Source organism: Hakea prostrata, chromosome 1 (genome assembly GCF_041222555.1).
Source record: "Hakea prostrata isolate BN-2017 chromosome 1, UWA_Hpros_2, whole genome shotgun sequence".
Classification (NCBI taxonomy): domain Eukaryota; kingdom Viridiplantae; phylum Streptophyta; class Magnoliopsida; order Proteales; family Proteaceae; genus Hakea; species Hakea prostrata.
Window position 1 is genome coordinate 67,492,235 of NC_142600.1, and position 72,089 is coordinate 67,564,323.

General features: G+C 38.0%; 4 protein-coding genes across 5 annotated transcripts; 1 reads left to right on the plus strand and 3 right to left on the minus strand.

Annotated features, from left to right (window-relative positions):
- Positions 1 to 3,324: 3,324 nt before the first annotated feature.
- EYE (conserved oligomeric Golgi complex component-related / COG complex component-like protein) lies at positions 3,325 to 24,236 on the minus strand. Its single transcript, XM_089141923.1, has 10 exons — positions 23,792 to 24,236; positions 21,098 to 21,187; positions 20,885 to 21,004; positions 20,699 to 20,800; positions 20,275 to 20,555; positions 18,141 to 18,286; positions 15,679 to 15,877; positions 4,880 to 5,558; positions 4,159 to 4,491; positions 3,325 to 4,072 (listed from the first exon to the last, which is right to left on the minus strand). The coding sequence occupies exons 1-10, from the start codon at positions 24,074 to 24,076 to the stop codon at positions 3,791 to 3,793; spliced, it is 2,517 nt and encodes an 838-aa protein (XP_088998049.1). The 5' UTR covers positions 24,077 to 24,236; the 3' UTR covers positions 3,325 to 3,790.
- Positions 24,237 to 41,273: 17,037 nt separating this feature from the next.
- LOC149029518 (vesicle-associated protein 1-2-like) lies at positions 41,274 to 52,527 on the plus strand. Its single transcript, XM_089141925.1, has 8 exons — positions 41,274 to 41,712; positions 41,867 to 41,937; positions 42,119 to 42,200; positions 42,286 to 42,401; positions 42,512 to 42,670; positions 42,828 to 42,899; positions 50,886 to 50,963; positions 51,890 to 52,527. The coding sequence occupies exons 1-8, from the start codon at positions 41,661 to 41,663 to the stop codon at positions 51,995 to 51,997; spliced, it is 738 nt and encodes a 245-aa protein (XP_088998051.1). The 5' UTR covers positions 41,274 to 41,660; the 3' UTR covers positions 51,998 to 52,527.
- Positions 52,528 to 52,613: 86 nt separating this feature from the next.
- On the minus strand, positions 52,614 to 54,501 carry LOC149029519 (trihelix transcription factor ENAP2-like). Its single transcript, XM_089141924.1, has one exon. The coding sequence runs from the start codon at positions 54,115 to 54,117 to the stop codon at positions 53,131 to 53,133; it is 987 nt and encodes a 328-aa protein (XP_088998050.1). The 5' UTR covers positions 54,118 to 54,501; the 3' UTR covers positions 52,614 to 53,130.
- Positions 54,502 to 56,235: 1,734 nt separating this feature from the next.
- On the minus strand, positions 56,236 to 63,829 carry LOC149029520 (putative glycerol-3-phosphate transporter 1). Of its 2 annotated transcripts, XM_089141926.1 has the most exons (5): positions 63,543 to 63,829; positions 60,277 to 60,621; positions 59,742 to 59,841; positions 58,619 to 59,627; positions 56,236 to 58,304 (listed from the first exon to the last, which is right to left on the minus strand). In XM_089141926.1, exons 4-5 carry the CDS (start codon positions 59,586 to 59,588, stop codon positions 57,739 to 57,741), a joined length of 1,536 nt encoding a protein of 511 aa, XP_088998052.1. In that variant the 5' UTR covers positions 59,589 to 59,627; positions 59,742 to 59,841; positions 60,277 to 60,621; positions 63,543 to 63,829; the 3' UTR covers positions 56,236 to 57,738. The 2 variants fall into 2 exon arrangements, with proteins under 2 accessions (XP_088998052.1, XP_088998053.1); XM_089141927.1 differs by lacking the exons at positions 60,277 to 60,621; positions 63,543 to 63,829 and having other exon boundaries at positions 59,742 to 60,270.
- Between the last annotated feature and the right edge of the window lie 8,260 nt (positions 63,830 to 72,089).

Here is a 72,089-nt window from a genome sequence, read left to right on the forward strand (position 1 = left end):
AACAGCAATGGGTATACAAGTTGTCACACATATTCAGGATGACAACATTACTCTCGTAGTAATATATTTCTAAACTCATAATAATATCTATCAGAAAAAGCTATAAAGCACTGGAAAATATTTGGTCATGTTTAGATTTTTCTACCCAAAAATTTATACTACAAATTAACTAAAGACTACTTTCAATGGGAAATATTGGTCGGGACTGTGGAAGCTTAAAATCCTTCAACGAGTTCGAACTTGCATTTTGCTGGGAAGCAGAGAAAAACTTCTCACTACTGGGTAAACTCCACTTAATAAATCACATAGCTTGTCAATTTGAGTCCGGATCATCTCTCCGTCAGGAGAGCACTTTGAGCTCCTCAACGGCTTTACAACCACACACTATGGTGGGGCCTAGTCCAACATAGTTATATGGAAACGAAATCTTCGTTTGTCTTCCTATTGAACAATTCTACTTGATTATAAAAGTGTTTGTCTAGATCATTAGCTATAAGTTTCGCCCTTGAGGGTGAACTGGTCATATTATTTGAATTTTCTTCAATTTTCGATTATTTTTCTAATGGTTTCCATTAACCTATCTAGTACATCTCCTCACAAAATTGGGCATGCTTATATGAACACATCTTTATCCTCTAAAACATTGCCCAATGACTCATTTAGGAGGACTTTGTTTCAGTCCTATGCATTAAATGCGCAGATCGTCAAGTGTTGTAAATATGTTTAAAACTTAATTAATATTATTTTATATTTTTATATAAATATATGTTTTAATCGTGTCTTTTATCCTATGGTTTTTATTTAGTCCCACATCGGGTTGAGAAGAGCTGATTTTATCGTTTATATATAGTAAGAGCCTATGTAATATTAATTTGGGGTTAAGGATTGAATCATGTGCGACGCGAACTAAGCCTAGACCCTATTGTGACTCTGCCATGGTTATATAGATATATATTAAAAAATTATTAATTCTATATGACTTGGGACTTGGATCATAGGCCTTGATCCGGAAGGCCCATTTTGTCATGGGCCCTATTCTGAAAAGCCCACTTCTGGATGAAAACATGAAGATGCCATTAGAGAGGCACTTTCCTTTAGGGAGGTCAGCTGGATAGGTACCTTCCTGAGGGGAGTTGAGTCCAATAAGTACCCTCTCTTTAGCTGAATAAGTGCCCTCACAAAGAGAGCTGATCTTATCCTTTCACCCACAACCTTTGGGGCTCTATATAAACCTATTTTCGAGTTCATTCTAAACATTGAATTTCCTCCTCTTTCTTTTTCTCTCTCCCTATTGTTATTCTGTTAAACAATAAACATAACCTCATTACACTTTAAGTAACCTTTTTGGGGTGCAACCTTAAAAGTTTGAGCTGACTGATCTTGGAGTGAAGATACAATTAGAACCCGTATTGCACAATTTGGGGTGTCTAATACCTTAAAGAAAGTACCTCTAGTACGTTTCAGCTCTGAAGAAGTATTGTGATTACAACAATTGTTTAAGTGTTTGTGCAGATTTCTCAACAAGTTTCAACATCAAACAAGTCATTTTTGTCCGTTAGGATAGAAATCGATCTCGATGACTAAATTGAAGAAAAATGGTAAAAGAGACTATGGAAAGAGAGAATAATGGTGGAAATCTTTCTTCATGGCATTGATAAAAGAGGAGAAAACATAGGAGAGAAATTGTACGAGAAGATCAATGTTTTCCTAATATTGAGTTCTGATTATGATCACTTTAGGAGAAGGGGGAAGAGAGAGAGAGACAAAGAGAAGGATTTTTGTCTGCTCCTATGCTCAAGTTCTAATGCATTGTCAAATGATAAACATATGTCATATTCTAATCATAGGGTTAGCAATTTTTACCCTTAACTAAAGTTCTCTCTAGTCTATTCTCTCTCCTCTCTCCTCTCTCGTCGTCTCAATCGCTTTCTTCTTTTCCGACACCAATACCACTGGAGAAAGACAAGGAGACACAGGAAGACATGAGAGATAATAGTTAAATGGATAAAACTGGTTAAAGGTTAGAAAAATGCTAACCATATGATTAGAATATGATACATGTTGATCATGGTGCAATGGGAGGACCTCGGAGCCGAGAGGGGAGGCAGAGAGAGAAAGAGAACATCAACAGCATAACGGTCAATTCTCCTCCATCGATCCTTGTAAAAGGTCTGTCACTGCATGTAGTATTGATCATCTTCATTTCTGGCATTCTTTGAAAAAAATGAAGAGAGAAAGAACATGATCAGCAGTGCTGATCCTGACAGGGAAGTTCCATTCATCCAACAAGGCAGTCTGAGAGCCTGCCAGAACAATTGTCCAAGATAGAGAAAGTAACGGGCAGTGGCCAGATAGAAAGATACAGAGTCAGTGCAGGGCTACTTGCCAGCTTTGAAAGCCTCTCACACTTCAATCATCATATATGTCACATCCTCTTTGTGCCTTTTGTGCTCTCTATATGTCACACATCCTCTGTCTTTTCTACTCTCTAAAATTCCGCACAGACACAGCAACATCACCAATCACGGAACCACCACTTCGGCATTCGCAATCAGCAATTGTGAAGGACCGACGACCGAAGGACCCAGAAAAGCTGTTCTTTCTGTCCTTAAAAAGAAAAAGAGACAACAAGCTCTTTGGATGGATCATGGATGACAAAAAGATTGGAGATGCGCGAGATGCGCGGTATCGTCCCCGAACCTCTCACATGCTAAGCGAGCGCTCTACCATCTACCATCTGAGCTACATCCCCAGTGCAATGGTGGTGAAGATCTCTATATTAAAAACCTATCTAGCCGTTTCATCTTCCTATACCAATCAGGTTTCAATGCTTATTTGTAACCAGCGAAAAGATTCTTTCACATACAAATATGTATGTCGGAAAACATGGAGATCCACCCCTCATACTTAGCCACACCCAATATCTTGAAGGATATGGTATTTTTTCCTTTTGGTAATCGGATATGGTATGTTAAGAAGTATGGTATAAATATACTCAATTTAGCTGAAATGCTAAAAATAGACACATGACAAAATTAGAAAGGATAATCTAACAAACAATCATATTAGAATTAAACTTGGAGTACCTCTGATAAATGATAAACTAGTAAAAAATCGACTGAAGTAGCAGAATCACATTCAATGGAAGCCTTTAAATGCCCTTCATTGTAGTTAACATGATCTCTAATGATACTAATTGAAAGAAAATGATCCATGTAACTGACTCTATTAGTTGAAAAAATACATTTTGTTTGTTATATTTAACAATATATTAAGAACAAGGAAAAATAAATTTGAAAAAAAAGGGGGGGGGGGGGGAAGGAAGACAGAAAAACCCCAAGCAATGTGTGTTGGAACTCAGTCAGGGTCAATAATTGAAGAAGTCACCACCAAATAAAAAGGTTGCACCAAGGCTTCAAACATTGGATTTCAATCGGTCGAATCAAACTGATTCTGAGCCACTGACTACGACCAATTTGAAGTGGAACCGGCATTTGACGTAGTTAAGAATCAACAGAAATCGAAGGTTTTCAATGGAGGACTCTGGAATTGTTTCTCAGAATCTGTTCAATTGACAATCCTCGTTATAGTCATTAGGCTATTCATCAAGGGCACATGATTAGCAGTGAAGCACCATTTCAGCCACAAGGTATGGGTATTTGCTCACACACGCATGTATAAAATATAAAAGATGTTGCAGCTCGACAGTGGAAATTTAGTATCCAAAAAAAGGAAAGGAGTAGAAAAAGAAAATTTTTCCATGACTGCATGTCAAGACAATACTAATGCATCACTGATCCAAAGTTACACGCCGAATCTTGCACACGAGCTGTGCAGTTGGAATATCAAGCTGATTTGCTGCATCTGATCTCAAGAGATCCCGGAGCTGCTCTCTTGGGGTTGAGAGGCAGATTTGATAAGAAGACAGGAATTGAGGAATTGGCATTGATAGAGCTGACAGAACATTACTCAGATACTCAATATCCGCCGATAGCTGTTGGGCTCCACGATCAGTTATGTATTGAATTCCTCGTAACTGCTCCGTGTAAAGTGCTACGGCACCTTCGGCAACCTTTAAACAATATCCGTATACTCTTAGAATTACTATCAGATTGTCTACACAAGATTTAAGAGTGAAAATGGGGGAGCTGGTCTCACCTTGAACATCCATTCAGTTGCAAAGAACTGAGCTTCATCAGTATTGGCATCACTGCTAGAGATGCCTTCGGCAAGTGGCTCCAATTGTTGGGGTAGAGTAAGAAGGTATTCTCCAACACCAGTCACATATGACTGAGGGTAGACACTGAAGCTTGGGAGTGGAAAAGCACTAGGCTCCTCTACGGAAGACCATACAGGCAACCTGGCCACATCACTCAAGCGTTGCCTTACTTTAGATATGAGGACATCATAGACAAGTTCATTAACAGTATCTGCAAAAGCTGCTACTCTCTGAGATGCAACAGGAAGTGCATGAAACCGAGGATCTTTTGACTGCAGACAGAATAAAATGATGTCAACTTATAAAATGAAGAACACTGATGCATTGGGTATTCCACAAGACAGTTTCAAAGGCCAAACTGAAACTAACACAGGCAAATATGAGTAGAATATAAGTAAGATTTACAAATCTTCAGATTTTGTCTAATCAGCCAACACCTGGTGGCATGTTAAGAAGCAGCTTTTACCAAGCATTAAGTATATACAGTATGTCTCAACATTGAAGAAAACATTTACAAATGTACACATGGGACTGCTAATTACACATCTTACGATCAACAAATGGACACGAAAGCTAAATTGAGTGAGAAAAATCAAAGAACATAAAAATTTACCAAGGTAGCATAAATTACAATCTCATGATATAAGGAAAAATATATACCTGATCTAATAAGTTGAAGAGTCTCCTAGATTTTTCAGGAACATTAATAAGCCGCAAAGCTGCCACATCCAAAGATGCCCTTCCTGCCATAGACAGTTCCCCATCTCCACCATCACTAGCCACATGTGATTGGTTCTGATCTGCATTTGAACCAAATACAGAGAGGGACAAACTTGTGCTTAGCCGGGCAAGAGTAGCTCTTAGGGAAGCTTCAAAGACAGAGGATCTGCTGGTTAGACAGTCTGCAACAGTAAGAATCTGTAAAGCTCCTTGAACAATTGACCACTCCTCCTCATCTGAGACTGCATCAACTTTACGGGAGTGGTGAATTCCTTCTTTTCTTTCAGATTCCTTCTTTGATCCAACACCATCAATGGTACTATCTACTCCACAGACAGCTCGCAATGACTTCAATGTTTCTTGCAACACAGAAATATACTGCAACATGATATCATCAAGTGCAAGAATAAGCTCATCTGCCTCAGACCCTCCCGTAAAGCTGATGCATCTCTCTATGGCTGCTTCAAGAAGCACAATGACTTGTGGAATGGATTCTTCCATTCTTCGCACTGTTTCACTGAGTTCAACTCCTTGGTGGCCCACACCACGAGTAACAGCCCCTCTAAGATCTATTTCTGCAATTTCACCTGAAAGGATTGCACGCTCCATTTGCCCATACCTGGAAAAAATTATATACCATCATTATTTAATTATAGAAAAACAGCATGATCTGTAGACATTTTTTTTGGGTTATAGATTTGCTGCCACTGTAGCCGGCCAACATGATGAAATGAAGCAGGAGGGGGGATTGGTAAGGAAGTAGTGGAAAAGAAGAGGTGTAAGGCTGACAAAGTTCTCTCAAAAATAGAAAGTACTAACAGCATAACCCCTTTATCTAAAACCCTCAAAGTTTTAAAAACCAGAATCTGGACATGGGATCAGCACCCATTGGATTGGTAAGGGGGCGTTTGGTTTCGTGTTTCCCTGGAATCTAATTCCAGGGAATCATGAAATTAGAAAAAAAAATCGTGTTTGGTTCAAAGTTGAGTCGGAATCTAGGTTCAGCTGGAATCCACGTTTTACACTAAAAATTGGAATCACTTGGAAACCACCTCAAGAGGTGGTTTCCAAATAGACTCGCCCTTGGGAACCCACATATAAATACGGGTGTTGAATCATATTTTATCGTGAAATCCAGAAAAGGTTCTCGTTCTCGCGAAGTCTCTTCCGTCGCCCAGCTGCTAGGGTTCTCTTGAGTCTCTTCCGTCGCTGAGCTCCATTGTTGGGCTTCTTGAGCTCCAATGCAAGTTTAGTTAAAGGATGCCTCTTCTTGAGCTCCATCGCATACGTTGATCTATGATTTGGCTTCCATTCTTCACTGATCTTCTTCCGTCAGGTTAGTGAAATCTTTTGGTTTTTTCTTCTATTCAGAGTATTCTTATTATGTTTTCATGGTAGATAACGACTCCTTGTCTTCTCGAACTCTGTTTCGCTCTCCTTTCCCCCTCTTCTTCTCTGCTTCCTTTTCTTCTCCACTATTTTGTTCCTTTTTTGAATCGATTGTAATTAACTGCTAATAGTAATTGTTAGATTCTCGGGGAAATGAAGTCCCACGGTTCAGAAGTTATCAACAACTTGCAATATTTTTGTGTTTCATGTTTTCTGGTTTTTATCAGGAATAGATAGTTGATTACGTTATCTTCATTTTTTTTATATTTTTTTTTGTCCATATTTAGTAGAAGGTTTTATTTCTAGTTCACCTTTTTAGTGGGTGTGGTGGATTTCTCCCTAAATTCATAGGTATCTCAATAGTGGAATCAATGGATGGGTGGGCTGCCGGTGATGTTTTCCAACTTAGGTTAGGTTCATATGGGTCGTTTAGGAGACACGAGTTCTCCAATTAGGGTATTGAGATTCTCAAATTTCAAGAACCTGCTGGTTTTTAGACAAGGCCGAAGAAGCTAGATTTGGGGGGATTTTGAAATTCTTTTCTGTCTTTGTTCCTCTACTTCATTTCAATGTGATGTTAAGTTTCAATTTCTGTTTTTCACCAAGAATTTCATGGTACATGCCGGTTGAATTTATCCCTGTCAGACGTTATTTATTGAGGATAGGAATTGTGGAAACTGAAACATCCTTAGAATTCAGATAATTACTCCATTACCTTTTTACGATTTAAAGCTGCTTTTTTTTTTTAAATCTTTGGTACTTCTCACAATTATGTCTTTCCTAATTTTTCAAGTGTTCTTCACCAGAAACAGAGGTATGGTGTTGTTTGCGGGTCTAATTATTCAACTGTACTTTCTTCTTATCAGGTTTGGTCTTTGGTCAGGAGATTCGATCAACCGCAGAAGTATAAACCATTTATCAGCAGGTGCGTTGCGCAGGGAAACTTTACAAACATGATTTATATTCTTTTACCTGTGTAGGCCATTTCTCTATGAAGTTGCTTGATATTTGTTGGATGGAAAGGATAATTGGGTGTGGTTATGTGGCTTTCTGTTTCAAGTTATTCTGAGTGGACAGATCTAGTGTGAGATAAAACTAGGTCCTATTATAATAGGTATGTGCTTGAATTACTGTCACATTTTAGTTTTGAATGAAGTTAATGAATTGATGTATATCCATGCTATTAAGTATCCAGATTTGACAATTGATTCAGTTTTTCTGTTGGATTCTAATTCAAACAGTGACACAAGTCCCAATTAGAATTAGATTTTGCAGGGGAGGTTTGAATACTGTGATCTTATATATTTAGTGGAGGAAACGATGGGAACATAAGCTCCATTGTGAAAAGCTGAAACCAAAGTGTTGTTTTGACATTATAGTTATCATCTTGTTTTCCCTTTGACTAGCCATGGTTCATTATTGAAGTTGAGAATTTTGGGGTGTCTTTTTCCATTTTAACTAAGACTGGCTTAATGACTAGGGAGCTGATGAAATAATCCATGATTTGACCCTTTTGTTTGCCATCCTACAATCTACACTAGTTAACTTGCACTTATTCAGCAGTTGCAGGTTTATCAAAGAGGGTTGCTATTGAGAAGGCAGTTGCAGAGAAGGCAGCTGCAGAGAAGGCGGCAGCTGACAAGGCTGAAGGCAACATCGGGGATCTTCTATGTGATGCCATTAATGCAGTCACGGAGATTGACATAGGGACTCGGATGCGTGCAAAAGACTTCTTTTTAAGTCACATCCACCTTGCGGTGCACTAATTTCGGAGAAAAAGGAGGATAGGGCAACCGTCATCAGGTTCTTCTTAGAAAAATATGGCTGATTACCTAGGGCCGTTGAATGATCACAATATTTTGGGGTACAGTCATGTATTTGCAGTTATGTTGATACACTCATGTATTTGGAGGGGTTCTGTTAGGTACCTGAATGAGGTTACTTAACAAGGTGGAATAACTCAAGAAGAAAAACGAGACTTTGAATAAAAGTTGAATAAGAAACAATATAATCTACCAGCAGTAGGTGATTCCTACGGCTACCCAAGAGCAATGGCTCTCACATAAACTTCTCTCTATATCCTTTCTACTCATCCTCCCCCCTATTTATAGCAATTACATTCCTATCGAATTAATTAACAAAATCAGCCTACTTCGAGTAGGACTCTTCAAAAGAAACCTAACTGTAATGTAACTCTAACCTAGATGTATTATGACTCTTGACTCTCTAAATCTAATTCTAATAACCTTAACGCGAGGACTCTTCATGCTTCAAATTTGCCACCGCTCAATGCACTAGGACTCGCTGAAACGACGACTCTCTTCACTCTTCAAACTCGCAATCGTTTCCTTGGGAGTGCTTTCCTTGTCGAATATAGACTCTTGATATCGTGGGCTTATCAATACTCCCTCCAAAGTTTCACCTTGTCCTCAAGGTGAAAATCTGGAAAGTGGGACCGTATTTCAGCATAAGATTCCCAGTATTTTCACAAGGCGGCAATCCTTTCCATTGAATCAAAACCTCCAGCAACCCTGAGTAGAGACGAATGTTGAGCAGGCTTCGGGTGTGAGCTGCAACTCGCCATTTCCCGCAAACAAGTTGGGCGGCTGCGGCTTAATGTGCTGCCCTGCTCGCTTAACCGTGAAACGTGAACACCGGGTGGATCCGTGAATCATCGTAAACGAGACGATAGGCGACGGTCCCACCGGCTCAATGATCTGGTACGGCCCATAGTAGCGATGGCTGAGTTTCTCATTGGGCCGTTTGGCGAGTTTCTGAAGCGATAAGGTTGTAGCTTAAGAAAACTTCATCCCCCACTTGATAATGCACTTCCCTACGCTTTGAATCCGCGGAATTGCACATCCTATCTTGGGCCACCCGCAGATTTGTTTTGAGATCCTCCAACACCCGATTGCGCTTTCGGAGGAACACATCAACCTCATCCACTTTAGATCGACCATCCTCCCAACACGGAGAGGGGGTCTCGTCCATACACAACCCGAAAGGGAGTCATTTTTGTGGCTGAATGAAACGTCGTATTGAACCAATATTCGGCCCACGGTAACCAATTAATCCAGTCCTTCGGTTGGCGAGCGCAAAACATCGTAGGTAATTTCAAGGCTGCGATTTACCACCTCTCGTTTGACCATCCGTTTGAGGATGGTAGGCACCGCTGAACTTGAGGTTGGTACCCGCTAATTTAAAAGCTCCATCCAAAAATTACTAAGGAAGACACGATCTCGATCGGAGACGATGGTTCGAGGAACCCATGCAGCGGATAACCTCCTTGCTGAACGAGATAGCCACATCCTTGGCGGAATAAGGGTGTGAAAGAGCGATGAAATGCGCGTACTTGGATAGCCGGTCAACTACAACAAGCACGGTATCTCCACTCTTAGTCCTGGGTAACCCACCAATAAAATCCATGCTAATGTCTTCCCAAATGCGATCTGGAATTGGTAGTGGTTGAAGGAGTCCAGTGGGTTTCATGGCTTGATATTTACTCCGCCGACAAGCATCACAACTAGCCACAAATTCGAGGACAGCAGCCTTCATTCCTACCCGATACCACATGCTAATCGCCCGTAAGTCCTCAAAACCCCGAATGCCCACCGAATGGGGTAGAATGATACTCAAGTAATTTGGGAATTAATGGTGACCCATCGGGGATGACTAACCGATTCTTATAGAGTAAGGTGCCCTTTTGAGCCGGTAGTCGGGTAGTCCTGGGATCCCTTCAGAAGGCTTGAACGATCTTCCGGTAACGGTCCGAGGCGTGTACCGCTGTATCTAGTCCCTCACTTTCCCGCCAAGTTGCCGTTGTCATCGAATAAAGTCGCTTATCATCCCGCGACCTTCGGAGAGAGCATCGGCGGCTTTGTTTTGCTACCCGGACGATACAATATCTCAAAATCAAATCCCAAAAGTTTCAAGACCCACTTTTGTTGATCAGAGCCACAATGCGTTGTTCCGAAATATTTCAGACTTTTCTGATCCGTTCGTACTTTGAAATGTCTCCCCATCAAGTAATGACGCCATTTTTGAATGGCAAGTACTATTGCCATTAGTTCTTTCTCATGTATGACTTGGTTTGTGCGCGAGGGACAACACTTGGCTCCGGAGGGCAATGGGATGGCCCTCTTGCATCAAAACCGCACCCAGCCCAAAACCAAGCATCGCCTCTACCAAAAACTCTTTCGTGAAATCGCGTCACCAATACCGGCGGCGGTTGTCATGGCTGTCTTGAGGGCATTAAACGCCGCCGTTGCCTCGTTACCCCACCGAAATGCATCTTTCTTCAATAAGTTTGTGAGTGGAGCGGCAATTTTACCATAATTTCGGACGAATCTGCGGTAATACCCGGTTAATCCTAAAACCCTCGCAAGGCTTTAAGATTGGCAGGTTGGGGCCACTCCACCATGCACTTAATCTTCCGTGGGTCCGCCGTGACTCCGCTTTAGATATGATATGTCCTAAATACTCCAGCAGCAACCCCAAACATGCATTTTTTCGGTTGACTACAAGGTGGTGTCAGAGAAGTATAAAGGTGGTTCGCAAATGGGCCACATGTTCCTCCATGGTCTTGCTATACACCAAAATATCGTCAAAGAACACCAAAATAAATTTTCGCAAGTGTTCTCGAAATACCTCATGCATTAGTGATTGAAATGTGGCGGAGCATTCGAGAGCCCAAACGGCATCACCGGGAACTCGTAATGCCCATTATGTGTACGAAAAGCCGTCTTTTCTTCATCACCTTCCGTCATGTCTAATTTGGTGGTATCCTCGCTTTCAAATCAGCTTGGTAAACACCGTGGCTCCGCCTAGCTCATCCAACAGTTCACCAATTGCGGGAATGGGAAACTTGTCGGAACTCGTGAGTTTATTCAGTGGCACGATAGTCCACGCAGAAACGCCATCCGCCATCCTTCTTTCGAACCAACAAGATCGGATCGGAGTAAGGACTCACACTAGGTCGTACCAATCCCGCTCGTTAACATTTCCTCGTACCAATCTTTCGACCTCGTTCTTTTGAGAATGTGGGTAACGATAGGGTCGAATATTAGGTGGGTTACTCCTCTCGCTAACCGTATCCGGTGGTCTTGCTTCCTTCTTGGCGGCGCTCAGCTTGGTTCAGCAAATAATCGAGCAAAGTCGCTTAATAAATGTGACACCGTCGTACTCTCTTGTACTCTCATATCATCTCCGACGGGATGCCGAGGTTGTAGCCAGATCCATCACCACCGCTTGAACCGACCGTAGCACACTCTTCAATGTTGTTTCTAATCGCAGCAAGGTTGGATCCCCATTTAGTTTCACGGGTCGTCCCCGCCACTCAAAGCTCATGGTTCTCAGCGCCACCATCGCGCACTTCCCCTAGTGTCCCAGCCATTCTACGCCCAAGATTATATCAATGCTACCCAAATTGAAAGGGTAAAAATTTTGCACAAAGACCTCGCCGCCTAGCTGAATCGGAATCGTCGACAAATCCCCGTACCTTTGCTAATCGTCCCATCGCCCAAAGCAACCTGAAATTTTGTTTTCGGATTTCCAATCCCAACGGCTCCACCAACTCTCGAGCGACGAAATTGTGCGTTGCTCCACAATCGATCGTAATGATGACTTCATAGCCATTTATTTGTCCCGTTAGTTTCGGTGTGTGGTGAATCGATCCCCACCAAAGAGGTATGCGAGAGTTCCGTCTCAAGCACCGGCTCCATATCGTCATCATTGATCACTCCTTCCGCCGCAACTTCGGACTATCATCGTCGTGGAGTACAGACCTTAGTTGCTTCGAGGGCATCGATGGCCTTTGGAGTATGGGCCGCACACCGAAACATACCCCTTTGTCCATTTTATCTTTGATTTCTTCCCGGGATAACCAACGTGAGCGTCCCGAGCTCCCCGTCGCAGCCGTAGTTGCGTCGAGATTGTGAAGAGGAAGACGCGGGTTCACTTATTTGGTTTGGCCGAACCGAACCGTTAAGCTTTGGTTCATTCCGGTTCCCCGAACCGTATTGGTTCCTTTAATATTGGTGTTGGGTGGGCTGGAGTTAATAACACGTGAGGTTAGATTTTGGGCTGATTGAGTGGGTCAGCCAAAAGAGGTTTCTTATTTTTCCCCACTCCATTTTTGTCCTCCACGGCTTGGGCTGGTCCATTATTTGGCCCAAATTGGTGAGCCCAAATAATCGAACTTCAGCCCTTACTTCTTCATTTAAACCAGCGAAAAACACCCCCTTCAACCATTCTCCATCTACCGCCTCCGCTGCTGCGCTAATTTCTCAAACCCTTCTCTATATGCGCAAACGTTCCACTTTGCTTGTGATTAATCAATGCTTCTTGGGGAGTCTTCAGTGTGCTGAGTTAAATCGATAGATCATTGATTCTTTCAAGTTTCTCCATGATGACAATGGCTGCTGCGCTTCTCGGAAGCGTATCCATCCTAGTGCGCACCTTCAAAACAAAGGGTTGCGCTCGGTTTCTCTTCATCGCCGAGTTTGTCGATCAGTACCTTTCAGCTCGTGCGATCCATCCCATCGGATCTTCCCCGTGAAAATTGGCATCTCAAGATGTCTAGGAAGGAAGTCTCTGGTTTCTCCGGTTCGTGTCGCTTGCTGTAACTGAACTCCATCGGTTCTAGTCACCTCCGGCATTAAGGTATGCATCTCTCGCTGATTTTCCTTGCGATAACTGAACCTTAATTCATCTCTAAATTCGCATTGGCCTTTTCTCCTTTCTCATGTTTTGTGCTAGGAGTCCCACTTGACCTTGAATCTCTTTCACGATACTTTCCAATTCCTCTACCCTCTCGCTCCATTCGACTCTTGACCATTCCCCTAGAATCGTGGCTCGTGCCATTTGTTAGGTACCGAATGAGGTTACTAACAGGTGGAATAACTCAAGAAGAAAACGAGACTTTGAATAAAAGTTGAATAAGAAACAATATAATCTCCGCGGGTGATTCCCGGCTACCCAAGAGCAATGGCTCTCACATAAACTTCTCTCATATCCTTTCTACTCATCCTCCCCCTATTTATAGCAATTACATTCCTATCGAATTAATTAACAAAATCAGCCTACTTGTGGACTCTTCAAAAGAAACCTACCGTAATGTACTCAACCTAGATGTTTTGCTCTGCTCTCAAATCTAATTCTAATAACCTTACGCGAGGACTCTTCTGCTTCAAATTTGCCCCCCATGCCTGGCTCGCTGCGCAGGACTCCCCCCTCCCCCCGCCCCCCTGGCTCCTTGGGGGGGGTGTCTTTGGTGGTTTTGGGGCTTTTTTTTGAGGGGGTTTTCGGGGTCTTTTGTCTAATTTTATTGAGATGTTTAAAATGAGTTATGTTAACTGGTATATGGCACAATCCTTTTTTAATTGTGTCATTCATTAATGATAAGCTCTTATCTTCCCTTCATGGTGTGAAGAAATCTTTTGTGCTTGATTAAGAAAACCCTTGTGTTACCAGGTAGATTTGTTGTTGATCCATTCGAAACCATTACAGGTTGTTTGTGCTTTTATTCTTGTATTGGTTCTGTTGAATATATCTTCTAAATTTTGCCATTAACAAGTAAGTTCAGACCTTGAGTTTTTTATACAAGTTCCTACTCTGCCTACACTTCACATGTTACATGCTTTATAGTTAGATGCCTCATTCAAACGAAATCTGAAAAGTAGGAAATGTGGATGTGCTTTCTTAATTGCAGCTACTGTTCATATTTCATATTTTCTGTGTTTTTGTTTCAAGATGATGCACTTAAACATGATATGCTCTCATATAGTGGTGAAAGGAAATATTGAGAAAATATCTAGTCTTATGTTGCAGTCTGGGCAATCCAAGCCAAACCTAGGGAAAACACTTTACTGTTAACGCCAGCTAGATCTTGGTTGAAGGAAGAACCTAAACACAAATTGGGTTCAACTCCAACACAAGTCAGTTGATTTTGCTGAAGTTAATGTATGTATAAAGGGAAGAATTGGATTACCAACGTAATTGTTTTCTAATCCTGGTTGGTTCTATTTGTTTGCCATTTGTATCCAATTAGAGCTAGCCACTTAAGTTTAATAAGTTAATGTTTTTTTCTTGAATAAACTGAATGTGGAAACTGAATCCCATGCAAGTGAACTTAAGCCTAATTTTCAGATATAGGTGGGTAAATATTGGTTTAGTGTATTAATATGTTCTTGTTGGTGGGTCATCGTTAACAACTGTACTGAGTTGGAAGTTGGAACATATAACTGGGTGAAAATAGAATTAATGTTTAATTGCTGATATTTAATCTTGACCAAAAATGTGTCTCAATAATTTCATGGCTGATGTATTGAATTTTGTAAATTATTGTTATGCTCTTTGGTTAATCAAATAAAATAACAAAACAGATTCACTTTCAGAATCAGGGTAACCAAATGCTAATTCTGACAGATTCACTTTCAGAATCAGGGTAACCAAATGCTGATTCTGACAAGTGATGTCAGAATCAGGGTAACCAAACACGATTGTTTTTCGAAATATGACTCTACAGAATCTAATTCCACAGACTCATGATTCTCTAGAAACATGATTCTGAACCTGATTCAACAGAATTGTGGAACCAAACGCCCCCTAAGATTATCTGCAGTGCTAGAAATTGGAATCAGTAGATGCAAAAAATTTCAAAAATCTGTGGCTCTTTTTATTCAAAAGAATTTGCCACAAGAGATATGTTTGCCACAAGAGATATGTTTCATTGAATCTTTCGCTATGTACCTACTTAAAAAAGGGGATCCGCCACAAATGTAGATATTCATGGCTGATTCACTAACAGGTTGCATAAACTAGCATTAACTGGAAACAGAGTCAGATATTCCGATTTGAATCAGCCAATTTTGATGATTCAGACCCAATTTCTGAAACCATGGTCCCTATGCACATCAAGCAGCTAAAGATGATAAGGACATCATCACCTTTTAAAGAAGTGAAATTTGAGCACATACATTTATCAAAATGTAATTAGTGATGCTAACACAATCAGGTAAACATGGTCTCAGCACTCTTCAATCTAATCCAGTTATTCCCAAATTCCCATTGCCCGATATGGTAAGATCATTATTAGACATCATCATAGAGAACAGAAGCATTCATTAGACTTGTCAATCTCAAGAAGTGTGCCAAGCTGAGAATTGCATGTTGAGAAAAAAAAATAACAGTGCAACTGTGCAACAATGCAACTGTTTTAACTCAACTTCCGTAGACACAAGGGATTTACAGGTCATTCATCTGACAAATTTCTGAAGTGTTCATAACAACCTGAAAGTCATTTTGTAACTAAACCAACAAGATAGATGACACTGCTTGATTTATGTGTTTACCTCTGTTTATATGATTCATAAGGTGAATAGACAGCCTTCAGTGTGTCCAATAAAATCTGAAGATTAGATTCCGAAAACAAGTGTTGAATATTCCTTGCAAAAGCACCAGTCATGTTGTGCAGCTCGATGAGTGCCTCAAGGTGCTTAGTCTGAATCTTAGTACCCTTTGGCATATCCCCAGGCAAGATATCCAGTATACCTGGAAAGCAAAAACATAAAGACAATATTCAGTTTATAAGACGAGAACTCATATTTATAATTCACTACTAGATCATTACCAAACAAAAAATGGCAAAATCCTAGGTGGGAGGAACAAAGAACAAACAAGATTCCTATAATCAGAAATACAAGCAACGCAAGCAAGTTTTAATCATGAATCCATCTTAAGTACATAGCATTAAACATAGAAAAGGTCACTGAATCGACATGCGAAAATGAACCATTGAAACAAAGTGCAGGAAACAAAGTCTGCAAATATACCTTGATTGAGTATAGGGTTGTGGTACCCTATACAGAGATGTTTAAGAATTTGTTCTTTTTCTGTTCTTTCAGGCTTTAGTTCTTCCCAGTCCACCCATTAAATAACATGTATCTAGTTAGAGAACTATATGCATAGCATTTTTACATCTAAACAACAGCTAATTGTCATATTAGTCAGATTGGTCAACCAGTTTCAATTCCAGAACATATCAAGCAGCTTCACCAAGAGGTCCATGGTCATGCATTGCCATGGATTTTTACTTTTAATTTTTTCCCAGAATAAATGATGAGGGAACTCATTTCAATTCAAAGAATGAAGACTCAATCACTGCATCACCAAAACATATATAGATCCCAAAGGGCCCTTTAAGGATTCAGAGTTCAACGTTCAACTTATAGCACAAGGTTTCTTTAAGCTCATCTTGTTCGGAACCTACCATTTGTCTAAACCATAGAAAAAAATTCGAGGGAAACTCAAGTTTCAACCAGGTGAAAATGGGAAACCTAGGTGGGAAACTGAGAAATTTCGAAGAAACTTAGGATTTTCTTGTGCAAGTTTCAACAGGTTTTATGGAGTATTTTAGGGTGGGACTCTGCATTTAAACTAATTAGAGTATAAAGAACACATTAGTTGTTGCTAAAAAAATCAATGTAGATATGTCATTTAATGTACATAACATCAGTGTAGAGTTGTCCAAGAAGTACATTATAAACTTAACTACTTAAGTACATAACATTCAATATATAATTTCTAACTTCAAAACATCAAATACAAAGTAACTGACAATAAAAGGAAAGTACAACTCAGTGCCAAGAGGAGTGCCTCGGTGGATCCATCCTGTGAGCTGAGTATTACTATGCCAATAACATCCTCTCCTCCAACTAACGAACATATAGACATCCCATTACATTTTATGCCTATGGTGGTCAAGGTAATCGATAACTATAACTTTATAAGTCTGGTCATCAACATGCCTAAGATAACTAGTCAGAGGGAATACGCAATTTGAATAAGGAAGTCCTGATGTAGGGGGCATTTGTCGTGGTATTTGGGGAAACATGAAAGAAACAAAAAAAATTGAAAATTTGGGAAAGCTACAACACTTGCAATAAAGTCTCAGGTTTCCATGAAATTTCCCAAGTTTACACAAAATTTCCCATGTTTCCACGAAATTTCCCATGTTTTCCACAAGATTTGGGAATTTTTTTTTTCTCATGAACCAGCTGGTCCAGCCGTTGACCAAGTTTGGGAATTTCAACAAGTCTCAAGTTTCCATGAATTTCCCGTTTCACAAAATTTCCCAGTTTCCACGAAATTTCCCAAATTTCAACAATTTCGATTGAAACTTGGGATTTTTTTGGGTCCCCTAATTTTTCGTTTTGAGGTTCCCAAAATGGGAAATTTCAGTCAAAATTTCGCAAGTTTCGACCGAATTTTGTTCTATGGTCTAAACCATGTGTATACTAATAGCCTCTTTTACAGATGGATGTCACGGAATTCAAGGTTAGGAAATAAACTAATAAACAGAATTTCGAATCATCAACATCTTGGCAACACTGATAGTTTGATACTATAAGGCTTGATACTATTATGGCCACATTATATTTGTCAATTCAGAAGCTTTGAATAGCTTCAGTATCTCCAAAAAGGGAAAAAAACATGCTGGTCTAGAATTTCCTGCGTTACACTATCTTCTTGAGAGTTGAAACATCAAACTATACAAGAAGATGCTATTCCTTGAAGTTACCTTGGCAAAAGAAACTGTGTTTGGGATTGTCCAGTGTCCCACAATATGTCCCACAATAGATAATTTAAGCTCCTTAATGATAAGGGGGTTTGCAGAAACCTTTATAGTAAAAAATAATACAATTGAAGATACATCACATATGAGTATATGACATGTTCTATCGTATTCATCACATCATGCCAGAACAAAGTTTGACATCAAAAGAAACACTCCAAAATATGTCTAAGATCCAACCTTTAGCCAATGCTTTTGTCTCAGGAACAACTTCTCCAGTTGCAAGGTTAATGCGAGAAACAAAGCTTGCACCCAAAGTCGTCATTGCCTCAATCAGAAGCTTTGGGACAAGTTCTCCATAATCATCAGGAAATGCAGTCATACACCTGTGTACCAAGGTACCAAGCTAAACGCTTAGGTTCCATAATCAATTAGTAAATCTTTTACCACCTCCAATGCATGGCAATTGCAGTTTGACAACAATACTAATAAGCCAAAAAAAAAAAAAGAATATGTAAACTGACCTCAACTAGAACATTAATATAGGAGATGAGTAAAATCTTATTGAAGATGCACATGAAAAAAGGACATGATTCATGAGCAATAATGAATGAATATGAATTGTAAGCATCACATAGTTAAAGCTTTAGCTATCAACTCTATTCAAAGCCATCGTTATCGTCAACCCTAATCCATGCTCTTTTTCCTCACCCACTTGCTCTTCTAGCATCTCCCATACGAATACCATCAATTCTGCTTTTGATCACATTTAGAGCTCTCTGCTGCATATTTCCATGCCATCTCAGACAATTTTCTCTCAACTTATCATGTACCAGAGCTTCTAACCCTTCCCAGAATGCAGGAGCCGAGTGCAGTGAGTACATCCCTTTCATTTTTCAGATCATGCAACAGAGCTACTCTAAATTTACCTCTCATTTCTTCATTATTTATTCTAGCTTTTTAAGTTCTATCACTCATCTATTTAAAGATCTTTATCTTAGCTAAAGTAGTCCTGTTTACATATTGTTTCATTACTGTCCAACATTTAACTCATTCATAATTGCTGGTGTATTTTACTCGTGCCATTTCCTTTTGATTTGGTTCAATTATAAATAAAGTTGATCCAAAGGATGATGTTTCCAAAGAATTAAGATAGGGTGGCTGAAGTGGAGAGGTGCATCCAGAGTCTTATGTGATTGACGTATTGCTTTAAAGCTCAAATGAAAATTATATAGGACCATCGTATGATCAGTGTGTGGTGCAGAGTGTTGGGCTATTAAGAAGCATCAAATAGATAAGGTCAATGTAGCAAAGATGAGGATGCTAGCAAAGATGAGGATGCTAAGATGGATAAGTGGCAAAACTAGGAAGGATAAGATGAAGAATGATCATACTAGAGCTAGTCCGGGAGTAGCTCCGATTAGTGATAAGCTACGAGAAAGTCATTTGAGGTGGCATGGAGACGTTCAATAAAGGTCTGTAAATGCCCCTTTACAAAGAAGTGATTTAATCTAGATTGAAAGAATTAGAAGAGCCAAGGGCAAACCTAAGATAGCCTTTAGAAAAGTGGTGAGGAAGGATTTGCATAGCTTAGGCCTTGTATCATTGTATCTAGTATGGCCTCAAACAAAGCCGATTGGAAAGCAAGAATCCATGTAGCCAACCCCATTTTGTTGGGACAGGGCTTCTTGTTGTTGTATTTCCTTTTGATTTCTACTAAAATGCACAAACACTCCAAAACCACCTCTCCAGTACATGAACCTAATTCTATGTGCAACATCATCCTTTCTTTTTCTATTCTTCCTCCCCTCCCCCCCCCCAACCCCCCCCCCCCCAAAAAAAAAAAACCTGCTCTTTCTTTTTGTAATTGAACCTCCTGATAACATGTATTGCCCAAAAACCTCTAACAAGCACAAGCATCTCAATTTCATCCTAATTAGTGCATCGCAATTTCATCACAGCTTTAGTAGCAGATCTGAAGTCTGAATATCCAAAGTATCAGTTGGCAACCACTACATAAAAGATATTGTATGGGAAACAATGCTTTGTAGCCCAACACTAACACTAAAAAATGAGTACTGAAAATACAACACCAGAAATAAAAGACCTTTTCTTCTTTCTAATGCGTATACAGAAAATCATGTGCCATTCCTCATTTTTCCCAAAAAAAGAAAAGAAAATCAGATTTATTGACTGGAATGAAAATCATTTTCCCGTAATATGTTTTGAGATATTAAGACTGACATTGTAAACTCAAAATATTTATGAAAGAGAACACCATGCAAAGAAGCAGCCAACCTCATCAGATTTTAAATTCCTAACTACAATAAAAAATGAAAACTGAAAAGACAGAACTGACAAGGATAAAACATACCACTTCCATTCTTGTTCAAGGTAGAGTAATACTTCATCATAGAAACTCGGCAACCAACTGGAAAAAGAAAGAGGGGACAGCCTTGATGATGAGTCCTGAATACTAGGTAGTCTTTCACTATCATGCTTTTCGCTTGCAAGCTTATTAGATCGCTGCCTGGAGTCAAAATCTTCCCAGAGTTGTTTTATTGGCTTTAAGTGAACTTTAGTATAATGCAGTTCTAAAGACTTGAACCTTCCAATACGAATTAGGATTTTCCGTAAATTTTGGACAGCATCAACCTGTGAAATAGCAATTGTAGGAGAACATCAAAACTTAGGCATAGACGCCAACCAAATTTGGAGTTAAAAATGGATACGTGTAAAAGGTCAAAAGCAAGTAGAACAATACCACACTCCAAAAACAAAAAAAAGTAGCACAATACCTTGCGATTGGATAAAGCATCATAAAGACGAGGCTGGACCATTCCTTCTAGCCTATCCTCCAAGACTTCAAGCTGCTTTCTAACATTAGCAAACTCAGCAACCTGAAGGTACAATTCTACATTAGTTTTACTTAAGAAGCCTGAAGAATACAAAATAAATTACATAAATGAGGACTAATACATCACCTCACCAACAGCAGATAAGCAGTGTCTCATATTAGCCAAAGTTTCAGCAGCACGAGGAAGATCACCACTCGCAAACACATCTTCCACACTAGCACTTAACTGAGTTAATCCAGCAGCATCCTGTTCTTATAATAAAGTAGCGTTAAAAAAAATATAAAATTCCATCCGTTGAATTATTAAAGTGTCTGGAATCAGTTCCAAAACCATTACTACCTGCAATGTCTCATATGCAGCTTCCATCCTCTGCTTGACTGTATCAACTTTTGCAAGGGCAGCTATAGATTCAGCTGAGGAGCCCTCTGCCTGTAGTTGAAAGAAGCACACACAAACAGAGGAAAAATATGTACTGTTATTTTCATTCTTTTACCATCAAGAGTAGATATCAATAATGAACAAGCCAAGAACCAACAATCTAACTTGAGAAAAATGAAACATCATTTAATCAGTGTTCCCCAGCAACTAAAACTTTATTAGGGACAGCATAGCATAAATAAATATCACCCTGTCAGAGAATGACGCAACGTACAAATGCGAAAAATACACAAATGAAATAACGAGGGAGGCAATTCCTGTACACAGTAGATTGGTTATGTTATATCTAAGAAACAATTTTCCATCCGAACAATTGCATTGCTCCAGTTATTCCATACAAAGTCTGCCCCAAAACTTGTTGGGTAACAAAACTAACTTGACATGGTGGACCTTTCAGTGATAAGAATGGACCGATATATCACCGACACTCCTTTCCTTTATAAAATAAAAAGAATATTATGAAAAGAGATACAAAAAAAGAAATAAATAAAAGAAACACTGACCAGTTTCAACAACATTTCTTATTTTTATAGAATTCTAATGCAGACAGAGATCCTAGACTCACCAGCTCTACCAAATCATATCCGAGACGCAACAGAAAAACATTTACTGCAATTTATGCTTAAACTATCTGATGTGAACCAGACCAAGGGCCTAGGGTTGCAGCTGAGTACCCTACGGCCCTGAAGGAAAAATGCATTGGGAGCGTTTTGGTAATTCAGACTGCACTAAACAACTCCAGTTAGGGTTAATTGGATTCAGCATGTTAGTAGGAGTCCAGTTCTATTCTTGTTTTGGTATTTGATTTAGTTTTGTTTAAGTTATGAAAGAGTCATAGCTTAGTTAGGAGTCCCACTTGGAGAAGGATTGCTCTAGTCATAGTCCAAATTCTACCAGTAGAGTAGTCCTACTCTAGATATGCAATTTGAATCACCCTAGATTGAGATAAGTGAGAGTCCTCAGTAGGATGGGAGTCATGAGTAAAATAGAAGTCCTAGTTTATTTTGTTTTCCAATTTGATTCATAGTAAGAAACCTTCAATGCAAGCCTATAAAAAATAACCCCACTCTTGTACACAACACAAGTTTTGATCATTGAATAAACATTGCTTGTAGGAGAACCGATTGGAGTCGTGGGCTTCCAAGGAGAAAGCCTTCGGCTACTTAGTGTTTTCTGATTTTGCTGCACTTCCTCAACCTCTCGCTTCTATTACAAGTAAAATTCCCACCCCTACCCCTACCCCCTACTCTGCTCCCCATCAAGGCCCTCTTCCTCCCCCATCCCTAGCCTACGGGACACTCTTCTCCCCACCCCTAACCCTAATCTCTTCATTCCCCATCGCATCTTCCCCCTCCCCCACCTTTTCTTTTCTTGCATCAACCCCATTGCTTTTTCTTAACTTCAAAACTCTAGATCCCTTTTCCCCTACCCAAATCCCACTCCCTTTAGGATTCACCATCCCCTTCCCTACCCTAAACTTCAACCCCACCCTAGCCGTAATCACCCCACCCCAAAACCCTAATTTCTGAAATTCTCCTTCCCCAAAGCCCTAGATCCTGCATCTCCCAAGTCCCAATTCCTTCCACCAAATCCCCTAAACGTTTAGGATCCTCTTCCCTCCCTTCCCCACGCACTAAATCCCACTTGGGAACCCTAACTAACCCTAGAAACCCAAATTTTCCCAACCCTAGATTGGAGTTTCAATTTGAATTTCAAATTACAGCCAGGTTAAGATTTGAAATTTAAAAAACCTAAGGCTTCTAACCCTAGTCAAACCCTGAATTTCCATTCTTAAAAGCCTAAGACACCCTAACAGACCCTGATCCCACAACCACAGGTTTGAGGAACACTAAATTTTACTGCTGAATTCACTTTATCAATCCTTTAACTGGCCCTCAATTTGGGGGTTACATCACCATTATTGTCCAAGAATACTGGTCACTTGAGTTAAAACTCCAACAAATGTTACAGGACATCACAATGAACGGAGCAAACAAAATCAAAACCTAGTATTGCTTCAAAATCCAAAAAAACTAGTATTGCTATACCATGGTTTTAATAATTTAGAATACCAGATGGAATTTAATTGTTTGATATCCTTGCCATTCGGTACTTCAGATCTTACAAGTTATCTTAAAACATTATTTCAGTGTCCTCAACCATTGTCAATTACACACTTGTCATCCTCAATTTACTAATATGCTATATAGACTGAATTATTAATTGCCATCTTCCAAGCCTCGTCACTGCATTATGGATTCAGATCTCCAGTCTACCAAAAAAAAAGAACTCAGATCTATAGAAGGATCTCCATATAATTTGTCACACGCATCAGAAGTAACAGTTGTATTCAATTCCAGAGTGCAGATATATTAAATTTTATTTGGTTATTCGTAGATTTGGATTATAAAAATCCATTAACCAAAAAATGCTTAGGCATCAAGAAGTTCCGTTCCCGAAGTTTTCCAGCATTTTAAGTAAGTTCTCAACCCCTAAGGATCTAGTTTTCCCCAGTCAAAGCGATAACCAGCAAAAACTCAGGAACATCCAAGAACGAAAGAAGAAAAAAAAAGTGTAACAGATGGTTGTGGAGACCTTTTTGAGCTTGAGAAGAATGCCAGAGACTGAATTGCGGAGAGAAATGGCGTCATCACGGAGGCGAATGACATCCCGTCCAGCACGGGGAACTCGAAGAAGAGCGGCGCCGCTCTGTTCTTCTAGAGACACAGCGATCTCTTCGGACATCATCTGCAACTTCATCTCAAGATCCGCTAAGTGCTTCTCCACTGGATCTTGAGGGTGCCTGGTTTGGCTTGCTGCATTAATCCATTTCTTCGCATCGAATTTCTCCTCAGAGAACGCTCCCAGATCGATCATCATCTTTTCAGCTCCCTTGAATTGCACTCACAAACTCACGACTTCAATTCGCCATGACAAACAATGGAGTTACCTGGTACCTGCAATTGCCCAAGGATCCAACTCAACGTCATTAGCCTTCAGCAGAGGAACTTGAGACCATTGTAGTCTTACGGACTGGATTATGGATAATATCCAAACCCGGTGCCGTTTGTAACTATCCAAACGGACCAATATGTGGGGAAATTTTTTCTAGTCCATTTTGTTTTTTTTTTTTTTGGTAAAACATTTTGTGAGAAATTGACCATCCATCTCTTTGTACATGTATGACATGTATTTTAATATCACATAATATCACATGAAATGGTTGAAATACTTTTAGGGCCTATTTGGTTACATGAATCCAGAGATTTGGTATAAATCTCTGGATTTATGAATGTGAGATTTATACCTGTTTGGTTATAAAAATCTCTAGATTCATGAAATCTAAAGATTCATCTTTTTACACTAAAAACGTGAATTTATAGATTTATGAATATGGGGTGAAATCCAAAGATTTCATCTTATACTATAATAACGTTAAATATTTGCGCATTTACGAAAATTACAGGTGAATCCAAAGATTTCATTCCACATATTCAATTAACCAAACAGTTAATTTTATAAATTATGACTCCAAAAATGTGAAATCTATAGACTTGAAATCTCTAGATATTTGAAATCTTTAGACTTATAAAACCAAACAGGCCCTTATATAATATGACTTGTAAATAGACCTCAACCTTTTGATATAATGTTGAGACACATGTCACATATCTACAAGAAAATGGATGGTCCATTTATAATGGTCCCTAAACAGTGTCACGCTTAAAGCTCGAGCGGAGTCCCAACTCCCAACTCAAGTCGCAAGTCGCAACCATCAAATGAGGAGTTGGGATCTTCTATCATCTATTGGGGGTAGAGGATTGTACTCTCTCATATCTTTTTAATGCACGTTCAAAGAGGGGGCCTACCTCTATATATTAATATAGTGGACCATAGGTACTCAGAGGTGGATCCTCCCACCTAAACATGCAGTGAAGTGTGAGGGAGGAGCAGCTTGGGTAGTGCTCTATTGTCCATAATATGAGAGACCAATAGGTGTGAGTACTATTTTGCCGAGAATGATCCCTGTGACAGAGGAGCTTCAACTTGATATAAATTTCCTTTTTGTTGCTCTCCAATTCTTTGTTTGAGAGGGGACGCTAGGGAGAAGGTTTCTTTGCTTATGTATTTCTTTCTTCTATAATATAATATGAAGAAAATCCGGACTCTCAAATGAGAATTTAGTGAATTGGTTACATTTTTTTTTAGCAAATATGATAGGTATATGAGCAAATTGTATTGGCACTCCAAAATGGAGGCCTTAAAGTACTGACACTCACTTTATATTTAAAAGCATAAAGACCCTAAAATTAGATTTTTATTGGATATATTTGTCAAATTTATTACTGAAAATAGTTTAATCAGCTTATTTTCAAAAATAAGCTCATAACGGATTTTACAAGTTGGTTTGGGTTCAGGCTAGTTTCGGGACAAACGGTTCGGGCTAGCGGGCCACACACAAGCTGGCCCGGCCCAGCCCGAACCATTGCGGGCTGAAATTGTTCAGCCCAAACACAGCCCATTAAGCTTCGATTCGGGCCGGTCTGGGCTATAACGGGCTGGTTCAGTCCGGTTTTAACGGTTCGGATTAGGTTTTGACACCCTTAGATATATTTGTCAAATTTATTACTGAAAATAGTTTAATCAACTTATTTTCAAAAATATCCCAATAATAAACTGTGTCTGAAAATTTTCAATGAAAAATTAAACAAATATATTCAATGAAAATTCAATTTTGGAGTCTCTGTGTTTTTTAAACATCAAGTGGGGTGTCAGTGCTTTAAGGCCTCCATTTTAGAGTACCAGTGTAATTTGCTCTAAATATATTAGACGCCCCAAACGGGGGGTTCCACAGAAGTCTGTGACATAAAGGGTGGTGGAGACCACCAAACACAATTCAAACCAACCTTTCTAACTTACTAAACCAAATAATCAGCTTGGGAGTTACCAGACCTCATTACATCTTTCCAGATTCCCTCGCAAACCCAATCAAGGGATTGAACACGCCCATTAAGGGCAGAAATAGCCACTTGGCTGTCCGAGTAGATAATCAAATGAGAGATGTTTAAAGATAAAGCTACTAATAAAGAGTGATGAATTGCCTCAAATACTAAAGCTAAAGCAGAAAAACCAAAAGAAGCCACAGATTTCGCCATCACGAAGCCTCCGCCCAGATCCCAAGCTATACAAGCACGTCCACCTCGCTTAGAAGATGCATCTGACGACCCGTCACAAAAAAAATCTATGGCACAGGTCCACAGATATAGGAGCTGGACATTAATTTGGTCTATCCTGTGGTGAAGCAACCTGCAAAACATCAAGAATAAGATTAAGCTCATTTAATGTCTTTTCAAGCCGAATCATAGAGGAACTCAAAGATGGTGTAACCCCTGAAAAATAAAGCTGTTTGGATCATTCCAAATTATCCAAATAACTGAATAAAAGCACCTCACATAAAGTGAAACCAACCAAGTTGGTTGGAAATACCAAATCTGGCATTTATAAGATTTATCCAAACTTTAAGAGTTTCTCCTCAGAACTCTTCACTATCAGTTCTTAACACAGAAGCCTTCCAACATGCTGAAGCTCTCAGCATGAGAGCAATGAAATAATAAATGAGGTAAATATTCCACATGAGACAAACACATAAAGAGTAGAGGTGTGAATGAGCTATTCTTAGCAAAAAGATTCTTATTATGAGGTACTGCACCATGAGCCACTGTCCAGGCAAAATTTTTAATCTTTGGAAGGGTATTAATTCTCCATAAGTCATTCTAAAGGATGGTTCACATTGTCTTGAAGTTTTAAGTACCCTGCCAAGAAGAAGATAATTGAACTTTTCCATTTTTTGAAAACTTCCAAATCCAATCGTCTTTTGTCAACAAAGACAATATTGGAATGGGTGACAAAAGCCGACTGGAATGGTCATTATAGCCGTCCTCTAATGAGCAGGAAAGGCCTCTCAATATGTTAATATTCCATGTTTTGGTAGGCCAATACATTAAGTCATAAACCAGTTGAGGGGCAATTGGATTATTTAAATGCAATTGAGGTGGAAGTCCAGGAATCCAAGGATTGGTATAAATATGAGAATCCATACGGTTTGCCCTCCCACTTATGTAATCCCAACTTCAGTACCTCCTAACCAGCTAAAATGCTTCTCCCCACCAGGGATCCCTAGGTTGTATAGCAAATAAAAAATAAGTGTGGAAAATACTTTGCTTTCATAGTACGAGCTCAGAGAGAATCTGTGAAATCCCCCATATTTTTAACCATTTAGGACTAGAAACTCGGGATTCAAGCCGGCGACAATTGTGAGCTATTCAAGTCGAGCCCGAAGGTTTAGATATGGACCCAATGTTAGTGGATGACCTTAGTGATGACTCGACATCTCTCCTAGAGTGTAAAAGGAGAGAGAAGGCCAATCACGATGGGATTAAAAGGCAATTTTGGCACGTCCAGAAACGGATGATGGAGAATCCAAATGACAAGATAAATATACCCAAACGTAGATATTTGAGAGAGCTTTCATTCAAGCCAAGAATCACCAAAATCAAACCTTGATTTAGGGGTCAACCAAGGGCCGTTCGATCGGACCAATTGACCAGTCTGGGTCAATTGCCCACCCCCAATTTTGGGGCAATTTCGGGAATTTGAATTTAAAACCCTATTTTAAGCCTTTACACGCATTTTCTAATGCTAAAGTGGGGCTGAAGCTTGGAGAGGAGGAGAAACCAAGGAGAATCTCAGATTCCATCCACATGAAGACGCGTCGAGACTTAGATCATCGTGGAATCGTTGAGAAATGTGAGTGTTCTTCAACCTCTTTTTTCTAAACCTAGAATAAGGGGGTTTTCTTCATTATGAATAATAGATTTCAGTAGTTGGGGTATAATGAATGCATTGAATGCTTGCAATTAGTTCTATTCATGTTTCCCTTAGTTTGGAAGTTGTTCGTGTGATTCGTTGTGTACGATTTCACATTTTGCCTCTCAGAGATACCCGCGAGAGCAAAATTTGGGGTTTTTCTATTTAGACTAAATTGAGAAAATTTGATGACACTTTAAGACCCTATTATTATTAATTAGAAGTCCCCCAAAGTCTCATTTCGATTCTATTTCGAATTGGAGGTGAAATAAGGATTTTTATCGAAACTGGATTGAGAATGGCGGGTTTGAAGCCATTCGACAGATTGTGTCTGAGAAGTGTAATGTTGGGCTTCTTTTGAACCCCCATTTAATTCCCAATAAATGCTTATTATTTCTTTTATGTGATTAGGGCTATTTTGAGTATAATCACCGACTCTTGAGTATGAAATCTGGGACTTTGGAGAACAAAACCCAAATTGAAAGGTGAGGAATAAACTAATCATGTATTGCATGTTAGTATTGTTATTTCAAATTCATTAATGATATCTTGCTTTATTTCGATAACTATTATTATACAATTATGTGTGACTTTGCGAGAACGAAAGGTAAGGATATGTGAATGATTCTTTTTCTTTCTTTTAGAATCTTATTGATGATATGAGAATGAATGGGGTTGGCTTGATACTTGTTCCTCTTATTTCTATTTATCAACTAGGGTTGTGGGTTCGCCCATTACCCTAGTGACCTTATGTAAATGCATCTAAACCTAGGTACAGGAATGCTAGGTGTCTAGAAGTGTTGGGCTAGACAACCCTATGAGTGCTAATACCCTTCCCGTAGGGGTATTGAAGCCTGTTAACCCGTGATAGCAGTGGATGGGTCCAAAGATATCAAGCAGGTTCACTTTCAACATAGAATGGTAGGGTTGCATATAATAAATAAGGGTTCCTGAGCGCTCAAGACCGGTAACCAACCTGTGAGAGGACATAGAGAGCATCATGTGCATTATATGTGGATGACCATTGAGTTAAAAAATGGAATCCAACAGATGCCTCCCGTTAAGGTACCATTCATAAGTGGGAAGGTTATCGAAACCAAAAGGGCACTAGGCATGAGGTGAGCTAGATATTTGGACCATATGTAGTACGAGACTATATGACCTTGCATTGGGCTTAGAGTTATCCTTAACAAGTGCCGAATCTCATGCCAAACGGTGATGTGAGAGAGTGTTGACTTATACCCCAACCATGGCTTGACATGACTTTACCCAATGACAGCGAAGAACCCAATAGATGTCTCTTATTGAGGAAGAGTGACTGAGACCGCCCAAAGGAGATTGGTGTTTAACTTAATGTGTGTCTACCATGGAGACTTCATGATAGAGTTAGTTGCATAACATCATAATCATGCATTTATTATATTAATGTCATTACTTACATTATCACCTTATGATTATGATGTGGAAATTATGATCGAATGCATGACATGAATGTTTAGTTGACCTCACTGAGTTCTCTGGAACTCATTTCTTTATATGTGTATGTCCTTTAGATTTTTCTACAGATTATGAGAACTCCTTTCAAATGGAGTATCCGTTGCTGGGAGACTATTTAGAGGGAGTGACGGGAGAAGAAGTGAAAGCGCATGAAGCTTCGTGCTCGTGCCTGGACTGCTTCTATAGAGCTAGCTTCTAGTAGAGACCTCATCATACTTAGGGACTCTCTTGTGTCATTTGTGGCATTATTTTATATTTACACGTTGATATCTTTTGAAAGAAGCAAGGGTATCTTCTATCAGGATATTTAAACTTTTCCGCTACAAACAACTATTCCTTTCTTTCAAACTCTGATGTTTACTTTATTTGATCTTAGACATGGATGATTGAAAACTCAATATTTCAGATTTCATGATTTGATATCTAAACTTGATTTACTCCTGTCCTTTGATTGTGTTATATCATATGTTATATAGAATTGTCAATGAACCTTGGTCCCGTAGTGTATCACCCCACGGGTACTCGGGTATGACCGGATTCGGCTAGGTAGGGTGTGACAAAATGAGGTTATATAAGAAGCCTTTAGCTCTAATGGGCAAGCAAAGCCTTGTTAAAAATGTGTAAATACACAAGGTATCCCATTTAAGCCAATTGATTTCGATATTCCCACTATTCTTCCACCAAAATTATCTAATCTGCCTAGTTAGTTTCCCAATCATCTCTTTTGGTAACAAAAATGTTGAAATATCATAGGTGGGGAGGGTAGTGGCTACTACTTTTATGAGAATTTCTTTACTAGCAAGGGAGAGGAGTTTTCCCTCCATCCTGACAAGTTTTTGTCAAGTTTCTCATAAATGTAAGAGAACATTTGAGTGTGTAATCTCTAGAGGAGATCCAAGACACGTTGGACAATCCAAACACCGCGAAGAATCAAGTTCAACTATAAATACCCCCCACTTACTACGTAATCTGATAATGTGCATTAACTCTCCTTGTGCTTATTGTTTACTTTAATATATAAGCTTAAGTCCCCGACCTTTGGGTAGTGTTCATCCTAAATCTAACTTGAACTTTAGGGGTAGTTGACCAACCCTCGAGTCGGCTCACACTCATCTTTTTCTTTGTGAACAAGTTCTAAAACCAACCAATGGGATAGACCACGGTTCACTAGGTCCAACAGGAGTTGTCCTTATGAATTTAAGTCTCTCTTTGGCATGATTTTCATTTTTATTTTTACCTACTTATTAAAAAAAGTACAAAAAAATCATGTTTGGCCAAAATACGAAAAACGCTTGTAACCAATTAGTAAATAGATTTTTTTGATTAAAAATACGTTTGGCATATATTTCTTTATAATGATTTTTTCATAAGTTTTAGAACCTTATATAAAAGTCAGGTTTATGATTCCTAAACATATGCAAAACCCATACATGACAAACACATCTCTGTTTTCTACCGAAAAAGTCAAATACGTCTCCCTGATCTCATAGCTAATGAATTGAAGTTCAAAGTTCTATGCATCAAAACATGAAATTGTTAAAGAAGAATAAAAAATAAAAATAAAAAAATTGTAAGAAAAACAGAGAAATCAACAATTAGAATGAAAAATATGTAAAAAAAAAAACACAAAGAATGGTAAGACTGACTTTATATTAAAGAAAGTCATAAGTACCCACCAATTCATTGACCTCTAACACTCATCAAAATTTCAAGGTTAATTCAAAATCGATTCAATCATTCAACCCAAACCTTTTCCAGCAAGTTCTAAAGTCGAAAAATTGATTGAAGTGATCAAAAGTGAAAGTAACCGCCCCAATGCAAGACCCAATAGAATCTTCTTTGTAAAAAACTTATTGAAATTATCACTCTCTCTTTCTCTCAAATACTATAGAAAAACCACCATTAATACAGTCGATTGAGATAAAGAGAGCAAGTGACCGTGGCAAAGGCGGCTATCCTTTCATTTTCCTGAAATGGAAGATACCCCAGATTGCAGACAACATTCTTTCAAACGATCTGGAACTCTCTGCTGACACGGACACAGATGCCACAACCCTACGCGAATGGCGTTGCCTTGACTCTGCCAACCCCTAGAAAATTTGACGCAGCAAGAAAACCACCGGGGTGGTAGTTGATCACAAAGGTGCAACGGTGCTATATATTCCGTCTCTCATAGTTGCTTCTTTATAGATAGATAGCCCATTTATTTGAGTGACACATACCCGGTGCTGGAAGGTCGGAAAGAGAAGTGTTATAAGCTTTGAATGGAAGCCTTGGTAAACGGCGGCAGTAACTCTAACTGTCCTAAGGTAGCGAAATTCCTTGTCGCATAAGTAGCAACCTGCACGAATGGTGTAACGACTGCCCCGCTGTCTCCGACATGGACCCGGTGAAATTGAATTCTCCATGAAGATGTGGAGTACCAATGGCTAGGCGGTAAGACCCCGTGCACCTGTCAGAGCCATGTCTAGGAGGAGAAAACAACTGTCAGGGTTGCATTGAGAAATAAAGAAAGAAACAATGAGGGTTTTATAAAAAAAAATGCAAATCACCATTTTAACCTCACTTATAACCATTAGAGTCACATGTTTTTTAAGAACCACCGCAAAAAAAAATGAAAGTTATTTTTGTAGAAAAATCAAAACAAGTTGAAATCTATTTTTAACTTTTGATTTTTCTTCAACCCTTTTAAATATACCAACTAGACCCTATCAATTAGGCAGAAATTTTCCGGCCCAAATCCAAGGGTGGTCTGGGTATTTGTTGCATTTGTGATGTCGATGTGGCTTACCTGCTTAAGCTCATCTGGAAGATTTATTGCAAGCATGATTCCATTTGGGTCAATTGGGTCTATTCTTACCTCTTTAAATGTAACTCGATTTAGACTGCCCCCACCCCCTCCAACACTTCTTGGGTTTGAAGGAAGATTCTCCTCTTGCGGCCTATCGCCCTTTCTGCCATTTCCAACCACATCTCCACTGGCTCCTCCATCTCCTTTTGGCATAACCCATGGCATCCAATGGGCATTATCGTCACCCTTGTAGGTCCCCGTTTGGTGTATGAGTCCCTTTTTCCCAAGTCTACCCCCCTCTCCACCTTCATTTTTATGGCTCTTGGTGTCCCCCTCCTCACCCCTGTCTTACACAAGCTTGGTCCTCCCTTCCTCTTCTCAAGGATGTCCCCCCAAGACTTCACCATTTGGCTCCCCTCATCTTCCAAGACCTTCACAATTTCCTCCGCTTGGATCCTTTCTCGCTCCCACTCCCTCGGTCCCTTGGGCCTCCTGATCTGGTTTAAATGGCACATTCCCTATCACTCCCTTACTCTTTGGAGAGCCCTAAATCTTGGTCTCTCTACCCAAAGTTTCCTCATTAGCTGCCATATCCCAACTAGCCCTAACTGCATACTTTGTTGGAATGGTTTAGAAGACATTAACCATCTCTTTTTCACTTGCCCCTTTTCTAGTTCCCTTTGGGAGAAAGCCCTTACCTCCATTTGACCCTATTTGCGTCACTCTCATGGGATTGCTCGAGATTGGTCTTGGATATTATGGTGCTTACTAAGGCTCTTCAATTTGTGATCGGGTTGGCAAGCTAGTTTTTGTGCCACCATCCACCACCTTTGGTGGGAGTGTAACCTTAGGAGATGGACTCCCAAATCTCGCTCTTTGGATATGATTTGGAAAGTCATCCACTTTGACGTTTCCTGTAGGCTCTTGTCCTTCCCCCAACCCCTTGTTGTAGATACCCCAAGGAATTGGATCATTGTTACCTGGGGTCTTAACTCTGTCTTCCGATCTCCCTCTTGATGGTCGGCCCCTTTGTACATTCCCTTTCTTTGTTTTACTATATTTCATTATTCACCCAAAAAAAAAAAAACTTTTTGAATAGAAATACACTATACAAATCCTATCAATGTGACAATTTCTATTTATTTAGGGGAAAATTAAAAAAAATGATATTCATTCCAAAGATTGCCTAAGAAAGACAATGGTGATTGAAGTTGTGTCAAAACTATTTTCTTTTTTACACAGACAAATGAAAGACAGGTCTTTATAAATAAAAATATGAGAATCAAGATTATGACCTTTTGGAAGTCCACAATCTAATTCTTATTAACACAACGTGAAATGTTGAATAACTCAACCTAATAAATAAGATCATCTAACTGAGATTATTCTTCACAACAAATAACAACTAAGAGTCAAAGAATTAAGTTACCAAAAAAGAAAGGGTTAAGAATACTTGTTTTTAAAATATGGTCCATACGAAAAAAAAAAAAAAAAAAAAAAAAAAAAAAAGGAAGATGATGGAGCTTGATTGTACTAAGCACCAAGTTGTAGGAGAGCTATAAGGACATCTTTTTCTTCCCAACGAATGGACAAGAGTGCCATGTAACATATTTTGGGGACCATTTATGTAATAACCCCGATATTCTTAACATGAAACCTAAATTGCAGGTTTGAGTACTTGAAGCTCTAGTCGGAAGAAGCTATGAGCCATCCGAATTAAAGCCCATGTTTTGGCCCCAGAGCACATGGATCTAGATGGTGTTCATGAATCACGCCTTATTGGAAATCAAAAGAAGATCTAGTAAAAACTTGGACGGTTTGGGCATATGGACATCTGGTATGAGAAAGGTTGAGTTGGAAGATGTCCACAAGTTAGATAAGAGCCTTCCATATGTTGGTTAAGGTTGTAACCGAGCTAGGGATCAAGTGGAAATGCAAAACTCCCAAGTACTGAAAAGTAATAGGGGCGGTTGCTTAAGGTGGTCGGTTGGCCATTGGCGGTTGATTGGAAAATTTTGGTAGAAAAACCTTGTTTTGCCCTCAACACCCTATTTGAAGCCTTCCACGACCTAATTTTGTATTATTTTATTCTTGAAGGTTGTTGTGGACTGAGAAGAGTTAGAGAACACGTGGTTGGTGGAAGAGAGCCTATTTTTGCAAAGAATCTTTCGAGTTTTCTTTGACTTTCAAATCCTAAGTGAAGGTAAGTTTAATCACTCTCTTAATCTATTAGATTTTGTCCTATCAGAGAGTAGTTATTTTTATTCTATTTTTGTGGTGGAGGTTTGGATTAATATATTTCTTCCCTATCCATGATCTTGATTAGATCATGCCAAAAGGAATGGATTTTTATATTCGATTTAGTGGCAGGTCTTATCGAAGAAGATGATGTAGATCTAGATCCTTCTTTCTGTGATATGTACTTTGAGTGACTTCTTTAGTGTTCTAAGGACATGGTTTAAACTTGGATTAATCCAAATACAGATCGAGGATGGGTGATCCAAGTCTAAATTTTGGACTTAGAATTTTGCTCGAGACTTAGACGGTCACTTAGAGCAACTGGCTTAAGCAACCGACTTAACCAATTGGCTGGGTTCCAGAGGCTATTTTGGAGTTGTCTTTGCTCAGTTTAAATCTCAGACTCTAATGTAACTTCATGATCATAATCTAGGGGTTTTTTGGGATCTGCTAGAGTAATTGTTTGTGGGACTTAGCACATTTTTTCTTGCTTTTTTGCTAAGTCATGTAAGGACACAATTGCATTTGTAACTAAATTGATTAATGTAATGTTTCAATAATTATTTTAAGCATGTTAGTGACTTTATAACTTGCTGTAATTGTTGTCATGTTTGTTTACTCATTAATTATGATTTGTGAACAATATGTATTGTATTTTATTTCTTTTATGGAATGTTGTTGTTTGGTGTGACTATGAATTGGGAATAGCTGGCTTGGTACTTCTAGCTTGGGATATCAGGGGTTGTGGTATGAGACACTGTCCTCTGATGCCCCCAACACTTTCATGGTTGTTCTACTTCATGACTAGGATGTCTAGATGCATGGCTAGGTTATCCATACATGCTACTACCCTTTCGACAAGGGTGTTGAAGCCAATTGACTCGCGATAGTAGTGACGTGGTCCTGTGGGCATCCAACAGAGGTAACTAGTCTGTGAGAAGACACAGTGGCCCACTGTTTATCATACAAATGGTATGGTACATATTAAGGTTGGGCTCAAGGGCGTCCAAAAGACGACTTGGGTGTCGTGAGGAGACATGAGAGGCATCCGCCCCAACAATATGTGGATGACCATAGGGTTAAGGAATGTGACCTAAAAGAGGTAACTAATTTTTTAGGATTCACATTCCTAGGTGGAGAAGGATACTTGACCAAAATGATACTAGGCATGAAGAGAGGTATTTGGAACACATGTAGTTACCATATGACTTTGCATTAAGATAGAATCTCTGACATGAACTAGTACTCAAACCAATGGTTGTGGTGAAAGAGTGTAGACCTGTACCCCAGCCATGGTTGATGATGAGGACCATATCCCTTACCTAGGATCCCAATAAAGGTAGCCAGTTTGTGAGGGATTAGAGTTATGAGACCTACCTAGAGGAAGGCTGGTGTTTCTCTTAAAGTATGTTTGCTTACACAAAAACTCACATAGTTAGACTTTTAGATGCATTCATAACATAGCATTCCCCCATTCATCTCTTTATTTACTATGTGATAGTGGTATATGTATGAAATTGTTGCCTTATGGAGTTCATTAGAACTCGTCCTAGTGGATTTTCTTTGTCATCTTTAGATACCCTCACAAAAACAGGGGAAATTTCCTATGCATGGAAGAACACCCCTGAAGAGATATTGGAGATGCCGGTAAGACTTAGTTATGTTGAACACGAAGCTTCTTGCAGGTGCATGGAGTGCTCTTATAGCATTCATTGATGGGAAAAAGAGCTTTAGTTGTTCACTGCATAGATAAGGGGATGAAAGAGGGTCTTATTACTTCTTTCACAAAGAGACTTGAAGTAAAATACCCCAAATTGTTGAGAGATAATAGCAAAGCATAATGAAACATATTTGTTATTTTTGTTTCCGCTGATACTTTCCCATTTGATTCATTCAATATTCATTCTTGAATTTTGAAACCTTTATTTCTTTAATTAAATATTAAACTGTTCTTTTTACTCTTAATTGTGGGATTGTGTATCTTATTTATTATTTGATAGTGTAATTGAGATCTTGTGGTTGTGGATTACACTCACGAGTTGTTAGGGTGAGTCTAATACCGTCAGGTGGGATGTGACAATTCAACATTGCATCATTGGAGACATAAACACTTATTTATTGGCCAACTCACTTTCAAAGAGGTACAAGAATCCCACTTTGCCATGGCCCTAATCAAAGCCCCTGGCCCTAATAGTGTTCCTCATGCTTCCTTTCAAAATGCTCTAGGATTTTATCGATGTTGATCTATTTGAATTTGTATGCAACTTTTTCAGTTCTAGCTATTTTCTTTCATAATGTAATGAGAACTTGTTGTGTTTGATCTCCAAGAGAACTAACCTAAAATTGCAAATCAATTCAAACCTATCAATCAATCTCTATGCAATGGTTCAACCAAAAAAAAAAAAAAAAAATCTCTATGCAATGGCAACAATAATCAAGATAATCATCAATAGATAAAGACCATCCTAGGCATACTAATCTTTCCATTCCAATTAGCTTTTATCTTATGATTATCTATATTCAATAATGTCTCTATGACACATGACCTAATCCATTACATTTAACCACAAGAAGAAGGGCAAGAAAAAAAATACATGGCACTAAAGTTAGATATGAAAAAGGTCAACAACAAAATGCAGTAAATTTTTATAGAAAGATTACTATTATAGTATGGTTTCTCCCTTCACTAGGTCCTTCTCTAATGGCATGCCTAATGTTGGTCGCTCGCAAGCTTGTCATCAACAAGACCATATAAGGCATCATCATTCCTGCCAAAGGCATTAGACATAGGGACCCCTCTCCCCTCTACTGTTCATTCTATACTCCCAAGCCTCAAGCAGTTTCATCTTACATTCCTAATTAAGAGAGGTCAAAGGCATCCGTGTTTGCAATCGTATTGATCCGATAAGTCATTTGTTATTTGCAGACGATTGGCTACTCTTCTTGGAAATGGGGTTGAGGAAGTGTGCAACTTCAAGCATTCCTTAGATGTTTATTGTGGTGCTAATGAACAAGTAATACAATACATGAAATCTAGCCTAACGTTCAATCCAAATGTACCCATGAGGCCATGAAGCTTCAGTGTTGGTTCTCCTACATTCTCCAGACCAGAAGGTGCAGTAGTTGATAGATTTTTTTTCTGGAAATAATTCACCAACTTTAGTCTCCGAGCTTATATAGTTGATCAAAATAGGTGCTGGAGACGGGATATAGTTGATAGTTTTTTTTTTTCATGCTGCTGATAAAACTTCTATTTAGCATATTTAGTTGGCCTTGCTTGTAGTATATGATAAAATTGTACCAGTTGCTGAAAGCACAGGACTCTTTCTAGACCAAGAGCATGTACAATGTGCTAAAAGACAATGGATCACCACAGAAAGAGCGAAAGCTTCCACCATAACAAGGCACCAATACGACTCTCCATCCAATACAAATATGACTGTTGATGCCAAATGATTTCCAACCTGGTGCTGGTGCCAAATGACTTCCACCCTCCACCATTTAAGTTGTCAGGTTTTTGCTCCCTTCCTTCACAGGAATGTCCATTCTTCTCTACCTGTACTTGGCTTGGCCATTATATCTCAAACACTAGATGTAGAAGTTAGATATGTTGTGGGTCTTTGATTGATATTATTACATCCAAGTGTGCATTTTTATCAAATGTATTTGGAAGTTGGAACTAACGTTCATTTGTGTAAGGTGGTGGTATTAGATAATTAAAACCCTTCTTTTTAGTTGTATTCATATCCGTTTAGGGTTTTGGTTACATGAACTAGAGATTTCATCTCTATTCACTAATGGGAGATCCGTTGATTGCGTGAATTCGATTCATGACATCGGCTGTCCATTTTCTGATGAGATTATCTGAAGTGAAATCGAGATTTCCGTTTTAAAAGCATTATTCATTTGAACCAGATTCTATAAGGGGGTTTCAGTTGTGTGATTTCAAATATCTAGAGATTTCAAATTTATAGATTTCAAATCTATGGAGTTATAATTTATAAAATTAGATGTTTGGTTGTGGAATGAAATCGTGGATTCATCCTAAAAAACTATTTGATCGACGTGATTTTGGAATGGCAAATGTATAGTTTTTGAAATCTCCGGATTTCACCCTTACCCATAAATTTTAGTGTAAAAGGTGAATCTCTAGATTTCATGAATCTATAGATTTTTATAACTAACGGGTAAATTTCATTCATGAACAAATGAAATTTGATGCAAGGACCAACAGGCCCTAAAGATGCTTGAGATAAATTTACAAATTTCATTCCAAAGTTTTAGGCTAACCAAACAGTTAATTTTATGAATCATGACTCCAAAAATTTGAAGTCTATAGATTTGAAATTTCTAGATTTTTGAAATCTCTAAACTCAAGTAATCAAACAGGCCCTACGGGGTTTTCAAATTTATTCTATTACTAATAAGATGCAGATTTGACATTGTCCATTTTTGTTAAATTATGTGAATAAGTTACTTTGATGAATTTGTTTTATTATTTGTACAAATTTATAATTTCAGTTGTGTGATTTTCTTTTTCTAATTTTTATTAGAATATGTAGATTTTAAAATAAAAAAAATCATAATTCAAAATTTTTAAAAGTTAAAAAGAAAAAGTTATTAAATTCTTAAATTTCAAATCTCATTATCACAAATAAAATGCAAAGACATGGTAAAGATGTGAAATATAATAAGATACATATATGATATTACCACTATTTGATCTAAATCTGATCCATTCATTTATACCCTTACATTTAAACCGCTTACCTACATCTTGACCAATCCTCAAGGGAGATTTTTTTTTTTGAGTACATAAACGTGGGACCCAAAAACTAAGAGACAAAAAAAAAAAGATTAGCTAGCTTGAAAATTAACACAAAGAATCTCCTTCAATTCCGGCGAAAGAATGAAAGACCAAGCATTTCCTGAATACATATAAAATCTAAACAACCAATCTGCAATTTGATTATTATCTTTACAACAAATTACACTAGCACCTCAAAATGGAGCCCTTAAAGCATTGTCACCTCACTTTATGTTTAAAAATCACATAAACATCAAAGTTGGATTTTTATTGGAGGTATTTGTCAAATTTATTATTGAAAACAATTAAATTACTGTTTATTTTCAAAAATATCCCTATAATAAACAATGTCTAAAAGGTTTGGTTAGTTGAGTCCAAAGGTTTCAAAATTTATTGAGATTTCAAATCTAGGACTTCAAATCTCTAGAGTCTTGGGGTCATTAACTGTTTGGTTAGTTTGAATTTTTGAAATGAAATTTCTAGATTTATCTTAAAAAAATATTTATTGAATTATGGTTCAAATTTTTAACGCTTTGATAGTATGGGTGAAATCTATGGATTTCACCTCATACTCATAAATCTAATTGGCTCTTATCTTTTTAGTCTAAAATTAATAACTAGTTTATGAGTCTAGATTTTCGAAACAAAAAAAGAAATAACTCCCATTTATGAATCGGCATAAGAGGTTTCAAATCTCTGGGCATTCACGTGATTCGAACAAGGTTTAAAAGTTTCCAGTGACAAATTTGACAAATACATCCAATGAAGATCTAATTTTTAGGTCTATGTGCTTTTTAAACATAAAGTAGGGTGTCAGTGCTTTAAGGCTTCCATTTTGAGGTGTCACTGCAATTTGCTCTTATCTTTATATATAAAAATAATAACTATTTATAGTTAGATTTTTGAAAAAATGAAAAGAAATAACTATTTATATATCCTGGCATAAGAGGTTTTGCCTGGGCATAAAGGATTCGAACTATTTATAAAAATGATATAATGGTCTTTGCCAAAGAAGATCTTCAAGGGTTTTTTAATTTATTTTTGGTAGAAAGATTTTTTTTAAATATTTATTTATTTGTTTATTTGTGGACCTCTGTTTTTATAAATACGAGTGTACATATTCTAACCATTCTCATGACCGTTCTCATGACAATTCAATAGCATAAGCTCTTAGGTAAGCGTTGCTCGCGGAATGAGCGATTCCAAACATGAGATCGTGTTGGAATCTGAAACTCCTTGCTGGGATTTCCTGGTCCCCACACTAAGATTTCTTTTCTTTTTTCTTTTCTAAAATTAAACCATATTAATGGTTGTCTGGTTGACAGCTAAGGTCGATAGATATACCTTTCTCAACTTTTTGCCTAAGATAAAAGCTAAGCTCGATAGAATAGAGTAGCCGCAACATACCTATTATCTCCTTCCTCCCAATCAAAACACACCAAAAATCATCATTAATATCTCAACCGATCCACTTGAAGTTGAATTAGTTACATGTTCCTGCGATGCGATGCACGCTATTAAATCTCACTATATTTTATGTTAGGCTAAGACAGTGTCATCAGGTGTAATGGCTTACCTTATCTAAATTAAATAATACTAAATGACGAAAAGACCCTCCTTCTATTGGAAGCATGTCAGCGCTTCACCAGTCAGATCCCACTACCGTCACAAGGGGCCCACCCACGACCAAAAATACCTTCTTCAATTCTACCTCCGAGTTCCAACCCCAAAAAGTCAGCACTGTCAGAGAAAATCTCTCACCGTACGATCTCCACGTCTCTTGCAGATGTGAACGCAAGCGACGGTCCAGATTTGTTGTTTGAAAGCCGTTGGTCACTAGTGATGAAAATGGAGGAGTTCAAAAAAGAAGAGAGAAACAAAAGAGATGATGGAGACCGAGAGAATTGGAGAGGAAGGTGACTACGGTACCTCTGAGTGTGACCCACAACGTTGCTTTGCAGCAATGTTCTTTCTTCTTATGCTTTAAGCTTTTAACATCTCTTCCGTAAGCAAAAAACGAGAGCGGAAAGAAATTCGGTAAGCCAAGAACAAGAAGAAATTGACAAAAATAAATCAAGTGAAGCCACTAAATTTTCAGATCCCTACCCAGATTGTCGAATCTCTGTCTCCGCAGAGGAAAACTGCTTTTCGGCGCCGGCAAAACGGTTTTGTGGTCCCAGATTTCTCCTGATTCTCGTCTCCTTAGGGGTTTAAATCACTGAGCGTCGGCAAACCGGTGTCGTTTGCTATCTAGGTCGCTCGATATGAGTTCAGGAGGGCTTGTCAGCATTGAACCTCAGGAGCTTAAGTTTCCCTGTAAGTTTCATCTTTCTTTTGTTTGTTTGGTTATCTTTTAACTCGCTCTCTCCTTCCCCTTTCTCTTGGGTTTTGGGAGGTTTGCATTTGTAGATCTATTTTTTAGGGTTTTGAGTTTTTGAGTACTTTTGTTTTATTTTTTCTTATTGTAAAGTCGAACTGAAGAAGCAAATCTCATGTTCACTTCAATTATCGAATAAGACGGATGATTATGTTGCGTTCAAGGTAATCCACTTTTAACCATTTTTTATCATCTCCCCTGTTATTGTTTATTATCTGTTTTTGTTCTCTGTATTTATTTCACTATTTGGGAGCAAGTTTTCTGTGGGAAAAAAAAGTGTTTTTCATAAGGGAGATTAGAAATTATGAATAGTTTGACGCTCAAATTTAAAATTGGGATTCACAGGTCAAGACGACGAATCCAAAGAAATATTGTGTCCGGCCAAACACCGGAATTATCTTGCCTCGATCGACTTGCGATGTGATAGGTATTTATATATATATCTTCTCTCCCGTCATCTCTGAATGACCATCAAGTCTGTTTTAAAGACTACTTTACTTTTTGATGATCAGTTACGATGCAAGCACAGCGAGAAGCTCCACCGGACATGCAATGTAAGGATAAGTTTCTCCTTCAGTGCGTAGTTGCAGGCCCTGGAGCTACTGCAAAGGACATTACGCCGGAAATGGTTAGAAATCGTTGCTTACAATATTCTTTCTTTAGGGTTGCAGGGAATCATATCGTATGGTTTATAATTTAATCGTGTCCTTCCCCTCTGCAATTTGTTTTTCCCTTTAGTTCAACAAAGAATCTGGTAATCACATCGAGGAGAACAAATTGAAAGTTGTGTATGTTTCTCCTCCTCAACCACCATCGCCTGTTCCAGAAGGATCTGAAGAAGGTTCTTCACCTAGAGCTTCTGTTTCGGATAATGGAAATGCTTCTGAATTTTCTGCTGTGAGTATATTGCATGTGTTGATTTTTTATCTCAATGAAAATTAAGTTAAGATATTGGCAGTATTTGGTGGGACATGGTCCAGAGCTTCAGTAGAATTAACTTTTATTTACTCTGATGAAAGTGGTTGATGATCAGTCCCAATAACTGTGGTCTCAGGTTTCAAGGGCACATGTTGAGCCTCAAGCTAACGCTTCAAGAGGGTATGGGTCTCAAGACAAAGCTTCAGAGGTGAGTTTTCACTGTGTCTTTCATTCTCTTCTTCTATGGATAAGAAATTCTTTTGCAATTTTTGGTCAGTATGGTCTTGGAAAGGTTATCATAATGAATACAAAGTTTGGTGCATCTGGTTTCTGTTAATGAATTATTTTGAAAAGTGATTTTGAAATTTTAAAAGCATTAAGAAGGTCTGTGCTTGTGTCCATCTCTATATGCCATTTTCACTTTTATCGCGTCTTGTCTTTTCTATTTCATTTTGACAGGACCATCTGAATTCAATTCTTTATGGGTCATGATTGTTTGGTCATCTCTTCATTAGTTCAAGAACTTTACCTAATCCATTGGTGGAATTCTAGACCGATTTGCTGGGATGAACTAGCAATTCTTAAGTTGATCACACTACGCATAGTTTCATACCAAGTCTTAACTTTCAGAACAAGGCAGCATAACCATCCATTGCCATTCTTTGAAAATTCCTATCTTCGTATTTCTTTTAGTACTACATATCATTTGTCCTGAAACTCCCGAATCATTTACTAACAGTGGCTTGGACAATGACTATCCTTAGTTATCTTGGGTAGTGAACACTCAACTTGCTTGCTTGGCATTGTGTTGGATACTTTATTTTTCTCTCTCAAAAGTCTCCAACAGATCTCAGAAGGTTCCAACACATTGGTATTTTTCAATGAAAACCTATTCTGCCAATTGCTGAATTATATGTGCAAATTCTTTGGCAGAACTCAACTCATTACTGCTTTCTTAGAAAGCTCTACATATACTTGTGACCATTATCCCCTTCTCTGGCACTAAATGATTAATTTTGGCATGAATAACGTCTTCATATCCACAAACATGTATTGTTCTTCCAATTTCTAGTATTAATTCACTTGCCACTTGTTCGTGTGAATATGTGATGCGGGTGCACTACCTTTGAATGACCCAAAGCCATTAGGGAATTTGGACCGAGAAGAATTGGGTCCAAATTTTGGATTTAGTCTAGTAGGATATTAGTAGTCTATTTATTTATTTGGATTTATCTTTTAGTATTTCATTTTATGTTTTATTTTGAATACACTGTAGCCAGTGATAGTGTTTCATTATGATTCAGTTTTAGAGTTAGAATATGAGTGCTTTGATTTCTTTTATTTACCATGTGATCATGGAATTAGAACTCAGATTTGAAGAATAGAATAGTGAAGTGTTTATGAAGTCCTACTTAACTAGAATGATTACACAATCTTCTTCGTCCTTTCTTCTTAGGCAATTGTCCCTCTCCCTTGCAGTTCTGATATCCCCTTCTCAAAGTTCTTTCCATCCTTTACTGGCCCTCACCAAGTTCTATCTGAATCATAGCATCCGATATCCTTGTCAATCTCCCTCATCTTGTTCTTTTTTTACTTTCCAAAACCTTTCTTGTTACTATTTTACGCTAACAACAGTTAACCTTCCTTCTCCCCTGCCATCGTTTCCACTTCCTTTTACTTTAGATGCTGTTTTGTTGGAAATAGAGAAGCTGAATAATAAAATAATAGTAATAATAGTAGATTTCGTGAGTGTGTGTGTGGATGGGGGTGTACAGCATCCCTTTCCCCAACCCTTCACCCTCCCACCTCTCCTCTCTCACAATTTCATACTATCAAAGCTTCTCCACAATCCCAAGAGGTCACCCTACCATCCTCTCTTTCTCAAATAATTTTGATTGATCCCATGCTTATGGTTCCTGAGCAGATACATCACCAAATTGGACTTCTTTTCTTAGGATAGGTCTAGGGTTGGGTTCTATACTTTGATCCTATGGGTTTCCAGTGGCCCAAACTATGGTAATTGATTAGGCTATACAAAATTAGGTATTTTAATTTCCAGACATAAGTTTTTATTTTATGCACTGAACTGCTTTTGCTGTTCGGAATGAATGTTCACTTAAGTTATTTAGGAACTGTCTCTTTTTAACTGAGGGAATATATCATTTTAAGTCATAATTGACTCAGTTCTGAGTTGAGTTTGATGGCCTAGTCAGTTTAGGTTACCTCGTAGTTTAATTGGATTAGGCCTTTCCTTGTGAGTATAAGAATCTACTTTCAAGTACTTTATATAAGGTTGTAATAGGGGCTAGTGCTGAAAACAAATTGATGAATATAATTTTGAGATTTATTTGATGCTACTGGTGAGGTACAATGGCATATTATGGTTGTTTGACGATCTTGTCCCCCCCTTGAAATGCAATTTCTTCTCTTAAGTTACTGAAATTTCTTGTAAGTTCAAGGACATTCTTCATGAAACAAGCCACTGTCAAGGTATTTCTTTAACAACTTTAAAGTGTCTCCAGCTCCATAGTTCTTCTTCTAATCCTCAAATTTCCCATATCCTAGCTGCCCTTTTTTGACCTTCCTTTCTACAAATCCTAGCCGCTAAACCCTCCACAGCATAATTTCTCTATCTAAAACCATTCAAATTCAGCCCACAGCCTCTTCACATCAACCCTTTCGCTCAATCCACCATGCTGCTGGTTCCCTTAATCAAACTTTAGTTTAACCATCCCAACCTCAAGTTAAACCCCTAAAATAACACATAACCAACTGTAAGAATTCTCTAGCAGTCTGATCCAACTACTTCCCTGTATCCTCTTAAAAAAGACCATTCAAATTTGGTTGTATTTTGACCACTGTTTTCTCAAATTCAGCAATATTCCACCATTGAATGAAACTTTAAATCTTCACTGATAGTTTCTCATCATTTACTGATTATCCCCTAACTATCAAGCCCTAACAATTACCTAAGCCTACCCCTTAAGTGGACCCATAGACTGGTTTAGCCCTACTTGGTCTTGGCTGGTTCGTAGTAGATCCTCAATATTACCTCCTAGTTGGTCTCCTACCAATCTAAGACTGTGTCAGTTCCACTCTCAAAGAGGGGGGAAAAAAAGACACTCCTTCCCTTACCCTTCTTGTTGTGCATCCCTTTCTAAGGGCCTTAAGCAACTTGAATGACTAATAAAAGGAGGGGTTGGGGTGGGTGGTGAAGAAGAGAACAGTGCAACAGTGAGAGTGAGAGCGATAGAGACCTGAAAATGAAATCATACCTAGCTTAATTCCTTGCAGCGCAGCTCATATTGTTGAACTTCCAGGTGAAGTCAAGAGTCAAATTGAAAGCCCCCTCCTTGGTCCGACTCAATCTCCTTCTCGTGAGACTTTTGGCGTTCTTTCCTCTGGGGTCACATGAGAATAAACGAACCAGATCTCCATTGGGTTTCCAAGTCAAATATTACCAACACACCATCAACACTTGATAATCTTTTATTTGTTTTATTTATTTACTTATTTGTTTGATCTTTTTGATTCCCCAAAATACATGTCTTCCTTTCCATCTCCTTTTTGCCTTACTTTTTTTATGGGATAATTACTGTTGCCCCCCTGTAATTTGATTTTAGGGATAATTACTATTGCCCCCCTGTACTTTGATTTTATTACTACTGCATTCCCTATATTTTTCAAAATTACTAATCCAACCTTTAACTTTGTCTACAATTACTATTGCCCCCCTATCGTTAAGATCCGTTAGTTTACTGATGATGTGGCATCTTTATACTTTCTCAAAAACCCCAAAATACCCTTATACTTATCTCTTTACTTATTTACCCTTTTGTCAAGTTAAAATGGTGCCCTTAATTAACTGTGGAGAAAAAAATAACTATAATCCATTTTATTCTAAAAAAAAAAACAACCACCAAATAAAGAAAGAATGATTGAATAAAACTCAAATAGAAACCGAAGAGGAAGGAAAATCGAATTCAACTCAAATTGGAAATTCAATATCACCTAAAATATTTTCAAAATAAATGAAGTTTAGTGAAGGTGGGAAACCAAATTAGATTTGGAGTTTGCTGATTTCTTTAATTCAAAATAAATGAAGTTTAGTGAAGGTGGGAAACCAAATTGGATTTGGATTTTGCCCATTTATTTAATTCAAAATAAATGAAGCTTAGTGAAGGTGGGAAACCAAATCGGATTTGGATTTTGCCCATTTCTTTAATTCAAAATAAATGAATTCAAAACAAATGAAGTTTAGGGCAAAATTGACATTTAATCTGGTTTTTATAAATGGGGTAGCATCTTTTTTGATTTCTTAATTTTAATGAAGGGCAAATTAGACATTACATATTCAAACTTAATGGCTACTTAACACCGTTATAAGGAAGGGGGGCAACAGTAATTTTGTAAAGAATAGGGTTTTATTAGTAATAAAATCAAGGAATAATTACTGTTGCCCCCTTCCTTATAACGTTGTTAAGTAGCCGTTAAGTTTGAATATGTAATGTCTAATTTGCCCTTCATAAAAATTAAGAAATCAAAAGACGATGCTACCCCATTTATAAGAATTGGATTAAATGTCAATTTAACCCTAAACTTCATTTATTTTGAATTAATGAAATGGGAAAAATCCAAATCTGATTTGGTTTCCCACCTTCACTAAACTTCATTTATTTTGAATTAAAGAAATGGGCAAAATCCATATCCAATTTGGTTACCCACCTTCACTAAGCTTCATTTATTTTAATTAAAGAAAATGGGCAAAATCCAAATCCAATTTGGTTTCCCACCTTCACTAAACTTCATTTATTTTGAATTAAAGAAATGAGCAAAATCCAAATCCAATTTGGTTTCCCACCTTCACTAAATTTCATTTATTTTGAAAATATTTTAGGTGATATTCAGTTTTTAATTTGAGTTGAATTCGATTTTCCTTCCCCTTTGGTTTCTATTTGAGTTTTATTCAATCATTCTTTCTTTATTTGGTGTTTTTTTTTAGAATAAAACGGATTATAGTTACTTTTTTCTCCACAGTTAATTAAGGGTACTACTGTAACTTGACAAAAGAGTAAATAAGTAAAGAGATAAGTATAAGTGTATTTTGGGGTTTTTGAGAAAATATAAAGATGCCACATCATCAATAAACTAATGGAACTTGATGGTAGGGGGGCAATAGTAATTGTAGACAAAGTTAAACGTTGGATTAGTAATTTTGAAAAGTACATGGGATACAGTAGTAATAAAATCAAAGTACAGGGAGTAATAGTAATTATCCCTTTTTTTATTGTTCGAAGTAGCTACGTAGCCATTAATTCATTTTAATCAACATATCCTTTCTTTGATCTGCTTAGTCATCCGTAAGGTACTTCTGAATTGCAATTATGCCATCCTCTTAAAAATACCCATTTATTTATTATTTTGCCACCAGCTTGTTGGTTTGAGTATCCTTTATGTGGTCCCATATTGATTCCAAATACAGCCATAGCCATGGACTCCTTTGTGTTCAAACTTCAAGTTCAGAGTTTGATTGTTGAATATGAACCTTGCCATGTTGTTCATTGATGAAGGGAAAAACAACAATTCTATAAGACGATCTATGGTGGATAATCATCGAAGACTGAGCAGATCATCTAATATTCAGAGGATTATCTATGTCATTATTATGATGGTGCATACTGTGAAGTGTTTTATTCTCCTCAGCACATTATTAAATTGGATTCAGAATAGTTAGAAGAACAAAATGGCACCGTTGACTGTAATAGAACTTATGCACCCTACATCCTTGATACAATGCTCTAGACATTCATTCTTCATGGATTAGTTGTTGATGTTTGTTCAGAGCCTACAAAAGCATCACAAGTTATATTGCTCAACTAGAACGTAAAGTAGTGTTAACTAGATTAAGAAGATTGTAGGCTTAGGTAGTGATGGAATCCGGTGCGGTAAAAGCTACTATCCACCATCCTGAGTTCATCCTTCCTCCTGTTTTTCTAGACATCGATGCAAACATGAAGCTTTTGGATTTTCTTCAAGTTGCAGACAAGAGCAAGCAGTTAAATAGCTCTCTACATTGTGAGTTTTTAATTCTTCCACTACATAAGTGAACGAGTTTCTCAAAACTAGAGGAATTCATGCAGGTGCACTATCTCAGACCTGATCCAAACCCATTCAGGAACTGCCAGTCAACTGGTTCTAATGTGAAGTTAGAATAGGGTTGCTTTGATTTCTTTTATTTATACGACATAATTGTGCTGTTATAACCCAGATTTGAAGAATAGAATAGTGAAGTGATTGTGCGGCTGTGCCATCTTATTTTCCCCACCCCCACCCCCTTTTCTTCTTATGTGATTTTTTTTCCCTTGCAACCCCTAGTTTGCTTTTTGATTAGATTTCCATTCTACAAGGACAGTTCTTGTGAAAAATCATTTTTATGTGTTTTTATGCTGAGTTTGTTTAGAAGTGGGCTTTTGATAAAAACCCATTTTGGAAATATTTCTCATTGGGCCCACAACTTGGAAAAAATCTAATTTTTGAAAAAGAGTGTGGGGCTAGAGTTGATGGGGACATCACATGTCCACCATCGTTCACTACTACCAGAGGTGTAGGTGACCACCTCGGAACCTTTCGGCTTGGTTTGGTGAGAATCTTGATGAAATCTGCTAGCCCACATGTGTAGAGGCCCTAGAGGGTCACCTGGACCCTAAGGACCATGGTCCACATTTTTTTAATTATATTGGTTTATATTTTTTGGTTTATTTCAGTGTAAGGGTATTATTGGGGTATTATCTATATATTTTTTTACTAAGGATAGTCTTGTCTTAGGTTTCTTTTTTATTATTTAAACACACGAGACCTCCCCCCCCCCCCCACACTGTATAAATCTCCTTCCCTGCCTTCTTTAGTTCGGGAGTTCTAACTGCCTAGTTCTCCTTCTCCCTTCTATACTTCTCCTCTTCACCCCTACCCCGTTATCCCTTGCGGCAGTACCCTTCTGCCAGTATTTCCTTTTTCCTCTTCTGTCTTCTTCTCTCCTTATCTTCTGTAAGGCAGCCTTGGCTGCCTTCTTCTTTGCTTCCTGTTGCAGCCCTGCTGAACCTCTTTTTTCTTCAGTTCCTTCTATTTTCTAACCTTATTTTCTGCAGGGGTTAAGTCTCTGACTAACATGCAGTAAGCCTTTGCCAGCCTTTCCTTCCAATTTTATTTCCTTTCTTTTTCTTTCCTGTTTGATATTAAACTATTGCAATTTCTGCCAACAGAAGTTTCCCTTTTATTCCTTGTGACTCTTTTCTCTCCTTGCTGTCTTGTTTCTCCTGTTTTTGTGGGATTGCTGGCTTCTTGTTCTTTCATTGTGATTCTTGTTGGATGCCCCATGGTTTTTGGCTTGGTTTGGGAATAAGCTTTTACGTTAATTAGGTTTTTATGTTGGATGTAATACTTCTATTTTCTATTGAATGGAAGATTGATGTTTATGACCTGCTGAAATTTTTATTACCTTGTGTGTAATTACTTTACTCTGTTTGCCTAACCAGGTGGACTAATGAAACATGAAATTTGATTCGTCTCCTGAAGTGTTATGAAATTCTCACTTTAGTTTTATTATTGTTGCTGGTTAATATTGTGCCATTGATATCTTGCTATTGGTGTGTGTTCGCTGCGCAATTCCCCATCCCCATTCCCTTCCTGGTGTCCCAACTAACTAGTATCCTGCCTCTCATAGAATACGCTAGTTCCTAGGGCTGTCCTACTACATCAGAAGTGCAAGGTGGAGGGGGTTTGCTAGCAAAGGGGTGGGGTCGGGTTGGGTGGTCTTTAGAGTCCGTCACCATCCAAAGTTCCAGACCATCTTATCAAAGCTTTTGTTCCTTTGGCAGAACATGCAAGACATGTTCTGCAAAAGCCATTCTTCAGATCATTTTTCACCTGTCCGTTCGTTTAGAACATAAGTATGAATCATTTTGGTAAATGCCTACTGCCCGTTCTTTTATTCCCGAGAAAAATGCCAGAACTGTTCTTTGAGACTGTTACCAAACGCATCCTTATATTTCCTGTGCTAATGGCCTCTCATTTTCCACTGATCTTCAATCAATATGTGCTCACTATGTTTTAATATTCTTTCTAGAATTACTGAAATTTGTTCGTTGTAGTTGATACATTCCAGCTCTTATTACAGTTATTCATACCATATTTGCAGGCAAAGGCTCTGATTTCAAAATTGACAGAGGAGAAAAAATCAATGATTCAACATAATGACAAACTTCGCCAAGAACTGGTGAGCAATTTTTTATGCTGATTCGATCTTCTAGGATTTTGAATTTGTCAGCGATTTTTCTTTCTTAAAAGTTCTTTATTTAATGATATTTGAAATGATTGGTTGATTAGTCTCATATGCTTGTATGTGTCTTTATGTTATTAATCTGTATAAGTTTGTTATTGGGTTTTTCATGTTAATTCTCAGCTCATTCCCTCTATGATTACCTTCTCTTTTTTCCTTCATTTATATTGCTTCTAAATTGTTATGCTAGATTTTTATGTGTGTGTAACCATTGGGGTGCTGGACATGGCTATGATATTTTTTATGATATGGGGCAATTTTGTTTCCCTGGCCAAGTACCATAATTCTAACATTGTTCCTATTCCCTTTTTCTTTTTTATTTGTTACCTCTGCCCATGATGTAGTTAGAAATATTTTCCTTTTATGTTATCTCTTAATGGGTTTCTTTCTTCCAAGTTTATACATTTTAGTGCAGTTGAATTGAATATTTGTTTGCAGGTGCCACTTTTAGTTTTTGTAGTGCTGTATTATGTAATAATATTGTAAGACAAACTGAAAAAAATCCCTCTCCAAATCCAAAAATGATGGTGTCTCGTCTTGCTTGAATGTGTCTTTATGCAGAACTGAGTGATTGAGTTTCAATATGTGAACATATTTATCTTCATTGTCTGCATTTCTACTTGGAAATGGTTTCATAACACGAAAATTATGTTTTAGTTGTTTATGCTGCCAAATGATGTCCTCTTTTAGTTAGCAAACTGCGCTAATTGACTGAAGAATCTAGTTTAAAAGAAGGAAAACAAAATCGTACAGTGCTTGCATCTAGTCACCAAAAATATTGGTTTTTTTCCCTTCAATATCTTCATCTTCAAAGCCCAGGGAGGTCAAGGAAGTTCTAATCATTCAATGATTTGGTTGTGCAGGAACTCTTGAGGCGGCAGGGCGGCAAGGGCGCTGGTGTACCGTTTCTGTATGTTCTGATTGTTGGCTTGCTGGGAATTCTTTTGGGTTATATTTTGAGGAAGACATGACCCAACCATTGGTTCTTAATCTTGTCATATTTTCCCTCCATTTGTTATTTCCTTCTCCCCAAAACCATAAAAGAAAAAACCAGAAGAAATGTGAAAATGACAGTGATGCCTTTTTAGTTGTATTAAGAGTCTATATGGTCTTAGAAAAAACGTGAAGAAGCAGAGTTTGTGGGTTTGTAGTTAATTGTTAAAGCAGGAACTGCGACAAGGAACTGTGTGGCTAACTATTGCTTTGGTTAACATCTCATCGTTGAAAAATTCACGTCTGTTATTCTTAGACTTCTCTCTTTTTTATTTTTTTTTATGAATTTTTCTTCCATTTAAGAAATGTACTTGGTTAGTGCTTGCATTTGAAGTAAACCAGCCTACCACAGATCAATCTGAAAATGAGTTTTCACCATTTAGCGCACAAACAACAGCTTGTAATCAGAAAATATGCTTATGCAGAAAGGCACTGGCTTGTAACCAAAAAAACCTTATCACGAATGGCTTCAGCTTCGAATTGCAGTAGCACAAAAATTTACCCAATCCCCAGCAGCTCTTGATGTCCTTCCTTCTACTAACATTTTTGAACATGCTTTCAAGGACTGAGAACAGCGTGTTAATTATGGCCTGGAAAGGAAGATTTCAGAGAATGTTTTTCCCTAAGTGATAAATGAGAAATGCGCATTGTTACCATCTCTTGGTTTATCTGAAATGGAAAGAATGAAGAGCTAAATGGATCGGAAATTAACTCTTGATGATCTAAGAATAGGAACGAACGGTTGGTTCTAATTCATCAGAACATGAAATGCCACAAATAATAAACTGTTCAATAGATAAAAGGGTTAAGAATTTAATCTAACAATTCAACTGGATCAACTGTTCAATCTACCATACGTACATGGCTCACAGTTTCGTGGCAAGATCTACCTCTGAATAGCAGGACTTCCCCTCAGCCTCTTAAGCTCCATGAGAAACAACATAAGATTAGATCCCACACCCAATTCCCAATTCCGTTCTATGCGTAATTACTACAATCTCTTACCATCATTTATTTCACCCACATTGATTTGCAGGTTTTTGAATAATTTGAAATGGGTTAAGAGTCTAATAGGGAAGAATTAGGAGGTTAAGATCTCTTGAGTCAATCTTCACCCACCATTATTACTGTTATGGCGGCCATTACCGACGACGACTCTTCTACCATGCTTGAGCTGAAAGATTTCCATCTGGGTTTTCATGAAGAAACGAGTCCTTTGAAGCTCTATCTCCTTAGTGAACTCCATTCTCTGCCTCTCCATCTCCCTTATCTCTTCCAGTTTGGACATCTCCACCTTCTCATACACCTCGCCAAACTTGAGAATCGCCCGACCCAGCTCCTTTAATGGCGAATCCGACTCTCCTCCCGTTCTTCTGGTTCGAACAACAGGTGGATCCCTCTCAAATCGCCACCTTTTTCCGTTCACATTCGTCGTCCGAGGCGGAAAACTATCGGAGGAGTCCCCGGAGTTACTCGAATCTCGCTGCTGCTTCACCTGAAACTGCTGCCTCGACGATCTGACGCCCCTAACGGCGGGGATCTTGGGGAGAGATCCCGATGGTTGCCCATGCCGATTGTTCTTGTGGTCCTCATCATTGTCTTCGCTCTTCCTTGCAGCTGGGCCGATGAGCTCGTTAATGCGATGGAAAAATACCCATTTGGTTGCGACCCCAGAAGCGATCTTGGCCTTCTCGATCTTATACTTCTTCTTCAAAGTATCGATTCGGTTCTTGCACTGGATATCTGTCTTGGCAGGTTTGGTGTAATCTTCGCGGCTGGTGACGACGTCGGCGACCTCTTTCCAGTGTTTCTGCTTCAAGTTTCCTCGGCTGAGCTCGATGTATCGTTCACCCCAGGCGTCGATTAGCGTAGATGTGGCGCCTTCGCTCCAACAGTCTTCGCGGCCGCCTCCGGTACCGGAGATCCGAGGTTGAATTGGTAGGGCTAGGGTTAAAGATTGGTGGGTAGAAGGAGCCACCGCCGCCACCGTTACAGGCTGAGACGACGACGCCGGTGGCGGAGATGAGTGACGATCGTTTCGATTATCAGAGGAAGACTGCGATTTTGGATGGGATTCGTTATCATCTTCGTCATCCATCGGAGCAGAAGAGGGCTTTGATTTTTCCGGTGACGCTGCAGAGGAGAAAGAATCAAAAAGATTAGCCGTGAAGGGTTTTCACTTTGCCGACCGGTGAAGAGGGGTTTTCATTTATTATATGAATTTGATTTTCAAAATTTTTTTTTTTTCCTTTTCTTTTCGAGGGTTTTGTCAGAGAGGGACCCTTGACGGCGACCGATTAGCATGGGTGAGTGGTGGGGACACGTGTAAGGTGATGGGGTTGGTTAAGATTCTATATAGAGGGATATGATTGGTTGGAGTGGGAAGAAAGCTTACCTTACCGGATGTAGGGCAGATGAGCTACACGGTGACCGGTGTGTTTGCCTTAGCTGCCGCCGTAATGTGGGCGTTCCAGCTTCACGCCTTCCCCTCGGGCTCGGGCTCGGGCTCGGGTCGGGCTTCGGGCTTCGGGTTTGGACTTCTACCTTCTACCAAATTCGATTCCTCCAACGTGATCTCTGAGAGATTCTTCATCCATCTTTCTTGTACTTGTTTTTTTATTTATTTTTGTTTCTTCTCAAAACTTTGCCTTTGAATCTCATAAAAAAAATGGATTCTTAAAAAAATATTTTAATAAAATAGAATTTAACTGAAATAGTTAATAGAAGATAAGTGTTTGATAAGTACCTGTGAGAGGTAAGAGGAAACGAAAGTGATAACATCTATCTACTAGAGGATCTAAGTATTATTAAAGATAAGATCGGCAAATGATATTTATCCAAAGTAGAATGTAAGAGCAAAGAGTAATTTGGCTGTTTTAAAAATATGAGGGGAGAAGGAAAAGTAAAAAATCACTTAGCAGAGGGAGAGTTTTTTTTTTTTTTTTTTTTTGTACTGGTGCTTGTTTAATACTGTAAATTTAATACCATCCGCAAGAGTCGAATCCATTACCTCTCCACTGAGAAGCATGGATTTTTACCACTCAACCAACCTTGCATTGACGAGAGAGAGAGAGAGAGAGAGAGAGAGACATTTTCCTACTATACATTGATGCAAATGTTATCAAAGAACTGAATGTGGAATATTTGTCATCTTGATGAATTTGTTGCTGTAAAGGATAAGTCTCTGAACTCAAATTCAAATTCAAATCTACCATAACTAGCTCTATCCTCAATGATCTTATCTCCAATCGATCAAAAAGAGTTTGAGTTATAGTTAAAGTATTAACAAGTTGAAGAGTTTGATTGTAAACAAGTTGTAATTTAAATTCAAATATTTGAATTGTAATTCATATAATATTAATATACATCTCCCACTCACTAATCTGAGTGTGGAAGAATTCTCTCTCAAACGAAATTCTAACTGTTGCTAACGAGGCATGACTTGATACTTAGCTTCATATCTGGTAGGGAATTGGTAATATTTTAGGCTGGCTGTGAAAGATAATGTTGGGTTACTGTTTGTTCTTGGTTCACTCATTTTCTTTCCAGAACGCTTTAGAGGAAATTGGAGACTAAAAATATCCAATTAAGAATCCTGTAGCGAGCTCGATATTTTAGGCTGCTGTGAAAGATGACGTTGGGTTACTGTTTGTTCTTGGTTCAGTCATTTTCTTTCCAGAACGCTTTAGAGGAAATTGGAGACTAAAATCTAAAAATATCCAATTAAGAATCCTGTAACGAGCTATACATGGAAGTTGGAGCTCATACTAATCTGAGATAAGGGCATGAAGATTAGGTTACTCTTGATCTCTTTGCACTCTTCTGGAGTGTTCCCTAGGTGGGAAATTATCTTATTTGAATTGCACTTTTCTAAGTGGTTTTGTGTGCTCACTGAGGGGACTTGAGCACTTGGGCATTGCTTTTGCATTGGCTTCTTTCATTCTTGAAGGTTGTGCTTGACCTGTTGGTCAAGTGCTCACTTGCAGATTCTTGGTCATGGGTTCAAATCTTGGAAACATGGGTGAGGTTTTATATGTTTGACAGTCCCAGACCCTGCTAAATGTGGGAGCCTTGTACGTTGGATTTGGCCTTCTTTTCTAACACAGTTAAAAGGTTTAGCCTTTTGGGGTTAATCCTTTCCAAAAGGCTAAACCTTTTCAAATGCTTGTCATCTGCATTGTAGATATACTACATTTCTGAAGTTCCATGATTATCTTCTTTATCAGTTTCTTTCTTTTTCCTTTTTCATGTAGTTTTCTACTGTTCAGTTTCTTTTCAATCACATAAGCTGTATGCTGATTTGATGGCAGCTTAATGAATGGAAAAAGTTACTTTATTTGTTGGCTGGCTTAAAAGTGGCAACAAATTAAGTTGATGCTGGAGAAGGCAACTGAAGTTCTTCCTTCAATGCTCTAAAATGTGCAGAAAGTATTGCAAATGGATATGTTATAGAAGACTCTATATTCATTGGGTGTCTGTATTAGTTCAACAGGCCAGCATAAGACATTGAAAGTTTTTAACTATGTCTTCATATAATAAGAAGGAATTGCAGTAGGTTTATCTTGTGGTTTGCAAGAACTTTGTTTCAAGGAGATTTTGAGATATGTAAAGGTTTATAGAGGAGTGACATGATGTGGATATGTTTAGGAGAATATGAATTTAGACATTTCTCAAAAGTGGATATAAGATAATATTGTAAGCTCTAGATTTCAAATACCTAGAGTAGGCATGATTAAATGTAGAAATCAGTTGCCTCCTAGAAACCTTCTACTGAACAAGATGTCATTTACAATGGTGAGTAAACAAGGTGGACCTTGTGGTGTTAGATTATATGCATATATGCATATATTCATCAAAATGAATATTTTTGTTTTGCGGCTGCAGCTATTGGTAGACATATATGAGGATACCTCTGAAGGAGCACATAAAATCTGGAAGTTCATTGAAGCAGGAAAAGCTAAAGATACCAATGAACAATGCGTACCTGATCAGCCAAGTGAGAGGCTCATGAGGCAAAAGACAAGAATCTCATTCTTTGTAAGGCTGCAGTTGAAGTTGACAGAATGAATTTCAAAAGCTCTAAAGTCACCATCCGGTATTGGATCCTTGGAGAAAGTTGATTCTGTAAAATGACTGTTTTCATTGATATTAGAATCAATGCATGCACATACATTCTGTTCGTTAACAAATGTAACAACAGAAATGATTTTATTTCGAACAGAATGGAAAGCAAGAAATACAACAGATGTATTTGTTTTACACATTTATAAAAAGAACTTGGTTGATTCTCAGCATTTTGACATACATGTCTTCCCCTTAAATGGAATTGTTTCTGACCGAATCATTTTCGTATCTGAAGGATTCCTTTTCATAAACCTGTTGAAAGCCGATACAAACACCCCAGTTGGCTAACCATAAAGATGAGATAAAACAAGACTCATGCTAAATAAGCCAATCTTTTGGATGCCAAACCCCAACCCTGTTGATAAACTTCCAAAGTTAACATACAAAGATATGGATACAGAATAAGGACCCCACTGTCCTCCTCCGATGGCAAAATCCTGACCTTGGAGGACAGACACTCTCCTATCCTTCAAACACAGGAGAGATGTGCAACAATTGATTCCAACTCTTCATCTATCCCGTCATCAGGGGCAATGCATTCCGGAAGATCATATTAAACAACACGCATCATCCCTCTTTATCCTTTAACAAGAGACTACACTTCAATGATGGTAGAATCCAGCCTAGGCTCGTTAGTATCTCGCGACTTCGAATGCTGAATCTTTGCCATCACCTCAGCCACCACCAGTTTTGTGAGAAGAAGCCCTGCTATTAGAGCTGCCACCATCAACATTGTGAATACTCCACTCCAGCTCTTTGCTGCAATGTATCCGGTAAGCAATGGTCCAATGGCAGCTCCCACAGAACCTGTCCCATCTATGATCGCCGTTACTGTTGCCAATGCTCGTGAGTTACCATTCAATGAGCTGTGAGTGCCCAAGTCAGCAGACACTGCAGTTGTTATAAGGGCATAGGGTCCATTGACAAGCATTCCAGTGATGAACATGAGGATGATGTTCACGTATAAGGAGACATATCCATAACTCCGGTAAAAGTACAGAGCCGGGATTGCACAGTACATGAAACTTGCTGCTGTAATTGCTCTTGCGTCAAGGTGATCAGAAATGTGGCCAGCGAGAATCCCACCAAGCACCCCTCCAAAATCAAACATTGTAGATAGGTCCCCTGCTATTTCGTCGGACATATACTTTCCGTCGATTGCTGCAGGATAATAACAGAGTCAAATGAGGAAATCAAACTTTCTTTTCTTATATAAGAATAAACAGCGAACACCCCCCTGGGAAGGAGAGAGGCTTAAGAATATATTATTTTCACAGAACACTAAAGACCCACAAGAAATATTCTGTCCTGTCATGGTTCAGAATGGCTCTACTATGTTCCTTTCCACATAATCCATCTCATGTTGTTTCAAAATGATATGGTATCATTCTTAAGGTTTTTGTATATCAAACTTGAGAATCAAGAGAGCAACAATTTCAATTCATTTCATAGAAAGAACGTAGAAAAATTGGTACCTGTGTGGCTAATGTAGAATGGAAGCCAATAGAGAAATGTGTAAGCCACCAACTTGGAAAAGAAGAGGCAAAGAGCAAAAGGGGCAACTCCAGGGATTTTCCAAGCTTCTATGAATCCTACAGCTTTGTCCCTAACCACACATGACTCTGATTCTAACAAAGGTTCTGTTGCTTCCTCACCATCTTTCAGGGTAGATTGCACTTCATCATCTTCTTTTTCAACTCCAACAGAAGCTGGAGTAACAGGTAAGAACAAAAACACCATCAAACCCACAAAGGTAATAAGGAGACCAGGAACAACGAAGGACCAACCCCAACCATACTTCAATAAAGATGAAGCAATCAGAGATCCTGCTATGTTTCCAACAGAAGTATGAGCATTCCAAATACCCATAATCAACCCACGCTTCTTCTTCCCAAACCAATTCCCAACTACTGCAACCACTGAAGGCCATCCAGTTGACTGGAAAAGACCTGCAATCATCTGAACTATCAAGTAATAGTAGAAACTATGGCTATTAAACCAATACCCAAATCCGAAGAGAGAAGTAAATAAACCAGTTCCAATCATTCCCACAGTCAAAAGGATCCTTAAATCAATTCGATCCCCCAAATGTCCAGCAAAATACATTCCGAAGGAATAAAACCCAAGAAAAGCTAAATCTAGTTCCCCTAGCAGAACAGAACCATCTGATCCATCAAAGGGAGCCCAACCATTTTTCAGCACAGTTGACCTTCGGAAGTTCAAGCTCGATTGGGTTGATTCAGGATCAAGGGTGCTCTTGACAATGCTCGTGGTCTTCCGAGTTGCATGAAAGCTAGCATATGCAAAAAATGTCACAATTAAGACAATTGTTTGGTGGGTTCTGAACGATATAGCAGAGTTCCTTTTTATGTACTCTACGAAACGAATTCCAGGAGGCTTCGAACAAGTATCTTCGGATTTTGGGTCTCCTGGTGAATCCACCATCTTTCAAAAATTTCTGCGGAAGCTGTAGAGAGGAAAACACTGCAAGAACATAAATGGAAAAATTGCAAAGTTATCAGATTGTAATCCTGTACTCTAACCTCATCAAAGGAAGATGATCAATAGGGAAATAAAGATGGATCGATGAGTCAGTACCTTAATTTAACAACTTCGAAAGCCTTTACTGTGAAGAACGAACTCAAATTCTTCACCAAATCATTAACGTCTCGGAGACTGAATGTAAACTTACTTATACCTGCAGAAACAAAAAAAATCTGCCATCTTTACTTCAAAGAAAAGCTAAAGTTCAGATTCCTACCCAGATGAACACAAAACAAACACAGAATCTATGGGTAATACCCAGAAACAGGGCAGGATTGATTTAATAGAAATAATTAGAAGATTAGTTGAAAGACAAATTTTCGTCATCGTCTTCTATACACCGTTACTAAAACAGGAGAGAAAATTAAAAAATTTGAAACAGTATCCACCGACGACATAGTCAAAGCTCATGGAACAATCTTCCACAGACACGCCATGAGTTTTGACTAGAAAACTTTAGAAAAGTAACACAACCAGCAAATTTGCGTGTAAGATACACCATAGCTCCATCTGGCCAGGCCACAGAAGGAAGTAGAAGTAGAACTTGAAAAAGAAATCCGTTTGAGAATAAAATTTCACAGAGAATTACCTCAAACCTCGTTCATCTGATCTTACAAAATTGCTTGCTTCTCTCCTCTGGCATTTATACAAACGGGTAAGGTAATTAAGTAGCTTGCTTGCTTGCTTGATTGAACGAATCCTTCTTCGTCTCCCATTTAACGTGTGCCACGAAGCAAAGCAGAGGATTTTCATTTCATTTAACGCGGAAGCTCGCCGCATTTCGAAGCTGGAAAAGCCAAATTACTAAATTACCTTTCCTGCCTTTCCTACCCTTCCAAGCTATGCGTGGCCGTGGGCCTGTGGGCCCATGGGGAGTGAAATAACAAGTTGACGAAAATAGCCCTCCTGCCCTTAGGCCTCTCATGACGTCACGCTGTGGAAAAACAAAACTTGGGTTAATTTAATAAAGAAAAAACTACACAGCACCCCAAATATGGGGGAAAACTCTTGACCACCTACTATTGTTTCATAAATTACATGGTACCTCCAAGTAAATTATAAATTTCTCACAATTAATTTTTCTGTTTGGTTATATGAATCCATAGAGTTATAGGAGATTTCTATCCGTTTGATTGTGTTAATCCCTGGATTCATGAAATCTAGAGATTTATCTTTTTACACTAACAATGTAAATTTGTAGATTTATGGGTATGAGGTGAAAATCCAATTATTTCACCCCTACCATAAAAGTGTTGAACATTTGAACCATGACTCTAGATGTTTTTTCATGTTGAATTTATAGATTCCATTCCAAAGATTCAGGCTAACCAAACTGTTAATTTTATAAACCATAACTCCATAAATTTGAAATCTATAGATTTTAAATATCTAGATTTTTGAAATCTCCATACTCAAGTAATCAAACAGGCCCTACCTGTAAAATTAACTGTAAATAATTTATAATTTATATGTGGTTTTCATGTAATTTATGAGACAATAGCAGATGATCAAGAATTTTGCCTCAAATATAAGGGATAGATATCGTATAATTTGCTATTTAATAAATGAACCCCAAGTTTTGAGTCTCTTCTAAGCAATAACTCAATAACTTAAAAAAAAAAAAAAAAAAAAAAAAGAAGAAGAAGAAGAAGAAGAAGAAGAAGAAGAAGAAGAAAAGATAAATCTTCCAATAATTAAATGCCAAGACTGAAGAGGGAGAAACAGTTTTTTTGTGTGTTTGATAAATTAACAGTTTTGTCCATCATGTTTGAAGAAAAGCATTCTATTTAATATGATAAATAAATAAAATATTCATCAATTAGTCAAGATTCAAGAGGGGGAGAAACAGTTTTGTCCACCATGTTTGAAGAAAAGCATTCTAATTTAATATGATAAATAAATAAAATATTCATCAATAATGCATTTTGAATTGCTCTTGGTGTCTTATATCTATTCAAAAGACGTTAATACCCATTGACATAAAAATTAATCCTCCAATCATGGGTGAATAGAAACTCTCAATTATTAATATCATCAATAAAACAAATAAAAGAAACATTTGGTACATCAAAATCAAAGAGTTCTAAACTTGTAAGGGATAAGAAGGTATGTTACCTTAACTTTACTGATGCACATCCCTAATAAAGAAACACTAGCAAATCATACAAAATGACTTAAGTGTCAATTATGGCACTTTCTGATTTTTTAATTAAAAATTAAAATTGAGTTAGATTAAATTGAAATCAACCAAAATACCATCAAAATCAATCTCTCTCTCAACATAATTGTTAGGTAATCTCATCCACTATGACCTTTTCTTTTCTTGGTGAAAAATACTTGAAAACAACATGGAAAGAAGTTTGTGGGACCCATAATATTAATATATATCTATATAATCAAAGAGGATTTCTTTTTATTATTTTTATATGTCACCCACAGCCACAGGATTCGTTTTCCACACAATACCTTTTTGTGGGACCCACAATTTTGTTTATTTTCAAATTGCGCACTATCTCGAACCTCCCCACCTGACCCAGAAGGTCAACGGCGAGTTAGCTAGAAAAGGGCAATACCGTCATTAAGAAAATAGCATTTTCAAAGTATTTTCAATTTTGTTGGAGACTTACGTAAGAGTAGACAAACCTTCTCGTCTGGTCTACATGAGTTGAAAAGGATTCGAAGTATATTCTGATACTGATACTTCCCAATCATGATCATCGCCCAAAACGGTCCATTCCACGTGGCACTAGCTTTTGCCATTATATCTGAATTAAAATAGGGGTGGGGCCTACTTAAGCCAGAATTCGAGACCTTGTTTTAGGGCTAGTTATTTTGTAACTCAAATCTACTTTTCAGGTTAAATGGTCAAGCGAAGCTCAAGGTAAAGATAGTTATGAATTGTTGGTGTTTGTCAAGTGAACGGATGCATTAACATTTCGATGGATACTTGGTTAAATAGTTATTTGAATTCAATTTTATATATAATTCTAGTTTGACTGAATTGACATAGATTCAGGTAGGCCATCCTAGGTTGGTTTAAGGGTTAAACTCAAATCTCATGCGACCCTGCTAGGGCTAATTATTTTGTGGCTCAAACCTACTCTTCTAGTTAAATAGTTAGGCCAGGACTCAAGGCACGATTGGATCAATTTAGGCCTGATAGGGTTTTATTGACATCCCTATCTTTGGTGGATTATTTTAGCTTTAAAACAACAACAAAAATTACAACACTTCTAATCAATAAAATCAATCCTGAACAATTCTATATCGGTATCACAAATTTGTTATAATCCTAGACATATGGGATCCAGAAAAGCGTTGTTAAACCTTATTCAACATTAATATGAACAAAGAAACAAGAGATTTAGAAATGAGAGAAATCTAAATCTAAGCTCAATATATAAAAATTGCATACTTATTGTGGTGAAGACCAATTGACATCATATAACATGTTTGAGGCCTGGAAACTAAATGTGTTAGTAATCCCTAGCTCTTGATAGTCACATAAGTCTTATTTTTAATTTTTTGGAAACAAGAGTATCTTGGTCTTTCTCTGTGAATTAGGGTTTTCACTTATTCTTATATTTTTTTCCTGAAGGGTTGAGAAAGGAAGAGGGTTATGCTCTATTCTTCTTCTTTCTCACAATGAAACACCATTTCTATTTGACTAGATGTAACCATCTGATGAACCACATAAGTCATTTTAATTTGTGTGTGCATATGGATATGCATGCATGTGTGTTTTCATATTGCTTTTCTAAGAGAAGCAAGAATCAAGTAAAACTGAAGCAGGAAAGTCTCATTTCTACCAATGAATATATAGCACAGAATCAAAAGAGATATCCCAAAACAAACCTTTGATTCTGGGGTGAACTGGTGATGTTGCATAATGATGGATATGAGGAAGCTGCGTCCATTTAAATCTCATAATCATCAACATCTTCATAACCTTCATCTTCCTTTCTGCTTTTCCTCAGCAGTTTTCACTTATTAGTGGTGCTCGCTGCTGCTGTTCAAATCCATGAACGAACAAATGAAGAACAACTTCATGAAGAATGAGGATCAGTTACCATAATAAGCTATCATTGCAGAAAAGACTTCACTGTTTAGTTCCAAAGCTTCTCTACTCCTGGGAAAATGCTAAGCACCACTTATCTTGGAAGTAATTACTTGTTCCAAATATGTGAATTTCTGAAAAAGGAATATTCTTGATTTATTCCAGATTTGCAACATTTGGGAAAAGAATATTCCAAACTTTGTTCACCTGGTTCAATAATTTATTCTCATCAAACTTTGAATATTCCACACTTTGCATTGACCATCAAAGAAAATATATCCTCAATTAGTGTTGAGCATGGTTGGAAAATTAAATATCTTCTTAAAATGCATTGATGTGATTATTTAATTTTTCTTGTATCTATACTTATGAATTCCCCTTGTTTAATGTGATTTTTAATATTTTAAACTATCTATAAATAATTATTGACTAAAAATATAAAAAAAAAAGTGTGAGAGAAGAATGAAGGTGAAGAGGTATTCACAGGATGGGTTGGGCCTATAAGCTGCCATGGGCCTAAGAAAATACAATTGGGCTTAGGGAAATGAAATTGAGATGAAATTAGGTTTATGGGTTTGTGAACATGGGAATTAGGCTTTAGGTCTTGAAAGGATTAGGGGCTTGGCTGAGAATTTTTTTTTTCCTAGTAGAAATCTGAGAATTTATGTTAGGTTCAATGTAATGTTTCTATATACCAATTTATGAAAATTGACTTCATCAAATATCAAGAACTATCAACTTCTCCACCTATTAGGTTATCTATATTAGGTTTTCAAACATGATAATCAGAGAAAGATGTACAGATTGATCAAATCATTGTATCATAAAGTCTCATTAACAATCTTCCTTAGGTGGGATTGGGATTCTCTGGGTCAACTTCCTAGGTAGGATGGATTTTTTATTTTTTTATTTTTAATCTGAGGTTTATCTAGGCCAGCTTACGCGCATCTCGACTGCATTCTCAAGGGAGCTTTTAATTAATATAGGCAGGGGCTTCGCCCCGGCTCCAAGGGGATTCAAACTCTAACTTTTTATGTGGAAGCGTTGATCTTTTGTCAACTTTTCATAAAATGGACTTTCATTCCATTTAACGTAGAAGCTCACCACATTTCGAATTTTGAAATCCTAAATTACTAAATTACCTTTCCTACCCTTCTAAGTTGTGTTGTGTCATCTGTGGGTTTAGTGGGTTATGGGTAGTGGAATAACAAGTTGACGAAAATAGCCCTCCGGCTGTTCGACCTCCCATGACGTCACGTTGCGGAAAAAACAAAAACAATTTTTGGAATTTTACGGAAAAACTCTTGCTAAACAAAAACACCCATTGACATAAAAATTAATCCTCCAATCATTAAATAGAAACTACCAATTGTTGTTGTTGTCACTAGAAAAATATAAGAAACATTTGATACATCAAAATCAAGGAGTTCTAAGCTTGTAAAGGATAAGGTATGCTATCTTAACTTTAGTCTAAGGATGTTAAAGCATATCTCAAATAAAGAACCACGAGCAAATGGAACAAAATTAATGAGTTAGTGCCAATTATGGCACTTTTTGATTTTTTAATTAGAAATTGAAATCAAGTTAGACTACATCAAAAATCAGTTTTTCTCTTAATATAATGTAAGGTTGGCTCGTTAGGTAATCATCTCACTACGGCTTGGCTTTTTCTTGTAAAGGATACTCAAAAACAACACTGAAAGAAGCTTCTACACGTACGTCTTCTCATCAAAACACATTATCAACATCTTTATCACTTTAAAGACTAATTTATTCTATGGTGCAAGGAGGAAACGGTTGAAACCAATCCAAAGATTGTTGGAATATAATGTCACAAGCAATCGTATAAGATAAAGTGAAATAGAACAAAATGCAAGTATAAGTACTTATCTGTCATTAATGATCTCCTTGATAAAACATGGTTATGCATATCCATCTAGTGATACACGAAAACTGACGGAGTTGAAACGTGTTGGTAATGTCCGACACTTTCTTTAAGGTATTTAAACGCCCCAAATAGTGCACGTGGGTCTTGACTGCGTTTTCACCCCCAAGATCAGACAACCTCTCCATCGTAGACGGTGCACTCCGTGATTGATGGACTAAGGGATCCGTAAAGCTACATTCACCAATTCGTTCCCAATGACACAATTTAAAGAAAATTAATGCTTCTCAAAAAACACGTTTTTGTGCGATCATAAACAAAACATATCCCACCTTTATATAGAAGAGTAAAAGACACTACTAAAGGTTGTCTCCCAAAGAACAAACATCTACCCTTAAGGCATGTTTGTTAGCAAAGACACCTATTGACCATTTAGGTGTCTTTTAAGAAAAGACTCAACCTTTAGGAAAATAAATTGTTTGAATTTTTAAATAAAACTATGAAAATTACAACAAAGATAAAACTTATTTTTTGTGACCTTCTTAAGCAACATCTCATTGAAACCATTTTTTTTTAATTTTTTATTTTTTTAATTTTCAAACTATACACACATAAGCATGAATCAAAACCATTTGCGAGTTTTTATGGAATCAAAACCGGAATTGGGATTGGCCCGATTCAACTAGTATCATTTCCATTCTTGAGTTTTTATGGAAAGAAAACTGGAATTGGAATCGGTCCGATTCAAGTTGTATGAGTTCCATTTGCTGAGTTTTTATTGAAACAAAACGGGAATTGGGATCGGTCCGATTCAAATAGTATCACTTGAGATCTATTTATAATTGAGCAACAGATAGTTGTTTGAACAAATATCCACATGACCAGAAAAGGGCAATGCCGTCATCAACAAAATGGCATTTTCGTAGTATCTTCAAATTTGTTGGAGATTTTCGTAAATAGACAGATCTTCTCCTGTACTGCTGTACATGGGTTGAAAAAGGATTAAAATTGTCCAAAGGGATGAAAAACCACTATTTTGGTTAGTTTCGTAATGCAAACTCAATTTTAACTAATTTTGTTAAGTAATACATTGAGTGGTTATTTTTGTAAAATGAAACCTAAAAGTAGCTAATCACGTAATTTTCCCAAAAGGATTCGAAGTATATTCTGATACTGGTACCTCCCTATCATGATCATTGGCACAAGGGTTTTCCATTGTCAAATGGGTGACCAGGAGAACTACATTGGGGCCATGGTCGACCTTTTGGTCTCCACCGGTTCTCTCTAAAACTTGAAATTAGAAGACTCTTGGTGTAGGGGTATCAATGGGCGGGTCGGGTTGGGTTGGATTAGTCTGAACTCAATTATACCGGAAGACCTAAATTCTATACTTTGTCTGGGTATGAGAACTCCAAATCTAAACCCTATCCTGCCAACATTCTCTTGAGATTGACCCATCCCTTAGACTTGCCCACTTGAACTCTTAGACCTTATTTATGAAGTGTTGGTGTTTGTCAGCTGAGCTAATCCATTGAGATTTAGTTGGATACTTGGTTAAATAGTTATTCAAACTCAATTTGTATATATTTATAAATTGACTAAATTAACACAGGATCAGGTACATCCATGCTAAGTTAGCCCAAGGGTCGAAATCAAACCTCATCCAACTCTACTAGAGCTAATTATTTTATAACTCAAACCCATCCTCGGGTTAAATAGTTAAGTTAGGCTTAGGGCATCTAGAAAGGAATTTTGACATTATTCAACGCTTAAATGAACAAGGAAAGAAGAGATAGAATCTAAAATTGAGAAATTAAAATCTTAACTAAAATCGTTTGAGAAGACAAATCCTCGGTGAATGCTTAGAAATACTTAATTGTAGCGAAGACCAATTTTTTTTTTTTTTTTTTTTTTGGTAAGAAATTTCCATTAACTGAAAGAAAATGTAACCCAGCTTGACCCTAGGCAATTGGAGAGCATAACTCCTGAAGCCAAGGAACGGAAATAGGCCAAACCGTCGTACACGGGATCGACAGGGCCCTCCTTGCAAGAGCATCCGCAACTGCGTTTATCGCTCTTGGAACAAAACAGAATGAGCACGAGAGGAAAGATGAGCATAACTCCCTAATATCCTCCACCAGAGGAGCTAAGCATAGGGGGGGGGAGCTGGAAGCATTGTTTATGTATTGGACCAGTATTTTACAATCTGACTCTACAAGAAGATGATTACAATCTTCTGAAAGTGCAAATATCAATCCAGCTCTCATGGCGATAGCTTCCCCTTCCAACACTGAGTTGCATAGTACCGGTTCGGGAGACTGCTTGTAAAATTTCTCCTTTATGATTTCGCAGAGCATAACCGACACCACCTTTGTCACTTCCTTTACACCAAGACACGTCTGAATTCAACTTTAATTTACCTTGAGGCGGAGGTTCCCATTTCTGTTGATTTTCATCAGGTTGAGCATTATTTAGCACTTCCTCACCTCCTGTTGTCTTGATTACCTCAAATTCGGCGAATGTTCTTTTTGAGCTTGCCTCAATAATTTCTTTTGGGGTAGTTTGTTTTCTCCCAAAAATCCTGTTATTTCTTGCAATCCAAAGGTGCCAAACAATGAAGGAACATAGGTTGAGTATCGATTTGCTTACCTCCTTTCCAATCTCTTTTACAGCAGACCAACTTTTGATCCATTCTGTTAGTAATGGTGTTTCCTCAGGTGGAATGTATGTTAGTGAGCTACCAAACCATACTTGCTTTGCAATCGGACACTCAAAAATAATGCGAAGACCAATTGTCACCATATAAAATGTTCCCAAGGCCTGAGAACTAAATGTGCTAGGATAATCAGTTTTCAAGCCCTAGGTAGGCACAATTCTTGTATAGAATTTTGAGTTCTTTGAAATGATTGCTTTTTCCTTGGAATAGAATTTCCACTTGTTCATATTCTTTTTCCTATTGGTTAAGAAAAAAGAAAAGGAAAGGGCTTGTTGGAAATATGTTTATCCTATGGTTTTATTTAGTCCCACATCGAGTTGAGAGGAGCTGATTATATCGTTTATATATAGTAAGGGCCCATATAATATTAATTCGTGCGACACGAATCGAGCCTAAACCTTGTTGTGATCTGCCATGATTATATAGATATATATTAATATTAATAAATCTATCTCTTAGAGAGGTACTCTCATGTAGGGAGGTGGATATGTACTTTCTTGACGGGAGTTGACCTGAAAGGTACCCTTACAAAGAGAAATGACCTTACCTTTTCACCCACAGCCTAGAGAAGTGACCTTACCTTTTCACTCACAGCCTTTGGGGCTCTATATTGTTATTTTGTTAAGCAGTGAACATAATCTGATTACACCTAAGTAACTTTTCTTGGGTGCAACCTTAAATGTTTGGGTTATGTATAATTACACCCTAACAAGCGTTCAAGTATATTTGCAGATTCATAAACAAGTTTTTCAGTAGGGCTAGGGTTATGCTTTATTCTTCTTCTTCTTCCTCGGAATGAAACACTATTTCTATTCGGCCATGGACGTAACCTTCGGATGAACCATGTAAGAATTTGTGCGTTAGCGTATACTTTTACGTTGCTTTTCTAACAGAAGTGAAGCTGAAAAGAAGCTATTTCAGTATATCTGAAGAGGAAAGTCTCATTTCTACCAATTGGAATAGCACAGAATCAGAAGAGAAGAAAAGAGGCATCCAGCAAAAAACCTTTGATTCTGGGGTGAATTGGTGATCAGTTATTTTTATTCTTTTTTTAATTTTTTGGTAAATGGTGATCACTACAAGAAAACGGACTTACAGCGGCACTTCGAGCAAGACTATAGCGGCGTTTTTCAAAAACGCCGTTGTATGTTAACTTATAGCGGCGTTTACCAAAAAACGCCGTTGTATATATATTTTTAACGGCGTTTACCACAAACGCCGTCGAATGTCTCTTTATAACGGCGTTTTTTAGAAACGCCGTCGTAAGTCCACTCACTTCGTATGACCACTTCAGTACTTGAAGCCTCTAACTTGTATGTGTCTTTAACGGCGTTTGTTATAAACGCCGTCGTATGCCCAGTGCACTTCGTATGACCATCCCACTCCAACTCTAATCTTTTTAACGGCGTTTGTAAAAAACGCCGTTGTATGGCCACTGCACTTCGTATGGCCATCGCCTCACCCTCTAAATTTACGGCGTTTCGCCGTGGTATGGCCATCTCACTCGACTTCTCACTCCGTTTATCACGGCATTTTACGAAAACGCCGTGGTTGCCCTAATTCAGTCCCCGCCTATTTTTCACTCACCCGCCTGTTTTTCACTTTTAGAAGACGGGGAGTCGAATAAACCCATTCATTCTCTCTCGATCGCTCTCTATCTCTGCCTCACTCACGCTCTCTCACTCTGTTCCTCTGGTTCACTGCCTCCAGCTCTCTCTCTCGCTCTCGCTTTTTGCCTCAGCTCTCTAGCTCTCTCCCGTTCACTGTCTCTCGCTCACGATTTCTCTTGCTGCCTCTGGTTGCTCACGCTCGCAGGTCTCTCTCGGTCGCGCTATCTCTCCAGCCCTGCAGTCGGACTTCAAGCACTGCAGTTGCCGTTGCCGTTGCCGTTGCCGTATCTGCAGTAGATAATCTACTTTGCAGCACTGCAGTCGGACTTCAAGCACTGCTCTCATTTGCCGGTAAATTTCTCCTTTCTAAGCTTTGGGTTTTTTGGTAGGTCTGTGCTCTACCTTCTAATCATTGGGATTTTGGGTTTTTCTTGTGGGGTTATAGATCAAAAATGGCGATGAATTTCTTTTATGCTTCAATTAGTTTTCTTGTGGAGCTCTCGCTCACGCTCGCAGGTTTTTTTTGTTTTTGGTTTTGTTTGATGAATGCTGTAAGCCTGCTTGTTATATCACCTCTAATTCTTTTCATTGTCTCTAGCAATTGGAGCAATATTTTCTGCAACCGATTCTGCTTGCACCCTGCAGGTATGTGAAGTTTTAAGAATCAATCATCGCTTGTTTTGTTTGTTATTCATTCTTATTATCTTACCTCGGTCCCTATTTGAGAATTATCTGATTATCCTCAACTTGTATACTTTTCATCTGAAAATGCACCTAAAAATTGAATGGATCGAGCACCGACGAACAAGGCAACATAGCCCTTCTCTTCCTTGTTTCTAGAAAGTTTGGGTCTCCTTCTCCAGTGTCCCATCTCCTCTGCAACTCAGTCACCGATCATCTGTTCCGATTCAGAACCCATCAAATGGATGCTTCACTTCTCTTCTCAATCGTCACAGCTTTCTTGGCAGCTTATCTCATCCTTTTAGAACCTCCATTTACATTATTGTTGCCTTGCAAGCTGGATTGTTAAGTGCATTCATTATTAAGAAGTTGTATTTTGGAAGGTATGCAATTGGCCTGTTTAAACTTTTTTTCTTTAATATTTCTTGCCATTCTTCTATTCTTTTTCTTTGGTTGAACACTCTATTCCGTGTTTACTTTCAGCTTTCATCTGCAATACTTATGGTCTATATGTATTTAGCTTTACCTTTTAAATGGGAGTGGGGGAATAAGTTTTAGAAAAAGATTTAAGGTGGAATGTCTGTCAACCTTGTAATGATGTAATGATGAATCATAAATTATTTTCCAAAAATTCAGTACCAACACAGCCCTATGGCAAATTTTTATTGCAGCTGTTCTACTTGAGTGGTATTCTTTCACCTCACTTCTATGGGATTGTCATTAGTTGGTAGTTAATAAGGTTACATTCTATGTTTGATTTACATTATAAATAGGAATGCTATCTTGTATTCCACATCAATATTAAGCAGAAAAGAAAGAATGAGATGAATATAGACTATAGAGTGGTAAAAAGAATCAAAGAAAAAGAAAGAAAAGAGAGAGTTTTGGAGAAGTTTGTGATATCTATTTGGTGATATTTGATCCTCAGTTGCTACTGCTATATATCAGTCATGCTGTTTGTTTGTTATTCCTTTGAACACTATCTAATCTAAGGTTTTATTAGAGTTTGGTTCTGATTCTAGAGATCCAACCAGCAGTAAGAAACTATTTTTTGGCATATAACTAGTCATTTGTTCCGAGTTTCTTGTATTTCATCGACCTGTTTGATGCTTTTTGATTATCCTGTTGGGTTAGTCTTGCCTATTTATTCATGTATGAATTTATGTTTAAATTGATTTATTTTATGAGAAATAGGGATTTTAAATGATACCAAATTCATCTATTTAAGAGAGTGTTGGTCTATTTCTCATAATGACATTGGTATATAAACCTTTGACCTGATTTTGTGTGCATATCAGATCCTTTGTTTGTTGGATTTCTCTAAATGATTGCAGATTAGAATCTCTTTTGTCCTTTCTCTGACAATAGGCATTCCCTTGATTCTATGTTTGGTCATTTAAATGCATTTATGTTTACCATCACCAAGGCTAGTACTAGTCCGAGAAGACAATTT

Excerpts from the sequence above, each read along its gene's own strand:
- EYE (XM_089141923.1), bottom strand. The coding sequence starts at position 24,076 with ATGATGATCGATCTGGGAGCGTTCTCTGAGGAGAAATTCGATGCGAAG. Across the intron at positions 21,005-21,097 it reads CTGCATATGAGACATTGCAG|GATGCTGCTGGATTAACTCA; the intron begins GTAGTAATGGTT and ends TTATAAGAACAG. Across the intron at positions 20,801-20,884 it reads GCTTATCTGCTGTTGGTGAG|GTTGCTGAGTTTGCTAATGT; the intron begins GTGATGTATTAG and ends TTGTACCTTCAG.
- LOC149029518 (XM_089141925.1), top strand. The coding sequence starts at position 41,661 with ATGAGTTCAGGAGGGCTTGTCAGCATTGAACCTCAGGAGCTTAAGTTT. Across the intron at positions 42,402-42,511 it reads AGGACATTACGCCGGAAATG|TTCAACAAAGAATCTGGTAA; the intron begins GTTAGAAATCGT and ends TTTTCCCTTTAG. Across the intron at positions 50,964-51,889 it reads ACAAACTTCGCCAAGAACTG|GAACTCTTGAGGCGGCAGGG; the intron begins GTGAGCAATTTT and ends TTGGTTGTGCAG.
- LOC149029519 (XM_089141924.1), bottom strand. The coding sequence starts at position 54,117 with ATGGATGACGAAGATGATAACGAATCCCATCCAAAATCGCAGTCTTCC.
- LOC149029520 (XM_089141926.1), bottom strand. The coding sequence starts at position 59,588 with ATGGTGGATTCACCAGGAGACCCAAAATCCGAAGATACTTGTTCGAAG. Across the intron at positions 58,305-58,618 it reads ATTCTACATTAGCCACACAG|CAATCGACGGAAAGTATATG; the intron begins GTACCAATTTTT and ends ATTATCCTGCAG.